General features: G+C 38.1%; 2 protein-coding genes across 2 annotated transcripts; both read left to right on the forward strand.

Annotated features, from left to right (window-relative positions):
- The first annotated feature begins 36945 nt into the window (after positions 1-36945).
- On the forward strand, positions 36946-37701 carry LOC149169742 (uncharacterized). Its single transcript, XM_089425316.1, has one exon. It carries the CDS (start codon positions 36946-36948, stop codon positions 37699-37701), a length of 756 nt encoding a protein of 251 aa, XP_089281442.1.
- A 2222-nt stretch (positions 37702-39923) lies between these two features.
- Positions 39924-40517, forward strand: LOC149169743 (uncharacterized). Its single transcript, XM_089425318.1, has one exon. The coding sequence runs from the start codon at positions 39924-39926 to the stop codon at positions 40515-40517; it is 594 nt and encodes a 197-aa protein (XP_089281444.1).
- The last annotated feature ends 31572 nt before the right edge of the window (positions 40518-72089 follow it).

Consider the following 72089-nt stretch of genomic DNA (forward strand, 5'->3'; position numbering starts at 1 on the left):
ACTGACACTTAATCAAAATTCAACCAATCAACTGGAACAATCAGATCACTGTAACCAGTACACAGAACTGAACCCAGAATATTGCATCAACACACATAATCAACTATAGTCTTGATCATTCAAATGCCAAAATGCATACGTTAATTCACATAAGGCAACTTGCATGGATACGCGCTTTTCTATAAAGAAACACGCGTACAGATCTTGAAATACTAAAAACTTGACTACTGCAAATCTGAAAAGAATATTGAGTCATACTCAGATCTACTGCAACCCTCTGAACCAATCACAAAACTGAACTTGATCTTCAATCACAATCAGTGAGTAATCTTAACACTATTCATAACCATATTCAACTTCATCATTCAATCATTTCTACTTCAAACATTATAACTTAACCCATATCAATCATGAGGACATCATTGAAAGACAGCAGAGAAGCAACAACACTGATTAGGTTGATCAGTCATTTATAAATAGAAACCCTTACCTTGTATACGCGACCTTGAAGAGGTGTACCCGCGTGTATACGTGCTTTTCCCGAGGCCAACTAGCGTATAGTTTGCAAAATTTGACCTAAAATTTTGTATCTCTTTAGAACTTTAGAAAGACCAAAATCACAATAATCAGAGATAAAAAGATCCGTCAATACCTAGATCTAGTCAATCCATGAGAAGATCATACAATGAAAAGTCATTTCAGGTCTCATGATCCTGATCCATCATTGTATTCATTCGTGCATAATTATTTCAGATCTATTGGATCTCATCCATCATCAAACTCTCAGGTGCATACTTAGTTTAGATCAAGCAAAGCATCAAAAACCCATAACATGCATATTTTCTTTTGATCTAACTTTTCATAAGATTTCCATCACTTGCACACTCACACACTTTGATCTTCACCTCCTTATATAGTTTTAGCCTTTTTCAATACCTTGGGTCAAAACCATAGTTATGCCGATGGTATTCTTTGATGGGATCAATATTCTTTGTCGCTCATTACTATGGGCCAATACCATGGTAAGGAACCCTGGTATTTATAATACCATGGTACAAAAACCATACACTACTTTTCTTCACTGAACTCGTGTGCATACGCGACTTGGCTTAACAAAACCCACATATAGTTCTTGAACTTCCAACTTTATCATTCCTCTGAACTGCCATGCATTATGTCATATATGTAAACACATCATGTTTATACCTTTAACAAGTAGATCAAGAGATAACTTATCAAGTAGGATTCCATTTAAGGACAACTCATCAGGTAGGTTGCCAGCAAGGACAACACCCGATTCATAAATCCAACAATATCCTCGTATCGAACTTCTGATTCTGAGTTTTAAACCTTTGACCCATCATCCTGTTCCATCATTTTGTCTCCTCTGAGTTGACCCGTGGATTCATCTAGTTACCATATACCTGTTTTGATACAAGTGAGTTGTCATCAAGGACAACACATGCATCATAATGCCAACACCCCGCATTGACTACGATCTAAAAGAAACTTGAAATAGATATGCACAGCAGATTCTCTTGGTGTCCATGTCCAATTCATGCTAGGGAACCGTTGTTGTGCATAGATTGCATCCAGTAAATACGAAGACATATAGAACCTTTCTTGCTCACCATCAGGAGGACTCCGAGCATGTGTTACATGGGACCTCAACTGTCGAGCCAACAGATCTAACCAGTTGAATGGCTTCCACTCAACCTGGTTCAATAAGAATTACCACCCTTCACGAAAGGTCTTCATGCTCTGTTGACCATGGATCCTACAAGCTAAGATAACCAAGAGCTGGTAGGCTTCCCGAGGGACTTTATCTTGTATAAATGGGTGGGTATCTGTCGAAACTTTGATGGCTCTTTCACCCAACCTTTAACAATGTCTCTTGTGTTCACATAGTTGTTGGTGGCATAGAAGAATGAGTCCATGAGCTTCACTGGCTTAGGAAAGTGATACATGTGTTGATAATATTTTTCCCGAAATGTGTCAAGATTTTATCCGTTGGCACTACTCAATGTCATGGTCTTCTCATCAATGTGTGAGACTATCTAGCTGATGACATCTGCACATGGGAAGGTTGGACATTTGCATGCAACCTTGTGTAGTCCTAACTGTCGGATACTAAGATACACTTGCCAATCCTCTAGATCTGTCTCAAGGCTCTTTGCTAAAAGAGCTTCATTAACTTGTTTCTCAATTATTTCCCCAGTACTTCTTTCAGTGGTCTATTTTGAAGCAGCTCTACTTGGTGTCATGGTAAAAATGACTGTTGGAGAGAAGTCCTTCACAAGTGTGGTACTTGTAGGACAAAAAGGACACTCATGGAAAGCAAACATTACCTTCACGAAATCTACCTTCAAAGCATGATTAAGCAGTAAACCAGGCAACTGGAGAGAAGGATTGCACAATTTTTATCAATAAGGGAGATTGGTTGATTATGGGAATTGCGCACTACGTAATCCCAACAGCCAAGGATGAAGTTTGAGGCTTGGGACTGCGCAATGCACAGTCCCATCCTAGGCAGAGACTGGGAGAGACTGCGCATTGTGCAGTCTCAGTGGCCAAGGTAGCAGGTTGACTCCTAGAACTGCACAGTGCACAGTTGGAGCAACCTGTACTACGCAATGCGCAGTTCCAAAGGCCAAGCTTGTGGATTAAGCCTTATGATTACGCAGTGCCCAACTGGGCAAGGCAGATTTGGCCAAAGCAAGTCTAGATTTGCCTGATGGAAGTGTGAAAAACAAGTAGAAGTAAGTGATGATGAGAGGATGAGTGAAAAACTAATTAAGTATGAGTAAATCAATGGAGATTAAGTGCAGTAACTAATCATACAAAAGTAAAATCATGTGTGTGAGGAGAGTCGCCACAACGGCCACCATCGATGCAAAAACAGGAAAACCAATGTGACACTTGTGAAAGGCAAGCAAAAACTTAAAACAACACTTTTACAAGTTAAAAAAGTTGAAACTCCAACAGCTATGAAGCAAAATAAATAAGACAACACTCACACAAGTGAAACAACAAAAAGCAACATAAAAAATGGCAAAAGACGATAAAAGCGAAACTCACCTAGAAAAGCGACGGCGATCGCACCGAAGGTTCCTTGATCTCCTTCGGAATGCTAGAGCTCCAAGATGGAATGTGAAAATGAGCTCTAGAGGTGTCGATTAAATAGATTTTAGTGAATTAGGGTTTATGACATGCATGCCTAAAATCAAGGAAAAAGAGACACTTGGTGGAAGTTTATAAAAATAATGAAAGCGCCTCCTTTGGGATACTAAAAATAGATCCCTGTTGTTTAGGGATGCTTTTGCTTTTTTAACTTTTTTTCTTTTTTTATTTTTCCAGGAAAACTTTCCATGCATACTGCTTGGAAAGACTATGCAATTCTGGGTAACTGGGAACATCTCTGACTCAATGTACTACACAATTTTTGAGCTCAATGAGGGATTGTGCAGTTTTTGGGCTAAGTGTTGGGCTTCCTTCCTTAACTGCACAATTTCTGAGCTCAAGGCTGACTTTCAATCAAAACTACACAATTCCCATCATAAAGGTTTCTTTCCCTCAAGGATTGCGTAGTTTCTAGAGGCAAGCCCAAAACTATTGTGAGACCAAGTTGGGAGATCAGCTTGTGAGTTAGATCAGATAATGTGAAACCAAGCAAGCATGAGCTCAAATGAAAATATGAGTCTTAGTCAGAGCATGAATACCTAAAAATAGCGCAAGATATGCTCTTTTGAATAGGAAGGAAGGCTCTAAAATCGAACCATGGGAAAAAATTTAGAGGGTGGTTGTAGCGCTACAACATGTGGCAAGTCATCAAAATCATGACTTAAGACAAGGGCTATTATCATATATGCCATCATGAAGAATCTACCTCTTTTGAACAAATTCACTAATTGAAAAGATAATTCATTTGAAATAAGATCAACCCAATCGAATAAACATTTTTTTATATGAATACTAGAGAACATAGAGAAAGTACCATGGGACACTGGTTGTATTTTCTTGGCCCATTAAATTTTAAAACAACGAACAAAACTCTCTAACTGGTTCTCTAAACAAAGTAATATCTAGAGAGGAAAGATCATAAAGAACCTCATAATTTGGCGAAATAAAGAACCTGCCTATAATTCTAAAAACCTATTCTCTTTTGATAAATCTAAGTGCATATTCGAAATTGATAGCTTCAATATGAGCCTGAATGTCTCTGAAGTCAAATAAATATAAGTATCTTTGGTTGGTAACCTAATTTTTTTTTTTGTTAAATCAAATTTCTATCTGCATAAATAAACTATTTCTCTAAAACCAAATACTTTTGGAAGGCATCCAGCATTCGCTAATCTGGTAGACCAAATATTATCGTTATTCTTCTCCTATGCAAATAGATTCACATATCGTTGATACGTAGTCGACCCCAAAAAGCTTTGATTGACGAGTGCAACTGAATTAATAGTATCAATGCAAACAGTTTATTTCCTTCCCTCGTAGCCATTTTTTCTCTATACTTTTAAAATATTATGTCAACCAACAATGTTTTCAATGAACTTTAGGTATAAATCATCAATATGCTAAACAACCACCACCTTTTACTATTCTATGTATGAAATATCTTCTACATGACACTTTTTCAATATATAGTAATTCAGTATAGCAAAGTTTGCATTTACGAGAAATAGTAGATATAATTTACATAACCTAAACATGTCTCAATTTTATCCTGAAAACAATATAAATTCTAACACGATTTTTAGAAAATCAGGCATAGATTTTTGGAAAAATCGGATTATATTTGTCAAGCTTTAAGATTTTCGGTATCGAAGTAATTGTTGATAGTACTAAATTTTCTGTTTTTTTTTCGTTTCCACTATCTGTTAATATTATGAGTGTGAAATTTGTTTGACGTAACATTTTGAATAAATAGCAAAACAAAAACAACAAAGCATACATTTCCAAGAAATAGTAGAAATAGTTTAAAAACAAATCTTGGAAATTTGGAAATCAATTTCTCCATGTACGAAACAAATTAAATGTGAATATTTTCTAATAATGACAGCTAGCTTAAAGGTTGTCAACAATCACATCCACTACTATATCGATGTCAGTTTAGAGGTAATAGAATTTACATTCCTTATTACATGTCGATTCATCCATTAGCTAAAAGGATATCGAACCGTTAATGTCATTATTCCATGTACAAAAATGAGGAAACCGCACTTCGCACAATGAAAGTGTTTTTGTTTCTTCTTCTTCTTCTTTCTTCTAGTTCTACATAACGTGATTTTGTAATTACGTGTCTTTTCCATTTGCAGCATGCGTCTCTCGCATTGATTACAATGACCAGTAAAAATTCAGTCACAAACTTGGAATAGAGATAAGATTTTTCTGTATAATAAAACTTTACATACAAATATAGTTCTTAGCTTACTAGGTCAAATCTTTTTAGCATAATAACATTATTAATTATTTTTTGAGTTATATAAATACTTAGTTTCGTAGATGCATTTGCTCTCTGTATAACCTCCACACACACAACCACTTTCGAACAAATTTATCCACACAACTACTTTCGTAATCAATAATGCTCTAAAAATACTCATTTACAAGTAATTACTACAACTTTTATGATTTACAATATAAGCTTCAATATGAGCTTCAGAAAAGAAAATATCTACGCAATAAAACAACTTTATATATCCAGTAGGAATTATTCAAATACTTATTTGTTTTAAGAAAACAAATTGTATATGTCTATAACCAAATTACTTACAAATATTGGTTTACAATTGACTAATTGCAAAACGGAATATGGAGTTTTGTCCACAATGCTTCAAAAAAGAAGAACCCTTAGTCTAATGCATTATTAGTATTGTTATTATTATTATTATTGTTATTATCATCATCATCATCATCATCATATGTTGTCGTACGAAGCTTTTACTCCCGACAAGAAGCTTCTTCTGCATAATGAAAGCTCTCATTCTAAGCCTCGCACAATGAAAACTTCGTACAATGAAACAATGATGTGTGCAATTCTTGCTTTTGTACATGCATTCATAAATAAAGAGAACTCGAATAGAATAGTTAGGATTTATAGGTGAGCATCCTTCAACAGTAATCAACATAGTTACAACAACTGTAATTGTATTCAAATTCAAATGCTAGTCATAACAAATGCAAAAGATATATAACAACGAAAACTTTTGTGAAGAATTCATTTCCACTGTAAACAGAACTAGAACAAACTAAAGAGTCTTTGTGCCTCACAAGCCTTGAACAATCATGAACACAGTGACAACAACAACAATTGTATTAAGATTCAAATCATAATCACTATAGCTATCATTCAAATAAACATCACAAATGCAATAGATATCTCTGAACCAAAACTCCTACTAAATGTTTATTTTCATTGCAAGTAATATTTATACCGTTAAATAGAAAATAAAAGGTCAAAATCATAGTCTTGTGAACTTATGTTCAATCAATGATATTGAGAAACACTAAAGAATCAAGAGTAATACAAGTTCACAGGTAAAGCATTATCTAAGAATTATTGATATAACTGGTGAAAAGTTCTAGTATTACAACAGGGTAAACAAAAATCCATTTTAATTATCATTTATTTACAACATTCGAGAACTCAGGTCCATACAACATCCCATGTGAAACGTTATCTCATAATTGTTTACATAATTATTAAACATGCTGAGAGATAGAAAAGACAGTAATCAAAATTCAAATAAGCTATGATTACAGAGCCATGGTCCATAAAATAGTCTTTGTTCATATGAAAATGCTAATACTTCAGTCTCAAAACTAAATGCATTCATCCCAATGGGGACTGTGATTGGGATCCTGTCAACCATAATCTCTAAAAGTCATCTGCAACAAATAACAAGGAACTACATTCATGAATTATATTATTCCATCATAACGCCCACAAAAAATTTCAATAGTACAATGCTTTAACAACAAAAACAAATGTTCCAAAGTATTAAAACACTTACAATATGCAAAAGCACAACCTGAATTGTTTAACCCTTAGTTATCTTTCAGAATCAGGTTTTTTGCAAAAAATTCATTCACTTCAGCTTCAATTAATTATTTCATTGGAGCGATGGTAATGTCTTGGTTAACATGTTCATTAAATATCTCCTCCTCAGTTTCTCTAGCTTCTTCTTGGAATTGCAAAACCGAGCAGAGTAAGCTCCATTAACACTAACAAAAGTAATTAGCCAATTTCTAATTTCCTCTATAGTAAAATCAGTTATATCATTGAACTTTATTTCCTATGGTTGTTTTGGCTTCTCCATATCATCCATCAGTTTGTCTTTCGCAATTAATCCACACACATATGTAATACATGAACCGTTTAAATCTTGAACAATCACTACCGCCTTGAGATACGCATCTGCTCTTCGATTTTCTATGCCTCCACACTGAGAAATAATGTCCTCCAATGTTCTTATTTTCTTATACCATGCAGCCTTGATTTGCCTCATCCGATCAACATCTGGTAGCCCTTATTTATATTTTTCTAGTTCACACAGTAAATCAAGCTTCTGACTAAAAGTTAATAGGTCATTGTCTACGAATTCCCTGTCTCCCTCCAACTCACTTTTAACCAACTCAATAGAAGACTTAGTTCTTTTCTTTAAATGTTGTTGAAATATGTAACTAGGTCCAGTCTTGATAATGACATGTGTAATCATGATTTTATGTAATTAATGTAAAGAAGAAAAATAAATTTATTTTATGCTTGAGACATGAGTTTCATGCTTAAGGAAATTTATTTTATATAGATGAAGCTCCCATTGTGAGCTATTAGGTTTGGTAATTAGATCATAAAGTCCATGTAGTCAATTTCATGTATTGAAGACCCATTTGGGCATGTTACATATTCTAAAAGAGAATTTATTTGAGTCATAAACCCTCCAAGACCTCGTCACAAGCACTCATTCAAGTCGGCCTTCCAAAGGAGATAAAGAATATTCTAGAACGAGATTTCGGCCTAGACATAAGCACAGTCGGCTTATTTTGCATGGATAGACTACTATATAAAGGAGGAATTAGCCTCACTTGAAGACATATTCGATAAGCATTTGAAATAAAAGAAGAAATGTGAGATACAAGAGCATAGGAGCCTCTCATCAAGCGAAGAAGGGAGAAGAAGAAACTGAAGTTTTTTTTTATTTTATTATTGGGAAAATATCTCTCACACATGTGAGAAGGGTTAGTACTTTTTGCTGCAAAAGAAGTCGAGTTATTACAGTCAAACTATGAGGTCGAATCAAGGAAGAAATCAAGTCTCCAGTCAAGCTTAATTGCAGAAGAAAAGAACTCCATCCAAGCAAGAAGGGATCAAGGGATAAAAATCATTGTTTTTCCCTCACACGTGTTGCAACTAGGGTTTGTGAAGAGGTCAAGTATTGCAGACCTGTCATAATAGGCCGAAATATGAAGAGAAATTGAAATCCATGGTGGAACAATCAGTTTGACTATCGTTGACTCAAGGAAGAAGAATTATTTCAAGGAATCCTTGTGACTTGGTCTTGGAAAGGTTAATAGGTCAAAGGTATTGGTCTTGGAATTCATCACTTGAAGATTCTATAAGAAGAAGAATTCGTTTGGGTTTTCCTCTCAAATTGGAGAGGTTTTGGCCCTGGCTAATTGCCTATATCTTGTGTCCCTTGTCTCACTATTTTTTGTATTTTGATAGTTGTTAGATGAAGAGAACATTATAATAATCAAGTCTAAAGAAGAAACCAATCAAAAGAATTAAAAACTATCCACAAGAAGTTATCATTACTATAGAAACCACCTCTTTTCTCTGCCCTATATTTCTCAACATGGTATCATAGCTAAGGTGACAAGTTAAGGAAGGGCAACTCAATAAGAGACACTCAAGCTCTCAAATATTAAGGTTATAGAATAATATCAAGGGAATCAAAGAATCAAGAAGATATTCTCATCTCCAAGGCATTTGAAGACAAAGGCTACATCACCATCTTGAAGGAAGTGTCAAAACCCTAGATCGATCAAAGAAGAAGTCCACAATTAAAGCACCCTTGGGATCCTCACTCAAGTCATTATCACAAGGAAGGATGCCTCAAGAGACCCTAATTCTTCTTGAATTGAAGAAATCATCAAAGCAAATCATCTTGAAGTATACTCATCCAATGGAAGAAAGAAGAAAGGAGTTGGTGGCATCATCAAAAGTCTCAAGGTGATCTCCCTGTCTTTCAAGTCAAGGATCACTTTTTAATAAAACCATATTCATCAAGAAGAAGTTTTCTATTATCTATATCATCATCAAATTCAAGAAAGTAGCAGGTCGAAGGAGCATCTTCACAAGTAAGTACATTTATGTCTACATCCAAATCTGTCAAAATTTCTTTTTGAAAGGAAAGCAACAAATTGGTTGGGGCTTCAAACTTTCTTACATGGAAGAAAAGGATAGATCTAAACCTCATAGAAAATGAGGTCATGGAACATGTTAAGGGCTCAATCTCCAAACCTCCAAAGGAATATGCTCAAGCACTTGCAAGGTATATGAAAGGGGAAGTAAGGTCTCAAAGGATTCTCATAGAATCCATCAAGGATCACATCATTCCCTATGTATCAAAATTAGAAACATCAAAATAAAGATATGACAAACTTGTAGAATTGTTCTCCATAAGCACTATAAGAGAAGTAATCTCATTAAGGAAAGAACTCTACAATATGAAGATATCAAAAGAAGAAGGAATAGCCACATACTTTATGAGGATATCTGAATAAGAGATCAACTACAATAATTGGGAGAGATAATGTCTGACACAGAGATGACTACCATAGTGCTCAATGCACTACCGGAAGAATGGGGAAACTTCACATCAAGTATCTATGGGAAAAAATAAACTACTCCATTTAATGATCTATGGTCACTATGCAACATTGAAGAAACCAGGTTGAAGGCAAAATCTGATGTAGGATCAAATGAATAAACTCAAGCATATGTTGCTATGGAAAAAATAAAAGGGAAGTTTGGGAAATTTGGTCCTCATAAAAGAAAGAAGAATATGGCAAAGGTTCAATGTTATGGATGTCAACAATATGGGAACTACAAGAGAGATTTTCCTACGATCAAGAAGGACAACAACAAAAGAGGAAGGGAAGAACCCCATATCACTGAAGAAGTAGAGGAAGCTCAAAAGAAGAAATCCAAGAAGTAAAATATCTCTACTCTAATTAAGATAGTCTTCCTTACCCAGTTCTTTTCAAGTTTTTGTCTCAAGTTCTTCTGTTGTAAAATATAGCTATCATAGGAATCATATAGGCATGATAGGATGCATCATAGAATCATCTTAAAGAAGCATGAAGGGTAGTTGAAATAGAAGTCTATGGTAGCCACCCATAGAACGATGCAGCTCTTGATAGCCTCATTAGAATCATAAGTAGTACTTATGGGAAAAAGAAAGGCATCTAGTATAGATATCATCATACATCATTCAAAAAGAGCATATGCAAGATGAGGATGATCAAGATCCTCTATTGGAATCTTCATTGGAAGATTCACCTACTAGAAGAAGAAAGTATCTCGCTGAGAATTACAACTTGTATGGGATTCATGGGATGATGGTATGATGGTATGATATCAAAATAATTGAAGTAGGTCAAGTGACTGAAATTCTTTCAATCAAGGAAGTTTTCTAAGGAAGTCTACATGATCAAAGAGAAAGAGATGAGGTATGTATGCTTGTGCTTAGATTCATATCATATGGTTGCACATATCATGAATGAGTTCTCTACCTCAATATCATGATCAAAAGAAAGGATCTCCTCCTTTGAAAGGATGCATGAAATCAACACAATATGTCCTCATATAAAATATGTGGTGGTTGGAAAAATTGAAGGAACTATGATTGGAATTTCCTGGGAGGAAATGTGTGAATAAAGAAAGGAAGAGATCATGAAAAATGCAAATGTGGAGAAGGAAATCAACATCCAAGGACTAAAATATTTTACTATGATATCTCCATGGGAAAGATATGAATATCCTGATAAATTATGCAAAAGAAAAAGACCCTTGATGTTGTATATATTTTTAAAGATGTGTCAATATATATGCAGGATGTTGATGCCAACAAGGAGATGTCATGATGAAGGACCATCACAAAGGTATTTTCTTTTAATATTCATATTCTATTTTTGAATAATATCTGGATGGTTTGATGCAGGGCTACCAAAGAAATAGTTGTATATGTCATCTACAACTACCACTCATGTGGTAGGATGAATGATCATAAAGGAAACATGATGCAAAGAAGGTAGCAAGGTATGAAGGAAAGGTCAGATACGGACAAATAGATAACTTTCCAATAAAATAAAGGATGACATGACTAACATGATTCATGGATGAAAGTGATGGATGGTCAATTCCCTATGAAGAAGTCCCGAAAGGATGAAGACTCCTAAATAAAGAAAAATAAGTTCATGACATCAAAAGGAGGAGCTCTTCAAGTAGCAGGTTGTCCCATGATATCCACCTAAAGATTTGTTGGAAGCAAGTCCCTAGTCAAGAAGGAGCTTGGTCAAGTCCCTAATTAAGAGGAAGTTTGGGTAAATTCCTTTTATAGGAATGGGTAAATTCCTTTTATAGGAATGGGTAAATTCCTTTTATAGGAATGGGTACATTCCTTCACTCGAATGGGCATATCCTCCCTAATTGAGAGGGAGAGATAGACACGTCATTCTTTTCTTCACCTGGGAAGATAGAATGGACCATTGGGTAAGCATCTAGAATTCGATACTTTTTGAGGATGTGGTAGGGCATCCAAGATAAGAGTAGTCGTAGAGGACCGATATTATTTTAGTACTGGGAATCCAAGAAAAGAATAGTCCTGGTGGAACATACTCTGAGAAAACCCAGGTGAGGTATGTTCTGAGAGAGATGATGATGAAGGTGTCTATAAATCATTGGTCTTTCCAGCATTGTGCTCTGATCTTATGGAGAAATATATCTTTTAGTCAAGGCCTTGCTATGTGACAATGTTGGATGATATGATGATATACATATGGGTTATCAATTTAACTCTTCTTATGAGAATTCTTCTGATTAAGAATGTCCAAGTACCTTGTATGGATTATGAATACCTCCCTAGTTAAGAGGGAGTGTTGAAATATGTAACTAGGTTCGGTCTTCATAATGACATGTGTAATCATGATTTTATGTAATTAATGTAAAGAAGAAAAATAAAATTATTTTATGCTTGAGACATGGGTTTCATGCTCAAGGAATTTTATTTTATATAGATGAATCTCCCATTGTGAGTTATTAGGTTTGGTCATTAAGTCATAAAGTCCATTTAGTCAATGTCATGTATTGAAGACCCATTTTGGCATGTTACATATTGTAAAAGATAATTTATTTGAGTCATAAACCCTCCAAGACCTCATCACAAGCACTCATTCAAGTCGGCCTTCCAAAGGAGCTAAAGATTATTCTAGAAGGAGATGTCGGCCTAGACACAAGCACAAGTCAGCTTATTTTGCATGAAAAGACTACAATATAAAGGAGGAATCAGCCTCACTTGAATACATATTCAACAAGCATATGAAATAAAAGAAGAAGTGTGAGATACAAGATCATAAGAACCTCTCATCAAGCGAGGAAGTAAGAATAAGAAACTAAATTGTTTTGGGTTTATTTTTGGGAAAATATATCTCATAGGTGCGAGAAGGGATATTAATTTCTACTGCAGAAGAAGTAGAGTTACTATAGTCAACCTAATAGGTCAAATCAAGGAAGAAATCAAGTTGAATTGAAGAAGAACTTCATCCAAGAAAGAAGGGATCAAGGGATAATAATCTTTCTTTATCCCTCACACATGCTGCAACTAGGGTTTATGAAGAACCTAAGTATTGTAGACCTGTGAGAATAGGCTGGAATCTAAAGAGAAATTGATATCCATGGTGGAACAATCAGTTTGACTAGCGTTGACTCAAGGAAGAAGATTTATTTCAAGGAAGCCTTATGACTTGGTCTTGGAGAAGTTAGTAGGTCAAGGGTCTTGGTATTGGAATTCATCACTTGAATATTCTTTAAGAAGAAGAATTCATTTGGGTTTTCCTCTCAAATTGGAGAGGTTTTGGCCCTAGTTGATCACCTATATCTTGTGTCCCTTGTCTCACTGTTGTTTGTATTTTGATAATTGCTTGATTAAGAGAACAATATAATAATCAAGCCTAAAGAATAACCTAATCAAAAGAAGTAAAAACTATTCACAAGCAGTTATCATTACTAGATAAATCACCTCTTGTCTTTGCCCTATATTTCTCAATAAATGTCATAGATCAAAAGAAACTTTCCATGCAATTTCAATAATCTGCAATATTTTAGATATATTACTAATGATATGTGATTTCATTTCACTTAGAATATTGACAGGTTTCACAAATATATGAGATCTGCCACAACTAGAAATTACCAATGGCAGTCTGCGTATCTCTAGTGAGTCTTCAACAAAGGAAGTGGGCTCAGAGTATCTTATAACTCTTTTATTTTTGCTTTCAACTTCACATTTTTTGCTTGTTGTTGACTAATAGAATCCGCAAGCACTTCACCACTATCTTGATGCAATTTTGTCAGCCCTGACATTGCAACCAAAGACAGATCAACAATCATTTATGCCTGATCAATAACATTTCTGTTGGAAAGTTGTACCCTTTCAATATTCCATCTCTTATTGCACCTGTCATAATTTGTATCCTACAATGTGATAGAATGGTCACCTAAATTAATGTCTTCTTTGGAAATTTCCGCCATTATTTTCTACTTTTATTGCAAACAAGTACTAACGCAATCAGGTAGTACAATTCTATCAACTTCCATGTCCACGAATTCTTCAATGCTCCCTATTTCACGCTGATTCTTGGATCTAGATAATTCATTCGTGTGCACTCATTTTGGAGTTACTCTATGAGGATGCTCTTCATCATCCCTGTCACCTGATAGCCTATCGGCAACCTTTTTTTGCTTCTAGTGGTTATTTTACCTTTTCTTTTGGCAAATGAAGTCGTTTGCAATATTGAGATTGTCTCATAGGATTTGTGCCTCTTTGCTTATATCTTTCTCACGTCTCAATGATCTATTTTTCAGTGATCTGTTCAGCATCTACTAGTGTTTTTTGCTATTTTCTTGATACACCATGATTTTCCTCACTTTTCACTCTATTTCTCGGAAATAAGTTCTCGTACCTCATAGACTCAAGGTGTTCCATGAAAATTATTCCTCTACAAAAACCATTAATAACTTCAAATTCACTTAAGTTAAAAGCATCAAAAGACTTTGCAAAAATGTTAGCATAAACCATATTCTTCATAGTGACTTTTCCAACAGTAAACAGAAAAGAAATAAATTATTTTTTCTTTTTCTATTCACATATGGCTAGCCAATGATGATATTTCATGTAGATCACTTCAGCAAGAAAATGCATATCTAGAACAAACATTGGCTATAGAAATGGCCTATTTTCAAAATCATAAGTTCATATAACCGCATTGCTTTCTATTTCCTCATATTCCCCTTTGCCAGATAGGAAAACCTCAGCCTCTGCAAATATTCGAGAAAGATCTTGTCCAATTACCATGCAATACACTTGCATTACAAACACATCTTGAATTAAACAAAAATTTAAAGAAGCTTTGTGCTTCCACAATATAGGATACCATAACTACATTGGTTCCTCACGAAAATTGAATTTAGGATTACAGGGTAAACTGTCAAACACATGTCTTGACATGAGAGTTGTTATCATATATGCCATCATAAAGAAGCTATTGTTCTTGGGTAATCTATGTAACTGAACAACTAATTCATTTGAAATGACATTAGCCCAATCGAAAATACAATTATTTTTGTATGTCTCATAAAGCACATAGAAAATTCATTTCAGAACATTTGTTGTACTTTCTAGCCCTACTACACGAGCAAAGAGACAACATAAATTCCTAAACAGTTGCCTAAAGAAATCAATATCTACAAGATAAAGATCGGAAGGAACATCAGAAGTTGGAGAAATGAATTCTCGCACATTGTCAATTTCGCAATTTCGCGTCCTTCTGGCTTCAGGAAACTATTCGCAACAAACGATTCTAAATGCTTGTTCAGTTCCGGTAACTTGAATAACCATCTGAATACATTGGGATTCAAATGAACCTTTTTCGCTCCTATCTTAATTGTCCTCTTTCTTAAATCAAAATTATTTGCATAGAGATAAACAATTTCTGTTAAATCAAAACCTCTGGAACACACCCAACATTCGCTAGTTTAGTACTCCAAATATTGTTTCTTTTTGTCTCTTTCATTGACAGATTCACATATCGCTCATACGTTCTCGACCAATCAAAGATATCATCGATCTCATCAAGTGAGTTAATTGTATCACTACAAATTTCCTTTCCCTGCTACTCATTTTCACTTTGAAGTAAAAAAATACTCTATCAATGAATAACGTATTCAAATCCTATTTCATTTTACAATTCTCTATTTTCTTCACAAATACTGGTTGTTACTATTACTTGTGTGAAAATTGTTACACACAACACTCTAAATAAATAACAATTAAAGATACCAAATCCAACTTTTACAGAGAGTAATAGGAAAAAATTCCAAAATTCCAAAAGCATCATGTGCATTTACTTTGCACTTTTCTCTTGCTTCAAGATTATTAATATATGTGTCATAAGAAACAAAAACTTATGATATACAATAATAGATGTTCTCTACCAAGGCGATAGATTCGCCCACACGGCCAAAAATCACCGCAATTCAATTTTTTTTTCAATAAGAAACAGACAACTCAAGTGTCTGAATCATGTTTTGTGATAATGGAAATGGATTCAACGTCATCAAAAACTCCATCAGAAAATTTTCCCATAATGCTAAAAATACTCGCAATCTGACATTTTTTCAATAGAAATCTGACATCATGAGTGTTTGAATCATGTTTTTTGATAGTGGAAATGGATTCAGTATCATCAAAAACCCAGTCGACACTGAAGATCATGAAAGTTGACAGTTGTAACCTCGAGTTACAAAAAAATTATGCCATATTTTATCAAGAATGTGCCAGAATTTCCATTGTTTTTCCGGTCAAATTTGAAGACTCGTAAAAATATCAATAATAGCTACAAATAGTAAAGTGCACAAGGACATTCACAAATAAATATTATGCCAACATGTATTCAACTACCTTCTATAACGAATCAACTTGACAGTTGCTCCCCACTACTTTGTAAAACCGAACCAAATTTGATTTACGAATGAAATAACACACATATTTTTTGCAAAATTTGACATGCAGTTTCGATGTGGGAACCTTATTCTGCACAAATGGATTTAATTTTAAACTCTTTTATTTTTGCGGACGAGAAAATAATTTAATTACTGAAAGTAGAAACTTTAATTCTTAATGTAATAGGCACAACTATAAAAAGCAATTTGTAAACTAGAAATAATGAATGTTTTGTCGATTAAATACTTATTACTATTATGCAATATTAGACTAAGTGTCTTTTTAATGGATTCCAACAAGTACCGCTTTGCGGTAGAACATATGTGCAGAAAAAGGATGGGAAACGTTGATACCTTGTGTATATCGATATATTGAATATAGATGTGCACACATACCTACTCGATAAATTGAATGCCAAAAGAACTAATATTTACCCGCACACGTGTTTTCTGCTAATAAGAGAACAAACATCAGAACAATTAAAAATATGGATGACAGAAAATGCCATTTAACATTAGGATTCATTCGAAATAAAAAATCAATGACTTCAACTAAACTACACAAGTCAAGGAACAGAAACTAACACTATGTCATATTCCTTGCTTCTCACACCCGTTCTCTCGCAACTATTACTATTACCTGCTCAAAACTCATATACACGACATGCTGAATAATTAGCAATCCAATAAACCAAATCTAATCATAATCCACTGATTTAATATCAGTGTTATATGTGTCCTAAGAAACAGAAATTTACCATACAAAACAAGTTCGAACTAACTATAATCATGATAATTAGCTAAGAAATGCCAACTGCGAATAGGAAATTGGCAAAGGTAAATCAGTTTAAAAGCTTGCAGTATTGTAGAAATTTTGTATTTTTACACTACTGCTATCGTCCATGATTTAAAATAAACACCATTGAGACACCATTGAAGATGAAATCTTAGCTTCGAAGATAACAGTTTATGTAAGGTAGCAGAAGCTTAAACAATACTCCAAGCTCTTTTGAACGCAATTTGCAAAGAGAAAACACTACACGATCTGCTACTCGAAATATGTAAATGATTGGAAAAGGATCCTATTGATATCAACAAATAGATTATTTCCTCCCTCTGTCAATGATTTCAAAATGCATGTTAACTCGTTTCCCTATAAATCATCACATGTGTGTCACGAAATCTCGGTATCAGAGATAACGCTGACATCTAGATCTCTCTATCGTTCCAATGTTTATCATGTCATTAGCATTCATTATTATTATTAATTCACAAATCTAACAATTTGAACGAAGAGAGTTATTTTTTTTATCACTACAAATAGCATTTTTCCCTCACTATACTAGCCATTTCAAATGTTTGCAGACTCATTTCCTTAGAAATCACTAGTTGTCATTATTTTGCATCTAAAACACGTTACAAAGATAAGGCTTCCATCAAGACTTTTTTGTTGATTTGGGGTAGCATCGAATGTTCTCTAACCATGAAAATTGGTGGAGAGGCTAAAGCACATGAGATCTCCATGACCCTAAAATGGTTTGGGCAGAATCTAACCAATTTGGGAGATATTAAAATAATTAATATTTTTAATGGAGTCCCTAAGTCTAAACTTAGGGAAAATAAAATATTATTGTGCATTAATATAAAACTGAGTTAGAATGGTCCAAAAGTCATGGATCAAGCCAGCTCTAATCTTAGTCGTTGATTAGGGAATTAATATCGGTCGTTAAATTATCAACGAGAAAAGTATAAGATGAGGCTTGAGGGTCACTTGGAAAATACACCGAATTGATCAAGAATTCGATTTTCTAGGGCAGGACTTGCTAAGGAAATCGAAGGAGTGATCAGAGTTGTAGCTGAGGGGCAGTGAATGCAGTCCCGAAGACACAGAGATAGTACCAAGAGAATTAGCGCAGAAGCTGAGAGAGGGTTGACGTAGAGTTAGCTAGAGGCCACGTAGAAGCAGCCATAGGCCATGCAGAGGTAGCCAAGAGCTGTGCAAACCCTAAGGAGGGCCAGCGTGGGAGACGCAGAGGCTCCGGAGGTTGACACAAAGCCCAGAGAGGCTGACGTAGACCCTAGATGTTGATGCTGGGAGATTTCGTGGGGCAAATTGGGGCTGATATATGTCTCCGACCGAGAGGTAATACTACCGAGGGCATTCTCTGTTGGGTGAGCCATTTATGGCACCCAAATTGTATTCTAAAACTACTTAATAATAAAACCCTCAGATAGTTGCACCGGTTTTCCCGCATTGGGTTTTTTCGGGGACATTAGTCCAAAAATAACGGTGTCACTTATGTGCTTGTTTTTCCTTCAGTTGATGATCTGTATGTGTTGAGACTGTATTTGTATTAATTTTTTGTATTTTACATGGTAAATAACTTGTTAATTAACAGAACAAGTAGGAAGAAATAAATCAGAAAGTACATGAAGGATTTCTAACAGTTAGACTTAGAAATTCCAACATGGTATCAGAGCATGGTTGCAAATCACACGATAACTGAGGGCATCAACCGAGTAGAGCAGCAGCAACAGAAACAATTATCCTGAGTGATAGAGGTTGTTCCCAGTGGAAAGGCAGCAAGGAAGGGGTGACACGGTGCCTGCGTCATCAATTCGAGCCGGGAAGAAGATCAACATAGTGGCAGAGAGGAGAAGACTTGACCTACAAAATGCCCAGTCATCTTTCTCAGTCAAGAAGGATTGACGCCCGTGGCCAGGAGGTGAGGATTTTGCTGGTGTCGGGATTGTGCAGAGCCTAGAGGCTCTAACCTTCAGTTTGTTGGGGCACAAGAGTTTGTGGGTAAGTTGCAGAGTGAAGCTAGCAGGTTACTATGGTCAGAAAAGTACCTAATAGGGCAAAATCAAGGAGGAGGGAGTTGCTGCCAAGGATTTCTAGCGAAGAAATCTAGATCAGTGGTGCAGCTGCACTAACGATTGGAGCGGGGGCATCTCGAAATTGGCAAAGGGGTTTCCAGGAGGGAAATCAAGGCTTAGAGGGAGTCACGCCGAGAATTTCCAATAGGGAAGCAGAGGGACTCGGAAGAGTCAAAAGAGGAGTAGAGAAATGGTAATGAATGGGGTAAGAGATCAGGACAGACTGGACGGAGCCTCAAACTTTGTATTCTGGAAGGCCAGGCTCTTGTCCGTTCTAGACAGGAATCATCTCAAGCACTTCACCTCGAACAGGATAGAGATCCCAATTGACTTGACTGAGAACGAAAATTACGAGGAGGAAATGGCAAGGGCTAAGAGCATCATCCTTGATGGGGTTAAGGACCATGTAGTACCACATATTGCCGAAAAGGACACAACAAATGCGATTTGGGAGGCCCTGATGAAATTGTATCAGCATACTTCTATGCAGAGGAAGATGCTACTAGAAAATCAGTTTCAGTCATACCAGATACAGAAGGGAGAACAAATAGACACCTTCCTTGGTCGATTAAAGGAGATCTAGGATCAGCTGACTTCCATAGGGGCCACGCCGGATGAGGAGATGTTGGTGAGGACCACATTGAACGCAATCTCAGAGGATTGGAAGGTATTTTTCTGGAGCATAGTGGGCAGGTTGACCCTTCCAGATTGGGAGGAACTATGGGTGACTCTTCATCAAGAAGAGATCAGAAGGCTAACCAAGGCGGGAAGCAGTGGCAAGGGGGTCAGAATCAAGAAAGAAGAGGAGGATGTTGCCCTAGAATCTGAGGGAAAATAGGAGAAATGGAAGAAGAAGGATATCTCCAAGGTCAAATGCTTCCATTGTGGGGAACTGGGTCACTATGCAAGCTAGTGTTCGAGGAAGAAGAGTAAGGGAGAGGCTTCTGAGACCAAGGTTGTGCCAACAAGGGCAGAGAAAGAAGTGGAGACAGATGATGACTATGCCATGAGTGATCATGCGCCACTTGAGAGGAAGTGGGGAGACAACAAGTTGTAGTCAGACGGACTACAGGCGACGAGGGACAAGATCCTCAAGGTACCCAACCTCTTAGATTATACCTTGCTACGGGAGCCCCAAAGAGGAGTAGCAGGATTAGCGGATGTCAGTAGAGAAGGATGCGGATGGAGTGACAGAAGGAGATACAATGTAGGAGTCCTAGGACAGCGTGAGGCAGCAGTGCAAGATACACAGAGTTGTTGCAGCAGCACAGAGGTCAGAGAGGGAGCACTTGTCAATGACAGAGGGAGCTTCAGCATCGAGAGTGTTTCTAGCCCAACAGAGATGTCAGAGTTGAAAGATCAGTTACTTACTTCTCAGTAATTGAGTTAAAGTGCAGCAGTTAGCAATCACAGTGCTATGGGCAGCATGATGAGAGGGGTTGCAATGCAAATGTAACAGTTGGCAGTGGCAGGGCCATGGGCAGTAGCACGGATGCAGAGGGAGTTGTCATACAGATGCAGCAGTCGCAGTGGCAAGGCCATGGGTAGCAGTACATGATGCAGCAGTCCAAAGGATGTTGGGCAGCAGGCCTGGCATCAGCACAGGGACCGATGCCAGATGATCAGGGTGATGCTTAGTGAGGAGTATTACTAGAGCATAGTCCTCACTAAGAGGGACTATTGATTTGGGGTAACATCGAGTGTTTTCTAGCCATGAAAATTGGTGGAGAGGATAAAGCACATGAGATCTCCAAGACCCAGAAATGGTTTGGGCATAATCTAACCAGTTTGGGAGATATCAAAATAATTGATATTTTTAATGGAGTCCCTAAGTCTAAACATAGGGAAAATAAAATATTAATGTGAATTAATATAAAAATGAGTTAGAATGGTCCAAAATTCATGGATCAAGCCATCTCTAATCTGGGTTGTTGATTAGGGACTTAATCTCGACCGTTGAATTGTCAACGAGAAAAGTATAAGAGGAGCCTTGAGTGTCACTTGGGGAATACACCAAGTTTATCAAGAATTCGATTTTCTAGGGCAGGGCTTGCTGAGGAAATTGAAGGAGTGATCAGAGTTGGAGCTAAGGGGCAGTGAATGTAGTAGCAGAGAGGCATAGATAGTACGGGGAGCATCAGTGCAGAAGCCGGGAGAAGATTGACGCAGAGCCAACTAGAGGCCATGTAGAGGTAGCCAGGAGCTATGCAGAGCCTGAGGAGGGCCAGCATGGGAGACGCAGAGGCACCAGAGGCTGACGCAGAGCCTAGAGAGGCTAACACTAGGTCATAGAGGCTGATGCAGACCCTAGAGGTTGACGTTGGGAGATTTCATGGGGCAGATTGGGGCTGTGATCCAGGTGGATATTGGCGGCCACCCACCAAGTCCACTTGGACCCCCACCATTGTTTCTTTTAGTTTTTCATTTTCCTTAATTATAGCACAATTTACTATTTTTAGCGGTTTTTTGGGTCTTGAACTTCCAAAGCCATTTTGAGGCCCTAAAAGACGTTTTTGGGAAAACTGGGAGCAACATGGGTCCATGGACCGATGTTCCTCTTCCCAAAGTTGAATGTCTCGGATAGATCTTTCTAACGAGATATTGTGCGCGTCAAACGAAGATCATATGCCAAAGTTACGACCCCGGGAAGTTGATGTGCCAATTAACCCAAACGGGGCCCACAGTTTGGTGTTTCATCTTCTAGGGTTAGGTTTTTGGATGCTTAGGGTTTTCCATTGTTTCTCAACAATAAATAGGCCTTCGAGCCTCATTGTAACATAGTTCAAAGGCATGTAGCCGCCACATCTCTTCTCAAACATAAGCTACCATCGCCCTAGTTGGTTTATTTCCATCTCTGTTTGTAAGCATATTTCAGTATTTTACATTAATGAAATGAAGTGTTATTTCCGTTGTATCTCTGTGTTTATGGTTATCTCTGTAATTTGTTGCGTTCCTATTTAAATCCGGATCAATGGTATCAAAGCAGTCTGCTTTTTCTCTAATTTCTTTGCATGTCCCCAACAAGGTCGAGATATAAGGAGTTAGGGCTTCAACTGATCGAACCTTTGCAAGACCAGCCTCGCAAATCCTGACGGCCTCCCATGGAAGATGAAAAGAAAGACGAGGGGGCAGGAGATCCTATCAAAATCTTGCTCGAAGAAGCCCTAGAGCAACAAAGGAATGCGATGATGGACAACTTTGCCCAGATCCATAAGCTGCTACCCAGGGGCGATGCATCGGCTTCCAACAGCTACTCTAGAAACACCAGACCATTTAAGGTACAAGTTAATTTTGAAATCCCCATATTCGAGGGTCAGATAGATGCAGATGTCGTCGATAAATGGTTAAATCTGCTAGAGGGTTATTTTTCTGTTCATGATTTTTCCAGTCGGGAAAAGATTATTTTTTCTCTTCTCAAAGCAGCCCCCCACGTCAAGGACTAGTGGGAAACCTATTGCGAGCAGAAGGATGAAAGTACAGGCTCATTATTTTCAATCGCACCCACTTGGAATTCATTACAGGATGCCATCAAGGAGCAGTACTACCCTGTAGGAAGCTATGAGGATCAATACATAAAGTGGACCACGCTGCGGCAGGGAAGGGACCAAGACGTGCTGGAGTTTACCAATATTTTTTCAATACCCTTCGCACAAAGTTGGGTATCAAGGATTCGGAGTAGCATTTGGTACTCAAATACCACAGCTGCCTGCACAAGTACATCCAAGAAGAAATAAAATTCCTGAACATCTCCTCACTCGGCACAGCATACCGATATGCCATCAAGGTCGAGCAAAAGTTTAAACAGAAGAAGCAAGACTTTGGGTCCGTGAATCCGAAGCAAGGGAAAGGTGACCCAAAACCACAGAACAAAGGACAAAGCCAAGGCGGGGCGACCTAAGACAACCCACCAAAGCTGCAAGAAAAGAACAGCGCCACAAAGCCAAAAAAGGACACGGGAAAGTGGTGTGAGTTCCATAAGAGCTCCACTCACAACACAAGTGAGTGTCGGGCCAAGCAGTCACTGGTGGCTGAGCTAAAGGTTTTCGAATCAGATGCATGTTCTGACTCTGAGTCAGAACCTGACAAGGGGAATGACAAAGGGAAGCAGATTATTGATGCGAAGCCCAATGCCACCATTGCTACCACAAAGATCCAAAAGGAGGAACCCGAAGATCCATAGGAGGAGGAGCGTCTCTTCCACTGCCACATGTGGGTAAAGGGCTCCCCACTATAGTTCATTGTCAATAGTGGGATCCAAAAGAACCTCATTTCGGAAAAGGTCGTGAAGTGGTTGGGCTTATCGACCACAGCACATCCACAATCGTACACCATCAGGTCACTTCACTAAGGATGGGATCTTCGCGTGAACCATCAGTGTCGCTTTCCATACAACATCAATCCCTTCACGGATGAGGTATTGTGTAACATTGCTCCCTTTGAATTTTGTGATATATTATTAGGACAACCATACTTGTGGAAGCGACATGATGTGTATGAATCAAGGCCCCGCACTGTTATTGTTACTTTGGGAAATAAGTTGTACATGATACCAAAGGTAGCACCACTTACCGCCATCTCTTTGGTTATTGCAAAACAATGTAGTAAGCTCATTTCCAAAACTAGGAAATTTGTTTTCCTAATGATACGCCCTCAAGGAAAGAAGAAGACGGTGGCCACGACCTCCATACAGGGCCCCTCCGCACGACAACTACAGATGGACAAAGTCGTGGAGGAGTACGAGGACATCTTCACCTCCCCCGTAGGGGTTCCTCTGCACTGTCAGGTCAAGACTCCATCGATCTGACCCTGGGTGCACCACTGCCCAATGGACCAATCTATCGGTGCTCTGTTCTGGAGAACAATGAAATAAAGAGGTAGATTCAGGAACTGCTGCAGAAAGTTCACATCCACCTGATTTCATCGCCCTGTGGGAGCCCAATCATGTTGGTACAGAAGAAGGATGGGACCTGGAGACTCTGTATTGACTATTGGGCACCGAACAAGATCACTATCTGTAATAGGTACCCGATCCCACGGATTGATGACCTCCTGGACCAACTGAAGGGGGAAAAATATTTCAGCAAGATCAATTTGAAGTCAGGATATCACCAGGTACCAATCGAACCCTTCGATGTCTGGAAGACTCCCTTCAAAGCCAAGGAGGACCTTTCGAATGGTTGGTTATGCCTTTCGGATTGACAAATGCTCCTGCAACCTTCATGAGGCTAATGGGTGACATCTTGTGGCCATTCACCAACTCATTTGTAGTGGTATACTTGGATGACATCCTGATCTTCAACCAGAGTTGGGAAGAGCACCTACACCACTTCCGAAAGGTTCTCCAAACACTGCAACAACACAAGTTATGTGCCAATTTGGAGAAATGCACTTTTGGCATGACCTAGGTTCAGTATCTGGGTTACATTATTGATGAACAGGGGGGTGGATCCAACCAAGATCCAAGTCATTCGAGATGGGCCATCTCCAACCACTCTGACAGAGCTCCGCAACTTTCTAGGTCTTGCCAACTTCTACCGCAGGTTCGTGTTGGGATTTTCTCATATCACTTGGCCCTTGAGTCAAGTCACCAAGGGAGGAGCGAAAGCAAAATTCTTTTGGTCTGAATCTCAACAAAAGGCATTCACAGAGTTGAAAGATCGCCTCTGCTCGAACCAGTGCTCGCATTACCAGACTTGCAGCAACCATTTGAGGTCAATTCTGATGCCTCTGACTATGCCATTGGGGCAGTCCTTACTCAACACAGGCATCCAGTGGCATATCACAGTGAGACAATTTCAGACAAAGTCCATAAGTATCCCAATTATGACAAAGAGATGTATTCCATTGTGCAGGCCTACCGACAATGGAAGCATTACATTTTGGGGAAGGAAATGATCATCCACACAAACCACCGACCCCTGTAGCTCATACAGACCCAGGGGAAATTGCAAAATGATCGCCATCAGAAGTGGTCCACATACCTGCAAAAGTTTCATTTCAATATCAAGTATAAGAAGGGCAGCACCAATAATGTTGCAGATTGCCTCAGTCAACCATCGATCATGGCGTTAACCACCATGCACAACTCTTGTGGACACGAGATTTATGATTGGCCACATCTCTACAAAAGTGACCCAGAATTTGGCCACACATACCAAACACCCTTGGAGGGTCAGCATGTTCCAGATTTTCACCTCCAGGATGCCCTGTTATGCCACCTGGGTCACCTTTGTGTTCCTTCAAGTGAGCGTGCCAAGATGATTTAGGAAGCACACTACAGTCGAGCTGCTGGGCATTTCGGGGTCGATAAAATGGTGGTAGTACTACAAAAGTTTTTCTATTGGTTGAATCTTTGATATGATGTCGGGAAGTACATCAGATCATGCACTACCTATGCCATTGCCAAACCGACCATCAAGAAGCAAGGCCTCTATACCCTGTTTCCTACCCTTAGTCGACCTTGGGAATCCATCTCCATGGATTACATGTCATGCCTTCCTTCCACTAAGCATGGAAACAACTATGTTTTTGTGGTCATCGACAGGTTCTCGAAGATGGCCATTATGGCGGCCTGCAAGAAGAATATCATAGTAGAAGCCACTACTAAACTCTTCTTTGAATGAGTGTGGGTACACTATGGGATTCCACAGTCTATCATCTCAGATCAGGACAGCAGGTTCCTCTATACATTTTGGTCCAGTCTCTGGTCGATGCTGGACACCAAACTCACTAAGTCCACAGCCTTCCATCCTCAAACTAATGGCCAGACAGAGGTTTTCAACAGGATGACCATACACATTCTGCGCATGTACAACTCAAAGAATCCATGCACATGGGACGAGAGCCTCCCCTATGTTCAGCATAGCTACAAACAGGCTCTCCACAACTCGACTGGCCACAGCCCTTTTTAGGTGGGCTTGGGATTCCAGAAACTATGTCCCATTGATGTGGCCATGCCATTTGCAGCTATTTATGTAGATTTAGGTCATGTCTAGTCCGAAACAGATAAGGCAAACAGCTTCATTAAGCACATCCAACATATTCGCCAGCCGATCCATGACATTCTGGAGAAATCAAATGCCAACTACAAGCAGCGACATGATCAACATTGGGTGCCACACAAGTTTCAGGTGAGCGACAAAGTCTGGTTGCATTTGCAAAAGGAACACCTTACCGGAGCCTATCGGAAACTCAGACCACTCTGATATGGTCCTTACACCATTACCAAGGCCGTGGGAGACAATGCATTTGAGCTCAGCATTCCCCCATTCCTTGGCCTGCACCCAATGTTCAATGTGGACTACCTTCGTCCATACTTTCCACCATTACTAGACACATCCAACATTGCAGAACAACTCACACCCACAGAGTTAAATCCAGATTGCATGGAACAAGCTACAACTGGTCGTATCATGGACACACAGATCAAGCACACTTGCCAGCAAAATATCCAACTGTATCGATTTGTCAAAGCAAGCCAACTCCTTCACCAAGGAAAGTGGCTCACCAGGGACCAAGTTCAGCTGAAGTTTCCTCATCTCATGGAGGAACTCAACGCAATGGGGACCATTACTTCCTAATGGGGGAGGAATGATCCAAGTGGATATTGGTGGCCACCCGCCAAGTCCACTTGGACCCCCACCATTGTTTCTTTCAGCTTTTCAGTTTCCTTGATTATAGCACAATTTACTATTTAGCAGTTTTTTGGGTCCTGAACTTCTGGAGTCGTTTTGAGGCCCTAAACGAGGTTTTTGGGAAAACTGGGAGCAACATGGGTCCATGGACCCATGTTGCTCTATCCAAAGTTGTAGTTCTTGGATAGATCTGTCTAACAAGATATTATGCACGTCAAACGGAGATCTTATGCCAAAGTTACAACCCCGAGAAGTTGATGTTCCAATTTACCCAAACGGGGCCCGCAGTTTGGCGTTTCATCTTCTAGGGTTAGGTTTTGGATGTTTAGGGTTTTCCATTGTTTCTCAACAATAAATAGGCCTTCGAGCCTCATTGTAACATAGTTCAGAGGCATGTAGCTTCCACATCTCTTCTAAGAGATAAGTTTATTTCCATTTTTGTTTGTAAGCATATTTCAGTATTTTACATTAATGAAATGAAGTGTTATTTCCACTGCATCTCTGTGTTTATGGATATCTCTGTAATTTGTTGCATTCTTGTTTAAATCTAGATCAGGCTAATATATGTCTCTAACTGAGAGGTACTACTGTCGTGGGAATTCTCTGTTGGGTGAGCCATTTCTGGCACCCAGATTGTACTCTGAAATTGCTTAATAATAAAACCCTCAGATAGCTGCAGCGGTTTTCCCGCATTGGGTTTTTCCGGGGACATTAGTCCAAAAATAACGATGTCACTTGTGTGCTTGTTTTTCCTTCAGTTGATGATCTGTATGTGTTGAGACTGTACTTGTATTTATTTTCAATATCTACATGGTTAATAATTTGTTAATTAACATAACAAGTAGGAAGAAATAAATTAGAAAGTACAGGAAGGATTTATAACAGTTAGACTTAGAAATTCCAACATATTTATCATCCTGATGTTTGTCCTCTGAATAATAGAACACAACCCTGTGGGTAAATACTAGTCCTCTCAGCATTCAATTATCAACTACACACCTGCCCACTTATTTATAAAACCACTGAAGTATTAGAACATCAAATCTAGAAAAATGATTTATGTATACTTTCAACATAACACAAATGAAAAATGTGTGAGACTGCAAAGAAAATCCATTGTGTGGAAAAATATCTCAAGCTTTCATTGTCTGAACCTTTGTACTTCACACAATATATTAATAATAAAATAACCATTGGTCTCATAACAGAGTGCAAGTGAAACTCTCAAGATATCAAATATACAAACATGATTTTTAAAAGCATTAAAATGTTAATACTAACGTATACTTTCAAAATAACACAAATGCATATGTACTCTAAATATTTCATTGTGCAAACCTCCGCACTCTGCAAAATCTATTAATAATAAAATAAGCATTGCTCTTGCACACAATCTACTAATATCAAATTGCACGTGCACTAACTCCAAAAGAGTAGAAAACACATTACAATTAAAAGATCCCTCTGCACTTCCCTCATTCCACTCAAATTCTACACATCCCTCATTTTTCATATGCATTTGTTCTCCGCATAACTACCACACACTCACAACTACTTCCGAACTCAACAACGCCCTTCGACCAATCATTAACATTTAAAGGTTATATTAATTGATGTGGGTCCCAGATATCATGGGCAGGAAGCATTCATTGCGAAAAACGTTCCTATATAGGAATTAAAGAAGGGAATTATGTATTTATTACTTTAATAAACTTTGCACAAAGATTTTGGCACATTGAAAGCTCTATGCACATGCATGTGTTCTTCGCACACACTTTCTTCGAACAGCACAGTCTATTGTTCACAAAAATCTCTCAAAATTTCATTGTATGAACCTCCGCACTCCCCAAAAATTATTAATAATAAAATAATAATTGCTCTTGCGTACAATCTACTAATATCAAATTGCACATGCACTAACTCCAAAAGAGTTGAAAATGCATTATAATCAAAAGCATCCCTCCACACTTCCCTCATTCCGCACAAATTCCTCACATGCATTTGTTCTCTGCATAACCTTTGCACACACACAACCACCTTCACACAATTACTTCCGCACTCAATAATGCCCTTAGATCAATCATTGACATTCAAAATAGATATTAACTAATGAGCATATTTTGTGAAATACATTTCTAAATGAGAATTTAAAAAGTTATTTTATATTTCTTATTTTAATAAACTTTGCACAAAGCTTTCAGAATAGTGAAAGCTTTGTGCACATGCATTTGTTCTCTGCACATGCTTCATCTGAACATCCAACTCCGCACAACTACGTCCTTATTTGCGAAATTTGCTCCTAAATAATAATTAAAAAAGAGATTTGAATATTTATTATTTTAATAAACCTTGCACAAATCTTTCCGCGCATTCGGGGAACCAAGAACTCAACTTACACTTATGACTTTTCATACCTGGGGGTGGTATTTACTGGTGATATTGCAATACATCTACCAGCCCCTTTCAATGGAAATATTGAATTGACTCACTTCATTTTATTGCACAACACTTCTTCTTCACACGGATTGAAAACATAGTTTATTTCTCGTGCACATACTCCATCCTCTACACAAGGAAATATAATAATATTAATTGGAGATTTGTTCAGCGTCCCCCCTCCCCACTACACAACACTTCTTCTTCACACGGATTGAAAACATAGTTTATTTCTCGTGCACATACTCCATCCTCTACACAAGGAAATATAAAAATATTAATTGGAGATTTGTTCAGCGCCCCCCACCCCGCGCCCCCACCCCCCCCTTCCCCCCCTGGCCTATGCAAAAAACCTGCAAACACATCAATTATTGCATCATTGAGCAAAGCATTACCATAACAGCGTCTTGCAATCACATGTCACACAGATTGAAAACACAATTTATTTAATATTGCATAATAAGAGTAGCTTTTATATTCCAACAATTACAATAAGTTACAAAAACAATACTAGCTCCCTCTGCACCCTCGTCAGTGTCAGAGCACCCCCGTCTATGCAAAGGACCCCCAGTTCTCCCGCACATACTTTGTCCTCCATAGAGTAAAATTTTTGCACAATGAAGCCGTACCAATTACTGCATCGTTGATTAGTGTCACAACACTCACTATGCAAAGGGCCCTAGTTCTCTTGCATGTACTACGTCCTCCACACAAGGAAAAATTATAATATTAATTCGACCATTTTTCAACAACCCCCCACCCCACCCCTAGGTCCTATGAAAACAACCTACAACCGCATCAATTCTCGCATCATTGAGCAGAGCACTGACATAACAGTGTCATGAGACCGCATCAATTCTTGCATCATTAGGCAGAGCGCTAACATAACAGTGTGAGTGTGAGAGCATTCACCAATGCAATGGCCACTCATAAGATTACTTTATTTTAATTTTAAAATTAATTGTCAAGCACTAGAAAAAAATCGAAAATAAAATTTCCTCCACCAGGGGAATTATGTCCCATCAGAGATTCCTCAACTAATGGAAAATTAGAAATGACATTAACTGAAAATTTAAAAATTATTTTTGAATTTATGCAAAAATAGAAATATTTAGAATTTTCTGGAAACTTTGGTTAAAATTGCAAAAACATAGCCAAATAATGCATAGTCAACGCAACTTGACCACAAGGAAAATGTTATAGTCCCCGACAAGGTAGAGACTAATAATGAGAACCTTAGAGTTTAAAAGAAATGGCATTACTTTCTTTTATTTACGTTTCAATAAAAAAGTAATTAAAAACTCTCTTTTAATGATTACTCATTTTCATATCGCCTTAAGAAAATTTGATCTATAAGCTATGCCATAAATATGTTTATAAATTAGAGCGATGGGTGGGATTGGAATTTACTTGAGAATGCTTTTTTCATTCAAAAAAGTATTTGATAAATGCATATGAAATTAACATGTCAATTGTTATGTGTATAAGAACTTTCAAGTTATTGATTTGCTATTTAATTGTTTAGGTTCCCTGTCATGGAATTTAATAGTAGTAATTGATACCTATTACCAAGTCTACATAATAACCTTTAGTGTATTAGTAATTACACATAGTTTGGTGGAGGCGACATCATTTGTTGGTATTCATTGATGGAGTAAGTGAAATTGAATGGTGTACTCTGGTAAACAACTTATTCCAATTCAACTTTACTTTGCTCCCTTGGGTCACTACAAGTTATACATCTCTAACACAAAATTATGACTACTTTTGGTTTTCATTTTCACATGTACTAGCTCAAGCACTAGAGTAGGAGGAGGAGTTCGCAAATTCCCATGAATTTACTTAACTAATATTATGTCATCCTAGTTTATCTACATTTTTAAATCTTAGTGGCCTTAATATAAAGTTATGTGCATTGATGATTTTAATGCTACCCAAATGAAGTTTGTGTTAATGTTGTCATGTGCGGGAAACTGTGGAATGGCATAGCAACATATATTGGCATTTGGGTTTGTTGGGCACTAGTTAGAGTTTGCATGCCAAGTGTTGGGAAAAGTTATCATTACCAACCAAAAATTGTAATGGGTGCTAGGAAAGCCTTGAGGAGAATCAATTTAGAGGAGAGCCCAAGGAATGGATGAGAAAATAGGGGCGAAAAGTTAGCATTTTCAATGGTTTTCGCCCCTTAAAATGACCAGATAGAAGATTGCACACCAAGGTTTTGACACAATTAATACTCCACAATCATGATGGATTCCATGAATGCCTTAGAAAAATCAATGCAAGGGTGAATCCCATGTTACATGTAATTATTCTCCTCCCTCCCACAACAATCCACTATTAGCATATTTAATTAGATACCTTCATGTTTCAAATGGATCAAATAGACCGATTTGACTTTACTGGCGAGCCTAGAATGGTATTGAATAGCAATATTATTCTATGTATTGTCTTTTCCACATACTAAATAGGGGAAACTTTCTAAATGGGTTTATACTAGGACTCTTACCCAAAAAAAACTATCAAAATCCCTTGTATTAAACTAGGTAAAAAACCATTCGATGAAGTAACAATCAAACCTAAATAGCTGCGTTGAGTTTAAAAATTCTAAGTTTTACATCACAAATAGTTTTTATAGTTTAGCTAAAAAATTTGCAAAAATTAACCAATTTCAATTCCTCCAACAATCATTCTTGTTATCTTCATTTATCCATTCAATTCTTTTGTTATGATTGTGGGTTATGATTGATGTTAAATTCCAACTTTGGGGTTTTTTTTTATAAAAAATTATATGATCAAAACTAGAGAAAAAAAAATAGGATGATAAAATTCATATATACCAATGCAAAATATTTAATATTAAAAAAATTTCAAAATACGTAAACTGATAAATATGCAAAACAAATAATCATCCTCCAATTTTCATTTTACAAATAAAAAAGATATGAAATTCCAAACTGAGTAACAATTACTTAACCTCTTATATTAATAAATATTGACAAAGACTTCACTTATGATGGGTTTACTTAAAATTAAGATCTAATAAAAAACAAAACAATGATGTGATACTCAAGACAATCAAATGATAAGTTTTTATGAAGTGATAATTCACTTGTATTAATAAAAAAATTAAACAAGAACGAGAATGGAATTTATATTGCTTCAAATATGTGATTGTAATGCAACTCTTACATCATAAACATCATTCAAAATTTAGGGCCTAGTCCAAATAAATTCCCCCTTGCATTGTCTTCTTAAAGGTCCCATTATCTTAAAAATTTGAGTTTTTTGCCAACTTTTATACTATATCTATATACATGTGTCAAAAAACATGCAAAATTAAACAATATTTACAAAATATTATACTTATAAGCTAAGGAACCAACTTCTCTCTTGGTTTCTTCTTGTTGAGGATGCTCAATGAATTGAGATCTGGTGGTATTTGAGCTATTGTAGGTTTCTCACCATAGGAGAAGGATGGTTCAATTGATCCTCAATCCATTGTTGACCGAAGGTCTTCAATTTTTGGCACAAGCTATTTACCTCATACCCATTTATGTCACTGACACTCTGTTGTTCTATTAAATTGTCCAATAATATTGTGACTATTGACACAGCTTGGTTATGTTTTAGTTGCAGTGTGATAATTTCATCTTGCAATGGATTGATTTTATCCGATATGTGTCTGATTTATTCACTTACGGATTTAGCCATTCTCAACTGAAAACCCATATAATTGCTTATTATTCCTCCTAGTGTTCAAATCTATCTCTGTAACTAATTATAAAGGATTGAAGAGGATTTCATTTAGAGATAAGGAAACAGGGATTTCCCTTTCCAGGGGCCAATGCAACACCAGCATAGGGCAGAGTCCCCAATTGTCCCAACAATAAACACAATTGATACCATCCCCCTTCAAATTTGTGATTCTCCTATCCCACCTATATCCTATCCACCATGGCCAATAGCAACAAGCAAACTTCATGGAGTACAAGGGTGGTGCAAGGGAAGTCAATTTGGATTTAATTTGTTGCACCTTGGTTTCTGAGATTGGTTGGTCCTCTTTGCACCCAATATTATTAGAGCTACCCCAAACCTTTTGTCTACCTTTTAGGGAAATAAAATGGAAAAAACCATTGTTTAAAATGTTCCCTATATATATTTTTTAGTCACTAACAAATAACCGGCTCTGCAACAGGGCGTGCGATTCTGCTGAGGACTTTAGGTCTGCGCTGTAGGTCGCGGCCGCCTGCCGCTGATCGCCCTAGCTGGGCCTTACCCAAGATTGCCCGCCTCCATGGAGGTGCTGGGTACTCCTCAGGGGCCACCCATCTCCCCTCCTCCGCCTTCTGCCTCTAAAGCATTCAGCTCTCTGCTTGCTTCCTTGCCTAAGAAGAAGAAAGTCAAAGCTGCAAAGTTTGTGAAGAAACTGGATGACATCCCCGAGATTTCCCTCCCCCGAAAGGGCCGATCCAAGTCGCTCTGTCTCTAGCAGATCGAGCCCTCGTCGGCCAGTTCACAAGGCTATGGCCTTCCCCTAAATCCACAGAGAACTGGGTTGCCAAGAACTGGGCACCCTTGATAAAAAACAGAGTAACCTCATACTTTCTCGGGAGAGGCTACTTTCTATTTGAGTTCACTGCAAAAGAGGACAAGGATCTGATCTTCCGAAATGGACCTTACTTCATGGGCCCTCAGGGATTGTATTTGAATAAATGGACGCTAGACTTCGATCAGGTAGTGGATGTTCCCACAGCGGTTCCAGTGTGGGTGAGACTCCCCAACCTTTCAGTGCACTGTTGGAATTGGGATTCACTGAAGCACATAAGCAACGCTCTAGGCAAATTTATAGATCGGGCTAACAACAAAGACCAGTACGACTACGCCAGAATCTGCATGGAGGTAGATCTAGAGGTGGGGCTTCCAGAAGCCATCAAAATCATCGTAGGTCCCTGGATTCATCTACAAAAACTCGACTATGAGCAGCTACCCTTCCATTGCCAGAAATGCCACGTCTACGACAATTTTCCCAGAGGCTGTCCGTCCAATGGGGCGGAAGAAAAAGGGAAAGAAGAAGGCCAGAACCAGGTCAAGCGCACCAAGACCTCTCTCAAGAATACTGCAAATGCAAATGTTAAATCCCCTCAGACGACTCCTACTCAGCAACCAACCATGGAAGGACAAGGGAACAAATTCGAACTCCTAAGATCTGAAAACGTGACCTCCCAAGAGGTTGAGATCCCAAAGGAAATTTCTCCTGCCAAAGCTTCCCCCTCCGTCTCGATCAAAGATGGAAGTGCCGCAGAGAGATCCAAAGGGAAGCTCTCAGAAGAGGAGGAGGAAGTCCAAGAATCTAAGGAATTAGAAGAAGAAGGAGAAATAGGAGACTCTCAATCCTCTCCCAAAAGATCCACAAGAGGACGTAAGTCTGCCAGGGAAAAAAGAGAGCAAGAAACCTACAAAGACAAGCTTCAAGGCAGCTAGCCAACTCTAGAGAAGCTACTAGCAAAAACCCCGAAGACGACGAGGAATCAACCTCAGGGGTCCAAGGGAGCTCACCATAACAAAAATAAATGATGAAGATAGTCTCCTAGAATTGAAGGGGTATGGGCACTAGAGCCAAGGAAGAAGCAATGAAAAGCTTAACAAAATTGGAAGCCCCAAATATCCTCCTCATAAAAGAGACCAAAATGGAGGATATAGCTTTCCTCCAAGTAAGTAAAAAATTATAAGAAGAAATTTCGGCGTAAATCACATTCAGAAAATCATTGTCGCCGCGTTTCGAACCAACCAGTGTGGTTCATCGTCGGGACAAGCTAAAGAAACAGATCCAGCTTTGCATGTTAAATAGTCTGAGCAGAGCCTCCAATGGCTAATTTTGACTTAGGGACCAGAGTCATAAAATCATTTTTATAATTTAAAGGAAGTTAGTTATATTCGGTGACCGTACCTTTCAAATATATATAAAATAATATATAAATATATAAAATAATTTTAATTGGTGTTTATGTTAATAGTTAGTTAAAAAGGTATCATTTAATAATTAGAAATATAAGTTATTTGTAATTTAAATGGGATTTAGTTATATGGAAGACCTTTCTTTTAATATAAATATATATAAAGTAATTTTAAGATAATAGTTAGTTAGAATAAATATATATTAGAACGAGAAAATAATAATAAGTTAAAATTAAATAAATAAATAATTAAAAATTAAAAATCAAATTAAATTAAATAAATAAAATAAAATAAATAAATTTAATTAAGAACGTAGTTGGTAAAGGTTAAAGTTAATTGAAAAAAATAATAATAAAAATAATAATAAATAAAAATAAAATAAAATAAATAAATAGATAAAAATAATAAATAAATAAATATATCTGAATAAAATAATATTCAGTTAAAAAAAATAATAATAATAAATAAATAAATAATGATAATAATACAAATATATATATGTAAGTATACTTGAAGGAATAAACTTAAATATTAAAAAAAAAAGGTGGGGGGTTATATAATAAAGAAAATTAGTTAAGATTAAAGAATATTAGTTAAGATTTTATTTATTAATATCTATTAGGAAAAAAATAAATAGAAAGAGCGACACAAAATAAAAAGAAGGAGAAGGACAGGAAAAAGACCATTAGAAAACCACAGAGCAAGAAGGATAAACCCTAGGAGGAAGGAAAAGACAAGGCTCCAGGGGGAACAACGAAAGCGGAGGAAAAGAAAGACTAGGAAGAAAGGGCGGGGATCCAACAGCTACTGATCTTCCAGCCGTCATCTCTATTGAGATTGTTAGGCCTTCTTTCAATCTCAATAGCTTCCCTGAATTTACGATGATGGAACTGAGCAACTTTGGCAATAACCTTAGCCTCCTCTATACAAACCTGATGCTCGGTCTTTTCTGCATGCTCTGCTAACGCTGAAGACTTGGTTCTCCCATGTCTTAGGTCAGCTGGATGTTCACTGATCCTCTGATGGATGGAGCGCCCTGTTTCCCCGATATAGGGGGGGCCACAAGAACAAGGGATCAAGTAGACACGCTTCATATCCTCAGGGTCAACGGGATCTTTCATCGATCGGAGGGATTTACAAATGGTGATGAGGGGCCTAAAGGTTGAGGGAATATCATACCTCTTAAGGATCCGAGCAATCTTGTCTGTGATTCCTTGGACATAGGGAAGATGGACACCTAGGTCGGAATTTTGGAATAAAAGCGGTGCGCAAGCTATCTCTGCTCATGGAGCCTCAGGAATGCTTGGATCACTCTGGAATGCCAACAAGTTCTCAATAATCTTTGAGACTTTGAACACCCACTGGATTTTCTTAAAGATGCAGCATCTAGTTACCAAGGAGATCATTTGTCTATTCAATGTGTATGTTCCTAATAATGCAGGGGAGAAAAAGATTTGCTGGGACTCCATAAAAATGGTGGTAGACCTAAAGAATCTGGAAAATATCATCATTGCTAGAGACCTCAATTTCACCCTTCTCTCGTCAGAAAAAAGAGGAGGCAGCATTTTAAGGGATCCGACAAGGGAATGAGCAGAGGATCTCATGCAGGACTGAGACCTGCTAGACATCAAGCCTTCTACTGGTAAGTACACTTGGTCAAATAAGAGAGTTGGTCTGGGTCATATAGCTGCAAGACTAGATAGATTTCTTGTTCAAATCTCCTTTCTTCTTCTCGGTCTAGAGGCTAGAATGCACATCCTCCACAGCAGTGTTTTGGATCACAAGCCCATCAGACTTGAGCTGCTGGCTCCCAAGGACCTGGGCCCTATCCCTTTCAGATTCAGTCCCCTATGGATCAAAGAGGCAGATTTCATGCAAAAGATTAGGGATTGTTGGAAGGACCCAGTCAAGGGTTCCCCCTTTTTTGTTTGGGAAGAAAAACTCAGAAGAGTAAAAGCAATGCTGAAAAGTTGGGCCAAGACCTTGCCCAATCCTGCAACTGAAAGGAAAAAAATCCAAAGCTCCTTAGAACTGCACCATCTTCACCTAGAAGAAACTGAAATCACAAAAGAAGATCTAGACAAGGAGACGCAGCTTCAGCAGAAATTACACAAGGCTTGCTTGGCCGAGGAAGAATTCTGGAGGCTTAAATCCAAGAGCTTATGGCTCAAAGCTGGGGATATAAATTCCTCCTTCTTTCATAAGAAAGCTCAAGCCAGGAAATGCTCTAACACCATCTCTGAAATTAAAGAAGAGAACTACATCCTAAAGGATTTTAACAGCATAAAAAAGGCAGCTTCCGATCATTTTAAGAATCTGTATAGTGAGGGAATGGAGGTTAGTCATAGTTCTAAACTCCTAGATGCAGTTCCTCACCTTATCACTGCTAGAATGAATCAACTGTTAGAAGCTAAAATCAACAAAAATAAAGTCAGGAATGCCCTCTTTGATATGGACCCCGATAAAGTCCCGGGACTGGACAGTTTCACAGCCAAATTTCTCTAGACCTGTTGGCAGATTGTGGAGAAGGAGTTCCTTAAAATGATCCTAAAATCCCAAGATTGCCAGAAAATTGGAGGTTGCACAAATTCAGCATTCCTCACTCTTGTTCCCAAGGAAAAAGGAGCAAACTCCTTCAACAGATTCCGCCCGATCTCCTTATGCAACATTGGATACAAAGTGATAACCAAAGTTATAGTGAACAGATTGAGGAACATTCTCCCCAAAATCATCCCGGAGAACCAAGGAGGATTCATCCATGGCAGACAGATAGTGGACAACTTCATTTTGGTCCAAGAGGCTATCCACTCCAGCGTGCATCGAAAAGAAAAAGGTATGGTCATCAAGCTCAACCTAGCAAATGCATTTGATCGAGTTAGACATAGTTTTTTTATAGATGTTCTACACAAGATGGGTTTTGTTCTAATATTTATAAATTGGAGTCGGGCATGTATTTTGGAGCCCTGGATTGCTCCCCTGGTTAATGGTAGGGTTGCAGATTTCTTCAAAGCCTCTAGAGGGCTGAGGTAGGGGTGCCCCCTCTCACCCCTCCTCTTTGTGTTGCAGACCTCTGTTCTCAGCTTTTATCTAGACAAGAAACAGCAAGACCAAGAGATAGCTGGGCTTAGCATAGCAAGAGGGGTAAAAAACATCAACAACGCCCTCTTCGCTGATGACACCTTGTTGCTAGGGGCTGCAACTTCGCTTTCAGCTACCAAATTTAAAGAAGTGTTGGATGACTTCTGTGAAGTCGCGGGCATCAAATTAAATAATGGGAAATGTCATATTTACTGCTGGAATATTTCTCCATCTTCCTCAAACTCCATTGCTAGATGTCTAGGCTTTGCAGCCTCTTCAAATTGGACCTCTTTAAAATATCTTGGCCTTCCTATTTTCCTCAAGAGGGCCTTGACAAAAGATTGGAACCCACAGCTAGAGAAATTCAAAACAAAAATGCAAGCCTGGGGATCCTCCTGGCTCAATATTGCAGACAAAGCAGTCCTCATCAAAACAGTTCTCAGCAGTCTTCCATTATTCCAATTTTTTGTTCTCTTAGCACCTATGGGAATTCTCAAGAAGATGGAGGATTTTATTAAAAAATTCTTCTGGAAGGGAGGCAAACAAAATGAAAATAAAATCCCACTTGTCAATTGGGAAATCGTTTCCAAGCCACTTCAGGAGGGAGGACTGAATTTTAAAAACCTATGTGCTCAAAATTTAGCCATGGGAGCGAAACTGATTAGGAGAATTATAGCTCTCAATCCAGGCTGGGCACATTTAGCATCATGGAAAAAATACTTTAGAGGAAGGCATCTTAGATTCTTGGATAACCCCAAATCCCACCTCAATTCTCTCTTCTACATTCTTAGCAACAAAGCAGCTCCTTTAGTGAATGCGCAGGCCTTCTAGATCCCTGAGAACGGCCAAAACATTAACCTTTAGGAAGATCGCATCATGAACAGACCCCCGTTGGCTGAATCAAACCCCTTGCACGCGCTGCAGATGTGGATGATGGATGCCCATATTACCTCACTGTGGGATATATCGTGTTGGAGCGGTAATAGCTAGACAGGCTGGAAGCAACTCCCGGTCCCTCCTGCTCTCCAAAGTGATTGCACAGAGCTCTATTACCTCTTGCACGAACTGGCTCCAATTCACGGTCGGAGGAAAGATGACTGGGGTTGGGATCTGCAACGTGAAGGCTACTCGGTGGCACAGGGGTACATTAAAAGCTTGGAAAGGCCATACGTTCAGCCAGACCCTGCTCCTTGGATTGGGATATGGAAATTCCCCTCCATCCCAAAAATTGATCATTTCTGTTGGTTACTCTGCCATAAAAAAATTCTAACGGATGACAAGTTGCAGAAGAGGGTTTTTTAGGCCCTTCAAGATGCATGTTATGTAAAGACAAGCCTGAATCCGCCCTTCATCTCATGCTGGAGTGTAGATTTGCAGTCCATATCTAGCAAGAGCTCCTTGGAGTTTGGAAATCTAGCTTCACTCTCCCTTGCACTATTCTGGGTCTATTTGCCGGATGGCTGGCCAGATACCTAGGTCCAATCCCAAAAAACAAGCTAATCATAGCAGCTTGGACTGCTCTCCCCAAATTCATTAGTTGGCAGATTTGGTTAGAGAGGAATAGAAGGATATTCAGAAACAAAGAGCAGGATTTCAGACTTGTTGCAACCACAGTAAAATGTCAGCTAAATGAATGCCTGAGAGACAAAATGGATGATTCAAACCTATGCCAACAAGACATTGAGTTGGGTGCTGCACTCAGTCTCCAATTCCAAAAATCGACCACCATCCCCGCTTCTCCCAAAGAATGGCAAATCAGAAAAAATGAAGAAGACTTTCAGACCTGGATTTCCAAGCAAACAATTCCCTCTCTCTTCTTTGACGGGGCAGCCAAGGGAAATCTAGGAATCGCTGGCACGGGAGGGCTCATAATAAATACAGAAGAAACTCCTACTCACAGATATGCTTGGGGACTGGGTCACTCCTCTAGCATGCAAGCTGAAGCACTGGCCCTTCTCCAAGGGATCAAGCTGCTTAAAGAGTTGGGACTTAAGGAGGTTAATGTTTTTGGCAACTCGCAGGTCATCATCAAAACAATGGCGAAAAACACTACTCCAAAAGTTTTGCGTCTTGCAAGGACAATCACAAGAGTCAAAGATATGGCAAAGTCCCTGAAATTGGAATTTTTCCATGTGCTGAGAATAAATAACAAAGAGGCAGACATTGAAGCAAATAAGGCAGTCCAGCTACCTGTTGGGACTGTTCTTAGAGACAAAGAAATATCGTGGGACACAATTCCTTAATCTTCCATGTTCTATTGCATTTTATTGAAGCAATTTGTATGCATTCACAAGTTCGGGAAAATAACAGAAATAGAGCTCATTGTAAAATGTAAGAAGAGACGATTCATAAGTGTATGCACCTTGATCCTCTTGTTGGAGAGGTGCTCAGAAATTAGCTCAATTATATGTAGCCTGAGTTGTGGCTTTATGCCAAGTATCTAATGAAATCCCATAACTGTTTCTGTAAAAAAAAATGTTCCTTATATACAACCACTAGCTCTTGTAAGACCCTTCTTCTGTCATGCCAATTCAATGGTATAAAAAAATAGGATCCATCACAAACAATATGAGTTTCCAATTTAGGTAATGATTACCTTCTGCTGCAAATAATGTTGAGCATGTCTAACCATGAGCAACCCCCTGACCCCATTCACCTTAGCCACCATTTCCTCCGCTATCTGTTGAATTAATGTCATGGGAGCATACATCCTTTGTTGATCTGAAATGACCATATACTAAAAACTTATGTAGAATTGATTAGCCATTATTGAGTTGAATGTTAACTGAAAGGACGGAAAATCGAGGAAAGCTACTTGAACAGAACACTTTACGACAACTGATAAACCATGATTAAGATGCAAAATAGAAGTATAAACAGCGAAAACACAGATATACCAGACAGCAAGATTGATTAAGGAGTTCGTCCCTGATGGACTACGTCTCTGGGTCTGCTTTCAAGATGGGTGACCATTTTTATTAGGAATGAGAAGAAGAAGTCAATTACACAGTGATTTGGATAGACTTAACTTGCACACGGGCAATTATGACCTCTATCAACAGAAATCTCTCTGAACTAGCTTTCCAACACCGCTTACAGTTTCCAGATCGACTATGGATGGTCCCGAAACACTAAAAACAAAATCGCCTCTATCCCTCTAAAACCTGCACATGAAAACTCAAAACCACTCCAATGTTTTTCAAAGGACAAATCTACCTTTTATAAGCCTGCAGGTACATTAAAACCTCCCTGATTGCATTTGAGGTGTATGGGCTGACTTATGGGGTTGAATTGGTTTTATTTTGCCACCTTAGGTCTTAGTCATTAGGTTCTTTAATTAATTTCAAACAAATTAACACTAAAAACCCACTTTCGGACTTAGAATAGCCCAGAACCGCAAACGGTTTTGCGAACCGCACGCTGGATAGCCGATGGTCATGTGAACAGTTCTGCGGTCAAACCATGGACTGCCACGGTAACGTTTTCCCCCGGCGGTTATGGCGACGGTTTCTCTAACTTTCCACATGTGACCACTGTCCACGGTTACATCGAACGACTTCCAACGCGATTATAGTTCTGGCGGTTAACTCAAACCCTATGGCTAACTTTCCGGCGCTAACCCTTCTTTTCACATGTCACAGTTTTCCGGTGTTTGTTTGATGCCGCGGTGAACTCTCCACTTGTTGACTAACGCTGCCTCCATTCACATGTACCTGACCCCTAATGGTTCCGACGTGGTCAGGGTTAGCGGTTTAGGGACTATGTGTTTAATTTATGTTGTAATGTTTTTGAATTGCATTAATACAACATAACTTGAGAGAAAATGAAAGGGTTTTAGACTTAGGTTTTAGGTTTACAGTCTAGTTTTTTAATACATATTACAATGTATTATGGTTAGAACTGAGGACTAGGGTCTTAGGTAAGGATGTGTACATGGTTTTGATACATGGCTTTAGAACTTAGGGAATGGTGTTTTAGCATAAGATTAGGGTTTGTAGAACTTAGGCTTAGGGTAGCATAGGATTAATACATAGATTAGGATTTATTTTAAAAACCCATATGTACAATTTTGTCACAACGCGACGTTCGCGAAATTGTCACATGATGACAACCCACACACATTGTTGACTCCAGCTGTCTTTACAACGACAGCTCGGACGACGAATCTATGCCACTGATGACACTGATGTCGACACACCAAACCTGCATAGTCGAATGACAAAACACATGTCATCGACCAATCCTGGCAGAACTATCGATGAACATAAGTCGATAGCCAGGTACAACACCACATCAACTGAACGCCATGAAACCATAACATTACTTGAACAACCTAATCATAACCAACACTGTCGATCTGTCGAAGCTTAACTAAAGTGATGATGACACTGAACGACACCCATGAACATTGATGACGACACTTTGAACACTTGTGCAATTGGATCGATGGATCCTCCTGGATTTGAAACAATTAAATCCAAGTTTGATTTGACTTTATGTGCCCTAACAATAAATTCAACCCCTTCTTTCTTTAGGTGATATTTATTTTCTCTTTTGAAAAACACTACATCTCTATCATAAAGATAAGGACTTACTAAAACAACTCCACATATGTCCACTGGGACCACATCTAACTCCACTTCATCAATGTACTTAGATGTAATTGCAAATTTTAACAAACACTGCTTTGTGGCATGTATCTGATTTGATTTATTAATCCAACCTAATGGGTATGGTCTTGGATGACTCTGTGTCTCCAATCCCAATTGATTAACTCTATGTTCAGATATTAAATTTGCTTGCGATCGACTGTTAAACATTGTGTCAAGCTTTGTATGCTTAGAAGTTATCCTTATGTAGAAGAGTTCAACTCTTTTGTCCTCATGTGGAAGAGTTCAACTTTTTTGTCCTCATGTGGAGGACTTCTGTTTGAATAAGATACATTAGTTTTCGAACTTGAACCAGTATCAGAAGTTTTACCTTTCGTAACCATGGCGGTTATCCTCCTTTCATCACCTGAATCTGAACCTAGATCCTGCTGGACTGCTGCAATGGACTTATTTCCATCCTTCTCCTTAAGGAAATTTTTGGGCTTAAGTTCTGGATGAAGTTTCCAACACTTTGATCCATCATGACTGATTCTTTGGAAATGAGAACAAGTAGGTCTTTCCTTCTGAACAATCGCTGATTTCTTTCTCTTCGAAATGTTCTTCCCCTTACTGTCACTAGAATCTCTCGTTTCCAGCTCTTTGGATGACTGAGATGAAAATTTAAATGGTCTGCCACCTGATTCAATATGTATGGCCTGAACACATGCCTCATCAAAATCATCAGGATTAAGCATCAATAAAGTATGCTGCAAATATGAATGTAAACTGCCGATGTATTTTAACAAAGTTTCCCGTGTATCCAATGAAATACCAAGCGCCAATGCTTTCTTTCTGAACTCTTGAGTAAACTCCTGAACACTCTGCCCTTTACCTTGCCTCAGATGCTGCCAATCAATAATAGCTTGCTACATGTATCCTAAAGGATAGAATTGTTTCCTAAGAGCTTTAGAAAATGTAGACCATGAAGAGATAAATTTTCCTGTTTGCTTCACATCTAACTGAGTTTTGCTTTCCCACCAGATTAAAGTTGTTCCCCCCATTCTAAGTGTAGCTAACTAAATTTTAGTTGTATCTTTAGAAATGTTCTGAATGCGACAATACACTTCTAACTGCTTTATCTAGTTATCTAACTTTTCAGGATTCATTTCGCCATCATAAATAGGTAACTCAAATTTGACATCAAGTTTCAAAAGAGATATTTTCTTAGGTTTCTTTTCCGTTTCAGATTATGTACTGGAAGAAGAAGAAGAAGAGGATGATGGAGATGATGGAGGTGAAGGAGGTTTATCATTCTTTCCTTTACCTTTGTCCTTCTTCGATGCCTTTGAAGAAGAAGTTGCTTCTCTTGCCTTCTTGTCTTCGTACAATTCTCCCAACATCTACGGCATAGTTAAGAATGCCTGCTGAAATTGTTCTTCACTCATCTTAGTCTCAGTGTTTTCACCTGCATCAGGTCCTGACATGGTCGATTTCTGAACGATTCGTCGCTTTCCAATCTCTGGATCGATCTGCTCAAGGATTCCTTCTACTCGTTGCGACTTTGACCTGGTTAACATTCAATGGCAAACTCTACAAATGCAACTTGCTCTGCTACCAAATTATATGATCTGAAATGACCATATACTCAAAACTGATGTAGAACTGATTAGCCATTATTGAGTTGAATGTTAACTGAAAGCACGGAAATCGAGGAAAACTGCTTGAGTATAACACTTTATGATAGCTGATAAACCATGATAAAGATGCAAAATAGAAGTATAAACAGTGAAAACACAGATATACCAGACAACAAGATTGATTACGGAGTTCGTCCCTGATGGACTGCGTCTCCGCATCTGCTTTCAATATGGGCGACCATTTTATTAGGAATGAGAAGAAGAAGTCGATTACATAGTGATTTGGACAGACTTAACTTGCACACAGGAAATTCTGACCTCTATCATCAAAAATCTCTCTGAACTAGCTTTCCAACACCACTTACGGTTTTCAAATCCGACTCTGGGTGCTCCCAAAACACTAAAAACAAAATCGCCTCTATCCCTCCAGAACCTGCGCATGAAAACTCAAAACCACTCCAATGTTTTTCAAAGGACAAATCTGCCTTTTATAAGCCTGCAAGTACATTAAAACCTCCCTGACTACATTTTAGGTGTATGGGCTGACTTCCGGGGTTGAATTGGTTTTATTTTGCCACCTTAGATCTTAGTCATTAGGTTCTTTAATTAATTTCAAACAAATTAACACTAAAAACCCACTTTTGGACTTAGAATAGCCCAAAACCGCAAATGGTTTTGCTAACCGCGCATTGGACAGCCGGTGGTCATGTGAACAGTTTTGCGGTCAAACAATGGACTGCCACGATAAAGTTTGCCCCCGGCAGTTAAGACAACAGTTGCTCTAACTGTCCGCGTTTGACCACTGTCCACCGTTACATCGAACGGCTTCCGACGTGGTTATAGTTCTAGCGGTTAACTCAAACCTGATGGATAACTTTCTGGCGCTAACCCTTCTGTTCACATGTCACAGTTTTCTGGTGTCTGTTTGATGCCACGGTGAACTCTCCGCTCGTTGACTAACGCTACCTCCATTCACATGTACCTGACCCCTAACGGTTCCGACACGGTCAGGGTTAGCGGTTTAGGGACTGTGTGTTTAATTTATGTTGTAATGCTTTTGAATTGCATTAATACAACATAACCAGAGAGCTAATGAAAGGGTTTTAGACTTAGATTTATAGTTTATAGTTTAGTCTTTTAATACATATTACGATGTATTATGGTTAGAACTTAGGACTAGGGTCTTAGGTAAGGATGTGTACATGGTTTTGATACATGGCTTTAGAACTTAGGGAATGGTGTTTTAGCATAAGATTACGGTTTGTAGAACTTAGGCTTAGGGTAGCATAGGATTAATACATATATTAGGATCTATTTTAAAAACCCATATGTACAATTTTGTCACAATGCGACGTTCGTGAAATCGTCACATGATGACAACCCACACACATCGTTGACTCCAGCTGTCTTTACAACAATAGCTTGGACAATGAATCTATGCCACTGACGACACTGGTGTCGACACACCAAACCTGCAAAGTCAAACGACAAAACACATGTCTTCAACCAATCCTGGAGAAACTGTCGATGAACATAAGTCGACAGCCAGGTACAACACCACATCAACTTAACGCCATGAAACCATAACATTACCTGCACAACCTGATCATAACCAACACTGTTGATCTATCGAAGCTGAACTGATGCGACGATGACACTGAACGACACCCATAAAAACTGATGACGACACTTTGAACACTTGTGCAATTGGATCGATGGATCCTCCTGGATCATTCGCACATCAACCAAATCACTTATTCTCATTATGTCTATGTACCTAACTAGAAGCAAGAAGCTTCTTGCCCAATTTTCCTCAGTCTTAAAAGGTTTTTCCCTTGCATGCAATAGAGGGAGAGAGGCTATCATTTGGAACTCTCCAATTTTCCAACCATTCCCCTTTAGAATAGTTTCATTATTCATGAGGTAATACATATTATAGTAGTGTTTTTCCCTCTTAATTCTCTAAGGGATAAACGAACTCCCTCATTGGCTAAAAAATTAGCTAAGTGACTATTTTTCCCGAGAATGTGATATATTCAATGTTTTTCAAATCTTGATAGAAGCCCCAATATTTTTTTTTATAATAGCCTTCAAGTGTTCTTCAGTAAACTCTAAATGATTATTTGAGAGTCTCCCAAGATAGTTAGGCTTTGGATCCCTTGCTCTTTTGCTAACATCAATCCTTAATGTCAAGCATTAGCTTCTTCCTAATTTTTTTATCTCTTCTCAAGCCCATAAGAGAAGGTTAATTCTATATTTTCATCGAGGTGAAGGATAATACCTCTTGCTCCTGCCACCCCTTGATTTTGTTTTGAACTTTCATTGAAGAGGAGAATGTGCTCAGCCTTAGAAGATAACCGTTTCTTGTATTTTGTTGGAAAACACCTTATTTTCCAGTTAGGACTATGAGAAGTAGTAATAGTATGGGCTAAGTACAAACCTAGGGAAGATTGAAGTATGAAGGGAAACCACATATTTTAAGTTTCGTCCACTCCTTTTAAACAAGTAGTGGGATAAACTTTTAATTTCCTGTGTTCGCCTAAAAGTGATAGGGTTTTGACTGTTACTTCTTGTGGTATAATTTCATGATTGTTAAAAATGGCTCTATTTCTTGCCAACCATATTTTCCAGCAAATATATTTGGGAAGAGCGTTCTAGATTGGAATGATCACTTCCCTTGGAAATTTCCCAAGTATTTTTTGTTCCAATATTCAAAAAAATGTTTAATTGAGTTTGGCCACTAAACTTGAATTGATAAGGATTGAAGATCACAGTTCCAAAGTTCTTTTGTGAAGTTGCAATCTAGAAACCAATGAGGGATGTTTTCTTTAGAATAACAACGCAAGCAACATATATAGGAGCCTAGCATATTCCTATTTGATATATTCCTACGATGAGAATTTTCCAATCGGCTAAGGCCCAATAAAAGTAATTTACCTTCAAAATTCCATTTTGGTGCCATATATTTGCCCAAAGACTCATTTTCAAAGGGATTGCCTTGAGGAAATAGTAAATTTAGATACCCTTATTTCACATAATAACATGATTTTTTCCATCCCCACATATCAACTTCTTGCAAATGGTTAGGCGAAACAACTCCAACTATCCTTCTTTAAAATGCGTAGGGATATCATTCAATTATGATCCTATCCAACAACCTTCCAAAGCCTACAAGGAAATATCAACAAGAGAAAATTTTCCCCTTTGTTCTAACCAAGTGCGAAGAGGATAAAATGAATTGATAATTCCAAGAGGGGGGGTACCTATAATTCCCTGATTCCAAATATTAATTTACTTTCCATTTTTAGGAGACCAAGTCAAGTGTTCTTTGATCAAAGAGATTGAAGTTGAAATTAATTTCCAAATTGAAGATCCCCCTTTAACCAAGGTCAAGGTGTTTAAACTTTGCATTTTTTTTTGGAAAAAATATTTATGAAAGATTACCGATTTCCACCACTCTTCTAGTGGCAGAAGAAATCTCCAAACCAATTTACCACCCAATGATTTATTCATCAAGGATGGATCACGAATGACCAATACACCATGACTAAATGGCATTCTTATCGCACCTAATCAACCAAATGAAAACTTTTTTGAAGAAGACTTACCCCCTTGCCACAAGAACTTTTTGATACTTTGAGCTATTTTATAAATAAATCCTCAGGGAGCTAGCAACACTAAGAAATGGAATAATGGGATATAAGAGAGATTTTATTTGATTAAAACCACCCTACCCATCGAATTGAGCCACATTGCTCCCCATTGATCCATTTTGCAGGAAATTTTAGAAGAATTGAGGACCATGCTTGGAAAGAAAGGGAATTTAAAGTACAACATGCCAATATATTCGAATTCATCCCATTTATCTTTCACACAGAAGACATGTAATTGGTAAAATTTGCCTTTGTTTCCTTTTTACAACATTCCAAGTATAAATTTGGCATTTTTATTTATTGGTAACCTCCTAAAACTAAGAGTAAATTTTCCAATACCAATTTAAATCTCCTATCTATAGTTATAGATGCTCCCTCTATTAATAAAGTATCATCAAAAATTTGAGAAAGGTTTATATTGTTTGTGTTTTCAACGTACTTGGTCTCTGGGGCCTCCTCGATTCTACATTCATATTCCGGTCTAGCATTAGAATATATAATAGAGGAGATGAGGGACATATTTTCCATAGACCTCTTGTAGGTTTAAAAAAATTCGTAGGTCTTCCATTTATCATAGGAACAATCCATGGACTAGTAATGCAAGTAGTGATCCCTTTGATGATGAGTAAATTAAATCTCTTCTTATGAAATACTTCAAAAATAAACTTATGATCTGACTGGTCAAATATGTTGGCCATATCTAGTTTGATTACCATTCCTTTTTCTTTCCTCACCTTACTAGAATGTATTGCTTCTAAGATTAGGACAATATTATTTATTAATTGTCTTTATTGAGCAAAAGCTCCTTGATTTTTGATGCAGGATCATGAGGCTTAAAGACAAAAGGCTTCGTATTATTCCAAAAATACAAAAAAAGTTTACAAGCAAAGGAGTGGGGTCCTTTAGCTGTCAATTTACAAAGCTTTCTAGATATGATTTAAAATAGAATCTAGGATTTAGATTATCATGTACTAAATTCAACTAGTTATACGTAGTGGAGATTCTCGAGGAGAATATCATGTAGATTAGATAGGATTAGTTAGTTCAATCCTTTGATTTAGGATCTAGTTGTTAAATGAACCAGTACTTATGTAAGTTTTGAATCATAATAAGGGGATTTTGATTGATTCGGCTTGTTTTGCCATATAAGATTTAGTTGCATAAAATATATCTCTATGTCTTTCTGTGTAGATTTGGTCAATCTTGGAGGTGTTGCATCCCTCCGTAATATCACTGTGTATTATTGAATTTCCAATTTAGTCCTGAAAACTTAGAGTACTGTGTGATCGCATTTAATCACCTTTCGTCGTGTATTAGGAACTGTGGGGTTTGAAAGTGTACGAGTTCCTTGATCGGGCTTGAAGGGCCACACTCATCCTTAGCCGTTGATTTTATTTTCAATGCCTTACGTCTCAGTCAACAACGGGGGTTGGCCTGGTGTTAACTCGTGGGTTAATAGAAGTCCCGCGAGCTGGAGGATCTAATGGCCATTGTTATCCAATGGATATCGGGCGTAAAAAATGAGCGGACGTTAATCTAATTACCGGACCCGAACTTTTATAAATTAATGATTTATAAACTCCATCGACTCCATCCAAAAGAAATAAGCACGTGGAAAAACCAGACCTGAACATTTATAGATCGATCACTTATAAATCTCATTGGGTCCGTGAAGGCGTTAAATGTCATGCAGATCACCGAGCAATGTCACAGTGACCATTGGATCACTAAGATTGTTGACCGTTAGATCAATCTTGTATCGCATTGGTCAGAAGTAAGTAAACCTTGCCCTGAGGAACTTGCGATTGTGATTTGCGATGTTTTAAGGACTTGTAAGGCACTTGTTGTTGGGGGAAATTAAGCAGTTCTGCTAATTTAGTGGAATAGATAACTTTAGAGGTAGATGACTGATACTCCGCAGGAAATTCAAGAAGAGATTCAGCCTGAATTAGAGAAAATTGTTTCCGGTTTTGAACGTTTGTCATTAACACCTGCACCCCGCCACCATTTGTGGTATCAGAGCAGCTTAAAGGCACTGAATAGGATCTCAAGGGTCAGAGAAAGAAATCCACCATGGCTTTCAGAGTTGGAAGAGGATGTGGTAGAAGAGGAAGACCTGTTGCAAATGCTAAAGTGATGGAATCTATGCAATAGATGCAAGCTATTAGTTCCAGTATTCGTAGCTTGTCACTAGGGATCAAAATGGGCTCTTACTATGTCTGGTTTTCAGAGATTTTTTGCACATGAGTTTCAGTGAAAATCATATCCTAAGTATGTCCATCAGAAGTAGCTTAGAAAAATATTCCAACGATATATTGCACACTCAAAACCGGTTCCTGGATCGGAAGATATGATCAAAATGAATGATTGATTCTTGGTTATGCATGTTTTGAGGTCATTTGTTGCACACAGGAACAAGTTTACTACAAAATCAGTTTCTGAAGTAATGGACATGAATTTTATAAAATTGAAAGATTTTTTGTCAATCACATACCAAATAACAAAAACCTCCTTCGGTTTATGCACAAGTGTTACTATGTGGGATATATGCAGTGATATCTGAAGCCTACATTAAAACAAAATAAATTTAGAATTTGTTTTAGTCATTGTAGTGTGCGCCATTTTACAATAGATGGAAAGTAATTTTGAGAAACCCAAGGATTTTTTTGTCAACCACGAGCCATATAACAAAAACCTCTTTCATTTTATTCACAGGTGTCGTGAATTGGAATATTTGACTAGATCTTTACAGCCTATTTTTACAGATTTAAATATTTAGTGATTTCCTGTTTAGAGATTATTTTGTGGCACATATTCCGAGAAACTGGAAACGAATTTCCAAAATTTGAGAGAGGTTTTTCTCAAACATGACCTTATCTACAAAAACCTCTTTCCGTTTTGTAACAAGTGTTATGGTTCAAGAGATACAAGTTCATCTTTGAGCCCTATTTTCAGAAATTCGGTCCAAATTTAATGTAACTGATTCTATCTTGAGAGAGATGGTTGAGCTCAACTCCCTTAGTACAGGGATGAGATAATTGTATATATTTTATGAATTTCATAGTGTAATGGTTCGATTTTTGCAGCAGAGGGAGGCTGCTTGGAACTGTGTAAAGTTTTTCTTGAATATTATGTTAATGAAACAGTTTCTGCCCTTTAGATCTAGGATCCATCATGGTGTTTAATGTTCAGTATGTTTTTCTGTAGACTCACTTACATACTTTGTTTTTTCTACTATTTCTTATTACATCATTATCTAAGAGACGTGTTAGGAACCCATCTACACACGATGCTCCTTTTACAATGATTTTGTTGTTAAATGTAGTGGTTGTCTATGCAGAATCCATCCTCTGTTAGATGCTCTATTGAGTAACCCTGTGTTTCTTTTTCTTCTAACGCTGCCACTGTAGATCCATCCCTTGATTGATGCTTGTAGGGCAGTGGGATTTCTCCTCTTTCCTTCTCTCATTTACATCTTTTATCTGGCTGAACATTGCACTTACTTTGCCCCAAGTTTGCGGCAGAAACTAGCCTCGATTCCATAGCCCAATGATCCCTTCTCTTGCTGTTTTCGACCCACAACTTTCAATCAAATCCCTATACTTCATAGCTAGCCTAAGATTCACTTATCGCAGCCACGTTTTGTTGGCAAAGAGAGAGCCCTCTCTGGTCTGGCAGGGCTAGATGCCAGATCGAAAGCTTGGTCTGTGGTTACCTCAGAATTGCCTCTTCTCAGCCTTGAGGTTCATTCTGAGTGCTAACATATTGGCGTCATTGCCGGGGAACGAGGTGACAGATATTCTCCGGGAAAGATCGTTCAAGTTGCAAATCTAGTTGCTAATGGTGGACAGTAGTCAGACACATATGAAGGCTGAAATCATCTACCTGATGACTCCGTTGTTCGAAATCCTGAGTTTCAAAGTATTGATGGTGGCTCCCCTGGCCAAATGAAGGACTTAGATGTTGTTTCTATTTGTTCAAGGTAGTCATGTGTCGATTTTTCTAATCTTCCTAGTTTTCCTAATCAATTACCGAAAGATGCATATTTTTTTATCAATGGCCCTAAATTCAATGGGGAAGATCTGACTTTGACTCTTGAACATGTAGCAAATTTCAAAACATTTATAGAATCTCTTAGAGTCAAAAAAGAGGATTTTTTATCAAATTGTTCTATGCTTTGTTTCAAGGGAAATGTAAACAATGGATCAAAAGTTTTCCTAACAAATCTATTAAGTCATTCGTATATTTTTGGCATATCTTTCTTGAAACATGGATGGAGAAAGAGGAAGAATTCGAAATAGAGGTGGCCTCTATTCAAGGCTTTAGAGAATGGGAAGATATGTGCACGGATGATGAGGTAGATGAGAACTTCGATTCATCTCGTTCTTCTTATTTGAAGTCTTGTCGATGTAGCCATGAAGTTAAGCTCAACTTTTTACAAGAGTTTACCATCAAAATTGAAGAAGATCTAACTAAATTGGAGACCCAAATACAGTCCCAGGATCTGGACTGTCAAGTCCCATTCTTTGGGGACCTTTTCCAGCAGAAGGAAGGAAAGGTAAGGATGCCCTTGGATGTTTTCATTGATCATTTACAGCTGGAACCATGTATTGAGGAGTTGGGGCAGAAAACAGAGTTTGGTTTCTTTGATCCTATGGCGGCATATATGGAAAAAAAATTCAGTTTGAATAACAAGCCAGATTTCCTTTTACACAGCCACACTCATTTTGTGCATGTATGGCCGTCAGCATTTAGATTTATGTTCTGTTTCAAGCACTGCCAAGCATCATCATCGCTACAGTTGCTAGATTGGTTAATTTGGCATTACAGCATCACTTGATCTAGTGATTTTCAGCAAAGTAGGGTAGGGTTGTACATAAATAAGCTGCCCAAAGCAGCATTTCAATTTTCGGCATTTGTTTTAGTTTCCTAATGTACAGGTTGCAGTATGTGTGTTTTTTTGGTTGGTATAAGTTGTTCATGTTTGCAATTGTTTGTGATCGTATTGCCCAATGGATGAGGCACTTGGTCTACGATGTTCTTGACACCTCCAAGGAGTTGCCATCCCCAATAAGGCCAATGTTAGTTCCAGTCTTTGCAGCCTGTCACCAGGGATCAAAATGGGCTCTTACTATGTCTGGTTTTCAGAGATGTTTTGCACATGAGTTTCAGTGCAAATCATATCCTAAGTATTTCCATTAGAAGCATCTTGGAAAAATATTTCTAATGGTATATTTCACGCCCGAAACCGGTTCCTGGATCAGAAGATATGATCAAAATGAATGATTGATTCTTGGTTATGCATGTTTTGAGGTCATTTGCTGCACACAGGGACAAGTTTACTACAAAATCAGTTTCTGAAGTAATGGACATGAATTTTATAAAAGTGAAAGAGGTTTTTTTCAATCACATACCAAATAACAAAAACCTCCTTCAGTTTATGCACAGATGTTACTATGTGGGAGATATGCAGTGATATTTGAAGCCTACATTAAAACAAAACAAATTTTGCATTTGTTTTATTGTTTTAGTCATTGTATTACGGCGCCATTTTACAACAAATGGAAAGTAATTTTGAGAAACCCAAGGACGTTTTTGTCAACCATGAGCCATATAACAAAAAAATCTTTCATTTTATTCACATGTGTCGTGAATTGGAATATTTGACTAGATCTTTACAGCCTATTTTTACAGATTTAAATATTTAGTGATTTCCTGTTTAGATTTTATTTTGTGGCATAGATTCTGAGCAACTGGAAACTAATTTCCAAAATTTGAGAGAGGTTTTTCTTAAACATGACCTTATATACAAAAACCTCTTTCAGTTTTGTAACAGGTGTTATGGGTCAAAAGATACGAGCTCGTCTTTGAGCCCTATTTTTAGAAATTCGGTCCAAATTTAATGTAATTGATTCTATCTTGAGAGAGATGATTGAGCTTAACTCCCTTAGTATAGGGATGAGCTAATTGTATATATTTTATGAATTTCAAAGTGTAATGGTTTGATTTTTGTAGCAGAGGGAGGTTGTTTGGAACTGTAAAGTTTTTCTCGAATATTATGTTAATGAAACAGTTTCTGCCCTTTAGATATGGGATCCATCATGGTGTTTAATGTTCAGTATGTTTTTCCTGTAGACTCACTTACATACTTTGTTTTTTCTACTATTTCTTATTACATCATTATCTAAGAGACGTGTTAGGAATCCATCTACACACAATGCTCCTTTCACAATGATTTTGTTGTTAAATGTAGTGGTTGTCTTTACAGAATCCATCCTCTGTTAAATGCTCTGTTGAGTAACCCTGTGTTTCTTTTTCTTCTAACGCTGCCACTGTAGATCCATCCCTTGATTGATGTCTGTAGGGCAGCAAGTTTTCTCCTCTTTCCTTATCTCATTTGCATCTTTTATCTGGTTGAACATTGCACTTACTTTGCCCCAAGTTTGCCGGCAGAAACTAGCATCGATTCCATAGCCCAATGATCCCTTCGCTTGCTGTTATCAACCCACAACTTCAATCAAATCCCCGTACTTCATAGCTAGTCTAAGATTCACTTATTGTAGCCACGTTTTTTTGGCAAAGAGAAAGCCCTCTATGGTCTGGCAGGGCTAGATGCCAAATCGAAAGCTTGCTCTGTGGTTACCTCAAAATCGCCTCTTCTCAGCCTTGAGGTTCATTCTGAGTGCTAACACAAGCTAGATTAGAAGCAATGGAAACAGGGAGAGATGTAGATGCTGGAGATGTCAGTGATCTTGAAGTTGAAGCTACAGAAGAGGAGGAACCTATAGAAGTTATTCATGGGATGAGATTCTTTAAGTCAGTGTTGATATCCACATCTAGACCCAAAACTGAGGTTTCAATTTATGCAGGAGGGTTAAATCCTGAGGAGATGATAGACTGGATTAACGACATGGAGAAATTCTTCGATTATGAAGAAACGGAGGATGAAAAGAAGGTGAAGTTTGTTGTCACAAAGGTTAAAGGATATGCAGCACTTTGGTGGGATAGAGTGCAGGCAGAAAGAAGAAGACTTAGCAAACAACCAATTAAGAATTGGAACAGAATGGTGGAAAAACTAAAAAGTAAGTTTCTTCCAAGTGACTATCAGTAAACATTATTTAGACAGATGCAAAATCTTAGATAGAGGTCTATGACAGTAAAGGAATACACAAAGGAATTCTACAAAGTGAGTATAAGAGCAGGACAAATCCAAGATACAGATGAGAAGGTTGCCAGATATGTGAATGGTCTTAGAATGGACATTCAAGATGAGATAAGTGTATTGTCTCCTAAAACAGTAGAAGAGGCTTATCAGATGGTACTAAAGGCCGAAGAAAAACTCATGAGGAAGCAGTCTGCCAGAAATAGAGGTACTTTCCAAGGAAGGGGAAGACAAGGTGGTAGAGGAAGATCTACAGCACTTGGAGATGGAGCTAGCAGCAGCTCAAGTCAGCATACACCCACAAGAGGTGATGCAAGTGGCAGAGGGAGTTTTTCCAGAGGAAGAGGAGGTAGAGGCAGAGGAAGAGAAGTTAGATGTTACAGATGTAACAAGCTGGGACACCGAGCTTATGAGTGCCCAGAAAATGCAGGAACACCTCATAGAAATGCAATTGTTGCACAGACTGAAGAGGAAGCAGCAACAATGACAGAAGAAGAAAATGTACCAGAGAGAGGAGAATCTTTGGTAGTTAACAAAGTATTGCTAAAGCCAGCAAAGGAAGTTGTTGAACCAACACAAAGGAAGACTTTGTTCAGGATTGTGTGCAAGGTTCAAGGAAAATGTTGTCAGATGATAATTGATAGTGGCAGCACTGATAATTTGGTCTCTACAGAAGTGGTGGAGAAGTTGAAATTGAAGACAAAGAAACATCCAACACCTTACAAGGTGTCATGGCTACAAAAGGGACATCAGTTGTTAGTAAATGAACAATGTGAAGTGGATTTGCAGTTGGGCAAGTATAAAGATAAAATTTTGTGTGATGTGATGCCTATGGATGTGTGTCATATATTGTTGGGTAGACCATGGTAGTATGACAGAGGAGCTATGCATGATGGAAAGAAGAACACCTACAAATTCAGCAAAGATGGTGTCAATCATACATTGTTGCCAATAGAAGAAGAAGATACATCGAAGAAACCTGAAGCAAAGACCCTTTTGCTGAGTGGAAAGGAGTACTTACAGCAGATGGAGGAAGATGTGGTAAGTTTTGCGTTGGTTTGCAAACCCAAGGTAATAATTACTTCCACAAAAGTTTCTGATTTACCAATTGAAATTCAAGAGATGCTGGACAGTTATTGTGATATCATTGTAGATGACTTGCCTAATGAGTTACCACCCACTAGAAAAATCAGTCATCATATAGATTTGATTCCAGGAGCAAATCTACCAAATAAAGCAGCTTACAGGATGACTCCCACAGAGAATGAAGAAATTAAAAAATAGGTTCAGGAACTGTTAGATAAAGGACTAATTAGAGAGAGTTTGAGTCCTTGTGCAGTGCCAACAGTGTTGAGCCCAAAGAAAGATGGAGGCTAGAGAATGTGCACTGATTCAAGAGCAATCAATAAAATAACCATCAGGTACAGATTTCCTTTACCTAGAATTGAAGATTTGATGGATTGTTTGAGTGGAGCAAGATATTTTACAAAGCTAGATTTAAAGAGTGGGTATCATCAAATAAGGATTAGAGAAGGGGATGAATGGAAAACTACTTTTAAAACAAATGAAGGATTGTATGAATGGATGGTAATGCCTTTTGGGTTGTCAAATGCACCTAGTACATTCATGAGGCTTATGAATGAAGTTTTGAAGGAATTTATTGGTAAATTTGTAATAGTATATCTAGACAATATATTAGTTTACAGCAGGTCTAAGGAGGAACACATGAGACATCTGAATTATGTCTTACAAAGGTTGCAGCAAGAGAAGTTACTGCTAAACTTAAATAAGTGTTCATTCATGAAGGAAGAATTGGTGTATTTGGGTTTTGTTGTTTCTACTGATGGATTAAAGATGGATCCAGAGAAGATCAAGGCAATCATAGAGTGGCCTTCGCCAAAAAGTGTTTTTGAGGTAAGAAGTTTTCATGGTCTTGCTAGTTTTTATAGAAAATTCATAAGGAACTTTAGTAAGATCAATGCTTCTATTATCGACACTATAAAGAAAGATAGACAACCATTTAAATGGATTGTTGAAGTAGAAAGGAACTTTCAGCTGTTGAAAAGAAAGATCACTGAAAAACCTATTTTGATTTTTCCTGATTTTAATAAACCTTTCCAAGTGAAATGTGATGCCAGTGGAGAAGCCATTGGAGGTGTTTTAAGTCAGGAGGACAGACCTGTAGCTTATTTCAGTGAGAAATTGAATGAATCAAAGAAGAAATATTCTTCTTATGATAAGGAATTTTATGCAGTTGTGCAGTCATTGAAGAAGTGGAGACATTACCTGATGTCTAAAGAGTTTATACTTTATTCAGACAACCATGCATTGCAGTACATTATGCAACAGCCAAAGCTTAATCAGAAACATGCCAAATGGATAGAGTATCTTCAAGGTTTTAATTTTGTCTTGAAGCATATAAATAGCCAATCAAATAAAGTAGCAGATGCCTTTAGTCGAAGAAACATATTGATTCAAGAAAGTCAAATTCAAGTGTTGGGTTTTGATTTTCTTAAGGAATTGTATGAAAAAGACTTAGATTTTAAAGAGGCATTTGAAGCTTGTAAAAAACCTGTTTTGTTAGACAGAAGTAAGTGGCTTGATTATTCCTTGCAAGATGGGTTGTTGTTTAAAAGAAATCAGTTGTGCATACCAAATTGTTCTATGAGGGAAAATTTAATCAAGGAGAAACATAGTGGTGGACTTGCATGATATTTTGGTGCAGACAACACTTATGAGCAGTTGAACAGGTTTTATTTATGGCTGAAGATGAGGACTAAAGTGGAAAAGTATGTGAAAAAATGTAAAGTTTGTCAGTATGCAAAAGGAAAACGCCAAAACACAGATTTGTGTTTTCCATTACCTATCCCGGATAGACCTTGGGATATGGTAAGCATGGATTTTGTTTTGGGCTTACCAAAGACTCAAAGAGGAAATGATTCAATTTATGTTATAGTTGACAGATTTTCAAGAATGGCACATTTTATTCCATGTTATAAAACCAATGATGCTCACATTGCTACTCTGTTTTTTAAAGAGATTGTAAGATTGCATGGGTTACCTAAGAGTATTGTTTCAGACAGAGACTCGAAATTTGTTGGACATTTTTGGAGGACATTATGTAAGAAGCTTGGAACTAAACTGAGTTTCAGTTCTACTTATCATCCTCGGACGGATGGACAGACTGAAGTTGTAAACAGAATCTTGGGTAATCTTCTGAGAAGTGTTACAGGTGAACATCCAAAACAATGGGATCAAGTATTGGCATAGGATGAATATGCATATAATGACTCTCCTAACATGAATACAGGGCAGAGTCCATTCCATACTGTTTATTGAATGCACCCAAGAGGAGTGTCTGAATTAAGAAATTTAGGAAAAGTTGAGATGAGAAGCGCTAAAGGGGAAGATTTTTTTTTTTTGACAGAAACAGTTATGGAGTATTTGTATTCATCTTGGCCTGAATGCCGAAAATCTGATTACATTGAGGATGTCTAAATTATGTTGCATCTCAATGCTAAGAATGAGAATGCAGCTAAAGCTTGAGGACTTCTTCCTTGATAAGGAATCTATAGATTCGATTTCAGAAATTTTCCCCCACTTGAAGATGCAAACAAATTTATTTAAAAGCAAGCAGTAAAACATGGCAATAATCAGCTTATGGGATGGGTTCCCATAGTTCTTCTCCGTCTTTCATCTTGACCCCGGCAGTGAGGAGGGCAACTTTGTTGGCTTCAATATCCGCGTCTTTATTATGAGTTCTCAGCACATGGTAGTAATTCAACTTCTGAAAAGCGTTTTCCAAGCCCTTAATTTTGGAAATCAGCCTTGCTAGTTTAAGATCCAAAGCTGGGGAATTGGAGACCATTGCATTTATAATGATCTGGGAGTCACCTATAACATTAGCTTCATTTATATTCGATTCTTGAAGGCTCTTGAGGCCTTGAAAGAGGGCCAGAGCCTCAGCTTGAATGCTGGAAGAGTGTCCAAGCCCCCAAACAAAGGAATGAATTTTTTCCCCAATTGGATTTACAATAACACCTCCTGCACCTGCTTTGCCCGGATTACCCTTAGCTGCCCCGTCAAAAAGAGGGAGTGCCTTGAATGCGATTTGAGCCAGTCTTGAAAGTCAGTTTCAGATTTCCTTATTTGTCAGTCTTTAAGAGGAGGGACGTTTCTAACTGCTGGTTGAAATTGCAAGTCAAGGAATGATCCCCAAGCAATGTCCTGTTGGCTGAGATTAGAATCATCTTTTATATCAGTCAAACACTCCTTTAAATGACATTTAATCTTGATTTCTAAGACCTTGTGATTCTGATTAGAATTCCTGAAAATTCTTCTATTTCGTTCTAGCCATATCTGCCAACAAATAACCTTTGGAAGGACAACCCATGCAGTTTTGATTATCTAGTTTTTAGGAGGGGGGCCAGGATATCTGGTTGCCCAATTTGAAAAAATATCAGCAGTGGAACAAGGAAGCAAAAAGTTGGGATCCAAAATGTGAATAAAGTAGCACCAGATCTGCTTAGAGAAGTTGCATTCAAGGATTAAATGGACTGTTGTCTCTGCATTTTCGTTGCACAGTGAGCAGATGGAGGGACCGTAGAATCCTTTTCTCTACAGAATGTCATACGTTAGGATTCTGCCATGGCAGAGAAGCCAGGCAAAAAAATCGACTTTGGGCCATGAAGGGAAATGCCAGACTCCCTGCCAAGGAGCTGGGTTGGGGGGGACGTATGGCCTCTCATTCAGCTTGGCATATCCCAAGGAGACAGCATAGCCTCTGGCATTCGGCCCCCAGCCTTTCAGATCTCTTTTCCTCATGTGTGTGGGTGCCAAACCGTGAAGGAGGTCAAGCAACGTGGACCATTCGTTGGTCAGATGGGCCGGCACCTCAATTCGTTTCCATCCTGCCCAAACAGAGTCGCTCCAAAGAGAGATATCCCACAACGAACACAACCCCTCTCTATCCATCCAGCATCACAGCGCTCTAATGGAGGCTCTGTCTTCAATTGGGTCCATATTCATGATTTTATCAGTCCAAATGTTGATCTTTTTGCCATTTCCTGGGATCCAGTAGGAGTGCGCTTTAATTAAAGGAGCAGCTTTGGCATACAGCTTGAGGAAAGACGAGTTAGGCAAATGTATCACATTAGCTAAACAGCTGGAACGAGGACCTTTGAAGTATTTTTTCCAGAGAGCCAACTAGGCCCAGCCAGGCTTGGGCGCAATTTAGCTACCATAGCCACATTCTGTTGACAAAGATTTTTGAAATTCAAACCACCCTCCCACAGTGGCTTGGAGATGGTTTCCCAACTGATAAGAGGAATCTTGTTTTCATTCTGTTTTGCTCCCTTCCAAAAGAACCTCCGCATGAACTCTTCCATTTTTTTTAATATGATTGTCGGAGCAAGGAGCCCAGCAAATTGAAATAGAGGTAGACTTGTAAGCACAGATTTAATTAGGACAGATTTGCCAGCAGTGTTGATCCAGGAGTAGCCCCAGGGTTGGATCCTAGTCTTGAATTTTTCAAGCTGAGGGAGCCAGTCTTTGCTTGTAGGTCTCTTATGAACAACAGGAAGGCCCAAGTATTTGAAAGAAGTCCAAGAAGAGGAGGCTGCAAACCCCAAACATCTAGAAATAGCGAAGAGCAATCTGGGCGAGGTGTTCCAACTGAAGATGTGGCATTTGTTCTTATTTACAACGCTGCCTGAGGCCTCACTGGATTCATCCAAAACTGCTTTAAATTTAGAGGCAGAGGAAAGAGGCGTAGCACCCAAAAGCAGTGTGTCATCCGCAAATAAAGCGTGATTCAAGTTTTTGACCCCTCTTGCAATACACAGTCCATTAATATCTTGATCTTGCATCTTTTTGTTTAACAGGAAGCTGAGAACAGAGGCTTGGATGACCAATAGTAGAGGGGAAAGAGTACACCCCTGCCTAAGCCCTCTCGAAGCTTTGAAAAAATCAGTGGCTCTTCCATTTACAAGAGGAGCAATCCATGGCTCCGAGATGCATGCCCGGATCCAAATAATGAAGTTTGCTCCAAAACCAAACCTGTGCATGACTTTTAAAAGAAAGCTATGATTTACTCGATCAAAGGCATTTGCTAAATCAAGTTTAATCACCATACCTTGTTCTTTTCGAAGAAGACTTGAGTGAATTTCCTCTTGAACTAGGGTGAAGTTTTCCACGATCTACCTTCCTTGGATGAAGCCTCCTTGCTTCTCCGGAATTATTTTGGGAAGAATGTGCTTCAGTTTATTTGCAATTACTTTAGTGATTAACTTGTACCCAGTATTGCATAAGGAAATCGGACGGAATCTGCTGAAGTTGTTGGCACCTTTTTCCTTGGTTATGAGGGCTAAGAAAGCAGAGTTTGTGCTACCTCCTATCTTCTGAGTGTTTTGAAACTTTTGAACCATTTTTAGCAAATCCTTTTCAACAATTGGCTAGCAAACATAGAGAAACCTGGCAGAGAATCCATCCGGCCTAGGGGCCTTATCCGGATCCATATCAAAAAGGGCCTTTTTAACTTCTTCTTTAGTGACTTTGGCCTCCAGGATCTCGTTCATACGTGGAGAAGTTGCAGAAGGAATAATGTCTAACAAATATGAATAATGATGTGGATCCTTTCCTTCACTATACAAGTTTTGAAAATGAGAAAAGGTTGCTTTCTTAATGTCTTCAAAATCCTTGTGAGTGTCGTTATCCTCCTTGAACTCAGAAATGGTGTTGAAGCATTTCCTGGCATGGGCTTGTTTGTGAAAAAAAAGCAGTGTTCCTGTCCCTTGCTTTGAGCTAGAGATTTCGAGATTTTAATCTCCAGTATTCTTCTTTAGCTAAGTAGGCCTTATGAAAGCGTTGTTGCATATGGGCCTCTTGATCTAACAATTCCTCTGTGACTATAGTGTTCTCCATATGAGATTGATGAGTGGCAAGAGAGGCTTTAATGGCTTTTCTTTCTGTATCAGGTTTGGGCAGGGTTTTAACCCATCTTTTTAGAACTCCTTTTACCCTTCTAAGCTTTTCCTCCCAGATAAAGAAAGGAGATCCTTTGACAGGTTGACTCCAACATTCCTTGACTGTTTGCATGAATTCTGGCTCCTTGACCTAGAGGGGACTAAATCTAAAGGGAATAGGACCCAGATCAAGATGGGCTAGGAGTTCCAGCTTTATGGGCTTATGGTCTGAGATGCTACTAGCAAGAATGTGCATTCTGGGTTCTAAACCAAGCAACAGATAGGAGCTTTGAATGAAAAATCTTTCTAATCTAGTAGCAATATGACCAGGGCCTACTCTTTTGTTAGACCAAGAGTACTTACTGGAAGAAGGCTTGATATCCAGCAGGTCCCAATCCTACATAAGATCCTCCGCCCATTCCCTTGTCGGATCTCGAACTGCGCTACCTCCCCTTTTTTTAGACGAATGAAGGGTGAGATTGAGGTCTCCAACAATAATTATATTTTCCAGGTTCATCAAGTCTACTTGGTGCCTTATAGAATCCCAACAATCCTTTTTTTCCCCGACCTTTACTGGAGAGTATACATTGAAAAGGCAAAGGATTTCCTTGGTATCCAAATTCTGCATTTTCAGCAGCAACCAGTGATTATTACTAGCCTCAAAAATGACTGCAAATTTGCTGGCGTTCCATAGAGTACCAATCCCTCCCGAGGCGCCCCGGGCAGAGATTGCTCTTGCTTCACTTTTGAACCAAAGTTTCTTACTTGCTTGCAGGAAGACTATGTCTTCCAGCTTAGTCTCCTGGCCGAGAAGCATGTCTAGAGTTTCTGTTCTTATTAGGCTTCTCATGGCTTCTTCCTTAACTTTTCTCCCCATACCTCTACAATTCCAGGAGATGACCTTCATTATTTATGTTTCTGGTGGGCTCCCTTGGATCCTTGGGACTGATTTTTCAACATCCTAGGCTTTGAGGCTAACAGTTTTTCCAGAGTTGGCTGGCTGCCCTGTAGCTTATCTTTGTAAGTCTCCTGCTCTCTTTTTCCCCTGTCAGTTTTACGGCCTCTTGTAGATCTTCTTACCAAGGCTTGGGACTCTCCTATTTCTCCTTCCTCCTCTGACTCGTCTGTTCCCTACTCTTCTTCCTTATCTTCTAAAGTCATACCTTTGGAGTCTTCAGCACTTGTACCTTTAAGAGAGGCTGAGGGAGTACCTTTTCTTGGAGAGACTGATTTTTGGTTCTCGATCTCCTGAGTAGCTTCTGCCTCCTTTTGGACCACGACCTCCGGAGTGTCCTCTCGTTACGAGCTAAGAGGATCGAACTTGTTTTCTGGAGCAGGTCTGGGCGGCATTTGTTGAGCAGAGGACTGATGAGGTCCTTTGCCATTAGGGCCTCCCGGCTTTTATGTCTTGAGATAAGGTTTGGGGCGCTTGACTTGATTCCATCCGTCCTCCTTCCCCTGCACAACCTCATTGTTGGTCGGGCAGCCTCTGGCGAAATGGCCATAAACATGGCATTTCCAACATTTGAAGGGCAACTGCTCATAGTCCAGTCTCTACAAGTGCGTCCAGCTTCCGACATTTATTTTGATGGCCTCTGGTAGCCCCACCTCCAGATCTACTTCTACATAGATCCTGGCGCAGTCATATTGGTCCTTATTGTTCGCTCGGTCTATAAATTTCCCCAGGGAATTTCCAATGTGCATCAAGGAGTCCCAATTCCAACAATGCACTAGGAGGTTTGGGAGTCTAACCCACATCGGGACTGCTTTGGGCACATCTACTGCCAGATCGAAATCCAGAGTCCATTTGTTCAGGTACAAACCCTGAGGTCCCATGAAGTAGGGGCCAATTTGGAAGATCAGATCTTTGTCATCCTTTGAAGTGAATTCGAAGAGAAAGTATATTCTCCCTAGGAAGTAAGAGGTAACACTTTCTTTGATCAACGGCGCCCAGTTTCTGTTGACCCAGCTCTCAGTGGTTTTTGGAGATGGCCATAGCCCAGTGAACTGGCCGATGAGAGCCCGTTCGGCCAAAGACAAAGCAACTTGGATCGGGGTTTCTGGAGGAAGGGAGATCACATGAATATCATCCAACTTTTTTACAAATTTCGAAGCTTCAGGATTCTTCTTCTTTGGGAGCCCTGCCAAGAGCCGATTGAAGGCCTCAGAGGGCAAGAGTAGCGGAGGAAAAGGAAGAGACGCCTGGGGAGTGCGCAGCACCTCCATGGCCGCAAGCCCTAGGGAACGGGCCTATCAAAATCTAGCAGGCAACAGTGCGGTCTTCCATGGACCAGTCTGCCCGCAGAAAGAAGGAGAGCCCCAGGTGGACATGCCCGCAGGGATCAAGCCGGCCGAGAGCGGGCGCGCTCGCTGTCTGCAGGACGCGCAAGATGCGGGCAAGAGGGTTTGCAGGTCGGGAGCCGAGTTGCAGAGCGAAACCTAATCTCGTTTACATATTCTTATTTTGCTAAAGGGGAAGATTTTACTTTAGAGGTGCAAACAATATATCAATAGGTAAAACAACAATTACAGGACAACAACATAAAGTGCAAGATCAGAGCAGACTTGAGGAGGAGAGAAGTTAACTTTGAAGTTGGAGATTTGGTTTTAGCACACCTGAGGAAGGAAAGATTTCCAAAAAGAGAGTATAACAAGTTAAAGTTCAAGAAAATTGGACCATGCAGAGTATTGAGGAAATTTTATGCAAATGCATATGAAATTGAATTACCCCCTGATATTGGAATATCTCCAATTTTCAATGTTGCTGGTTTGTACAAGTATGAAGGTGAAAATACAAATGACACAGCAGAAGACCAAGAGAAACAAGAAATTGATTGGGTAAAACAGTTACCTACAGCAAAGGAATTGCAGCCAGAGAGGATTTTGGACAAGAAATTGTTGAAGAAGACAAGGGGACAGGAGTATTTTCAGTATTTGGTCAAGTGGAAATATCAACCAACTGCTAAAGCTACCTGGGTGATAGATGAAACGCTACAGAAATTGGGCAGTTATGTAGAAGAGCTCATGGACAGGAGCCCATGAATAATTTTGTCCTCAGGAGTCTGATGTAGGAGCATGAGGCTTAAAGACAAAAGGCTTCATATTATTCCAAAAACACGAAAAAAATTTACAAGCAAAGGAGTGGGGTCCTTTAGCTGTCAATTTACAAAGATTTCTAGATAGGATTTAAAATAGAATCTAGGATTTAGATTATCATGTAATAAATTCAAGTAGTTAGATGTAGTGGAGATTCTCGAGGAGAATATCATGCAGATTAGATAGGATTAGTTAGTTTGATCCTTTGATTTAGGATCTAGTTGTTAAATGAACCAGTACTTATGTAAGTTTCGAATCATAATAAGGGAATTTTGACTGATTCGGCTTGTTTTGCCATATAAGATTTAGTTGCAGAAAATATATCTCTGTGTCTTTCCGTGTATATTTGGTCAATCCCAGAGGTGTTGCATCCCTCCGTAATATCACTGTGTATTATTGAATTTCTAGTTTAGTCCTGAAAACTTAGAGTATTGTGTGATCACATTTAATCACTTTTCGTCGTGTATTAGCAACTGCGGGGTTTGAAAGTGTACGGGTTCCTTGATCGGGCTTGAAGGGCCGCACTCATCCTTAGCCGTTGATTTTATTTTCAACGCCTTACGTCTCAGTCAACAGCGGGGGTTGGCCTGGTGTTAACTCATGGGTTAATAGAAGTCCCGCGAGCCGGAGGATCTAATGGCCACTATTATCTGATGGATATCGGGCGTAAAAAATGAGCAGACATTAATCTAATTACCAGACCCGAACTTTTATAAATTGAGGATTTATAAACCCCATCGGCTCCGTCCAAAAGAAATAAGCACGTGGAAAAAGCCGGACCCGAACATTTATAGATCGATCACTTATAATTCTCATCGGGTCCGTGAAGGCATTATACGTCGTGCATATCACCGAGCGATGTCACAGTGACCGTTGGATCACTAAGATTGTTGACCGTTAGATCAATCTCACATCGCATCGATCAGAAGTAAGTAAACCTTTCCCTGAGGAACTTGCGATTGCGATTTGTGATGTTTTAAGGACTTTTAAGGCTCTTGTTGTTGGGAGAAATTAAGCAGATCTGTTAATTTAGCAAAATAGATAAGTTTAGAGGTAGATAATTGATACTTCGCAGGAAATTCAAGAAGAGATTCAGCATGAATTAGAGGAAATTGTTTCCAGTTTTGAATGTTTGTCATTAACACCTGCACCCCGGCCACCAATTTTTAGGGATAATCAAAGGAAGAAGAGGTTTGAGCCTTAAAGCAGTGATCTTGGAAATAAATATATAGGAAATATTACAAAGAGATATCTGAGGTAACTTTGCAAAGGATGATGGGTTAACCTCTTTGGGAACTAATTCCAAGGAAGAGGAATTAATTCCACCTCCAATGTACCCATGTTTCAACGAGTAGTCAATCGTCCTACATAAATCAAATTCGATTACTCTCCAACATTTTTGACATAAGAGTGTAGAAAATCCATCAGGTTTGGGAGCTTTGTGTGGTCCAAATGAGGCAATCACTCTCTATAATTCATCCTCCATAAGTAGCTTAAGGATTGCTTGATTGTATTCATCTAACATGGAATTTGGTCCAACATGTATTAGATAGCTTCCAAATCCTAATTTTGTTGAGGATAATAAAGATCTTGAAAATGTGTTGTGGCAGAGTCTTTGATTTTGTAATAGTTTGAGATAATTTTTCAACCTTCGGGGATCGTTTTTATATTATTTTTCCATTGCCTTATTTTAGCTTGATCGTGAAATAATTTAGTATTTATATCCCTTGTTTGCAACCATAGGCTTCTCGATTTAAGACACCATCATTCCTCTTCCTTCTTTGAGACCTGTGATATTGCTCAAATTCATTTTTTTCTTTATGCAAGTGCTCCATTGAAATTTCTACCCTTTCCATTTGCACTTGCATCATTTTTAATTTATTTTATGTCTTTTGACGTCGTGTCATTCCTCATCTTGTTGTTTTTTTCCCATAACTTAGGAGTAGATTTGAGGTCCTTGATTTTTCTTTCTTAGATAAATGCAGGGGAATCATTGACCAATTTATTTAATACTAAAACAATTTGCTCATATATTCTAGGATTTTGAAGCCATAGTAGATTAAATTAGAATGGTATGGGGGCATAATTTTCTTCATATAATAAAGATAGAGAGTTTGGTTTATGATTTAACCCCCACCCCATGATAGGATGTTTGGGGAAATAGATATTGTCTTATCTAAAAAGGAACTAGACAACAAGAATCTATTTAAATGAGCCGCTATATGACTTGGTCCAATTCATTTGTTATTCTAGTTGAATTCCCTTGTAGCAAGTTTAATATCGACTAACTCTAATGAAGATATGAGATCTTACATATTTTCACTCAATGAGTCTCAAACTGATAGACCTCCACGTTTTTCCCATGGCTGAAGAGTTAAGTTGAAATTGCCTCCAAAAATGGAATATTGATGGAACGTTTAATGTTTTAAACTAGAAAGAGAAGACAAATAAGTAATTTCATCTTGGTAAGATATGGGCATATACAAATTTATAATAGAACATACCTTTTGGGTTTTGACATGGAGAAATTGGATTGTTATCTAATGGATGGAACCTTCTACCACCACAATATTGAATAGATTATCTTTACATAAGGTACATAGACCTCCTGAAGTGCCTCTTGACTCCACTACTCCTGTGTTACTAGCTATCTAGATTGTTTTTCATTTCTAAATGATTTCATGATCCCCAAATTTAGTCTCTTAGATGAGGATTGCAATTTTTCTTGTTTAATCAAGTCTCTTATTATGATATTCTTCGTTCCAATGTCAATCCACTAAAATTATAGGAGATGATTTTCATCATTTACTCATGGATTTATAACCCCTATGCAAAGGGGGGAGTTCTCTGTGTTTCCTTGATGATTTAGCTCTTTTTATGAGAGGCACATCTATTCATTTTTATACTCGTGATTTTTTATCCTTATCCAATTGTTCTCACATAATCTCTTTATTAGACTTCCTCCCTACATTTTGGAGTTAACAATTTTTCCCTTAATCTTTCCCTTTTTCATATTTTGACTTTTCATCTGCATTACCTATTGAGAATCCCCCCTGATTTACACATTGTGTTCTTGGAGAAAGAAGTACTTCATCTTCCTTTGGTTCATGAATTTCTTCATTCTTCAATTAAGCTTGAATTTCCTCCAAAGGGGGGATTTCTATATTCTTTGTACTTGAAGTTTGAGTGATTACGAGTATTTCATTTCTCCTATGGATTGCCTTACTATATTTCTATGTTTTAGTGCTCCAAATTAATTTCCAAAGAGGGTTCTATTCTTATTCTTGTTTAAGATTGATGCTTTGTCCTCCTTCTACCAAAGGGCATTTTTCCCATAAAGGTGTCATTTTTTGGAGCTTGTTGTTTTTTCCAAAACCTTTATGGGTCATATTCTTACACCCTAGCCTCTTCTTATCTTTTGGTTCTTGCGATTATCCCCCCTCTTCGCCCTAGTGTGGTTATTCTTCCCATTTTTTGCAATTTCTTCCTAAGTGTCCATATTCATGATACAATTTACATTTAAAGGGAAACTGGTCATAATCAAACCTCCTAAATGAAGATATAGTTGTTTAAGGAGAGGAGGATTTCTAAAAGCAAACCTTTATCAAGATATACTTCAACACAAATCCTTACACATGCCTGCATTCCTTCTTGCTACTTAGCTCGATCAATGTACTTTCCTAACACATTGCCAATCGATTTGAAAGTCTCATCATTACAACAATGAAATGGGAGGAAGGATCATTTAACCCAATCTAGAGCTTCCAAAGGTACATCACTTTCTGGGTTGAAGTCTAGATTCCATCTATCCAGATATATACCTTGCACTACCAGAAAATATGGTTTTCTTAGGAAGATCAAATCCCGATTTGTTTTCTTTTTAAAAATAAAGGTAAAAAAACCCCTTTTGCAAATCGAAACAAACATCTAACCTTAAATGAGGGGTTTCCAATTCTTATCGATCCATATATGAAGAGATCTATGGAAGGAATAGATTCTTGTAAATTGTCCCACTAATCCTTTTTCAACAAATTTCAAAGTCATTGATCTCGATTATGTAGCATGAATTCCTATCTTCGACATTCCTCCAATTTTTTTAATGAAACTATTAGGCTTGGCCCTAGGAGCTTGAGGTTGACATGCGATTAATGCGTTGAAGGTGTTGATGTCATGAATGGGGGGGTGGAGCCTCCAAAACCTATTTCCATTGATAAATTAGTACATAGCAAGGGTTTTGGAAGTGACAAGCAAAGTAAAGCTTCAAGGAGGTTCAATTTATCTTTTTCATTTGTATTAATAATAACATCCAATGGTGTTTGAGATCTGAATGGAATTACAACTATATTATATATATACCCCAAACTCAAATATGGTGTAGATGGTATTTGATGCTCTTTGAGATAGGAATGATGATGGAGGTTTCATGTATTTACATGTACACTAATTTTACTACATCTAGATGAGTGGATTATTTATTTAAGTGAGTGGAGTAGAAAGAAACAAAAAGAAAAATAATATATTTTCCAAAATAAAAATAATAATAACGATTATTTTATAATTACATATTTCTTTTAATAATTGGAAGGAGAATTTTTGGAGAATCGATAACTTTGAAATATCGATTGTCACTATTACACTAGATACAACTATTTCATTAATGCTACAAACGAGCCAATTATAACATGTTTTCAAAGACTTGAACCCACGCAGAAGGGGAAACAAATTGTTCACCAAACCACTCAAACTAAGATCCTTTGACTTATGTTATACACTTTTTAATAAAGAATAAAGAGTAGATAATATTATTTCTAGAGAAAGAGAGAGATTATAAAACTTTAAAAAAAAAATGTTACATTAAATAAAAACTTTGTTAAGGTAAAAAAATAAGGAATATGATTTATTATCCATCGGGTCGTGGATAGACGGTCATCGGGTGCGTTGTTAAGGCAATCCTAGATGTTAAGTCACCAGTGCAATTCCCCGCCATATTTAGGTGTTATTATTGGACATGCCCATGATATAGCCTCACCGTTGCCAAACTTACCAAAAAAAAAACAATATGGGGTTTACATGAAATAAAGGGTAATTATTTGGACATTTGCTTTGAACATGACAAAATGCTACATTGCCTCATAATTTATACAAAATACATCTTAATATGATCACTTACTAGTATATGAATCATGAAATGAGAAAGTGGTCACAATATATTTGAATTATGATGTGTTCCATAATGGGAAATGAACAAAAAAGCGTAGATTTTAAGGTTTTGGAGCTCATTGTTGATGGTGGATAGTGGGAAAAAAAACATAGGGCGAAGTCATGGTGATTATGCAACCAGTAAGTGATTGCAGAGGTAGAGTTTCATCATACAATGTTAATTATATTTTGATTTTAATTTATATGAACCTATTGGTCCAAAATGACTGCGAAAGTAGAGTTGCATCATACACACTATTAATTAACTTTTTATCTTAACTCATGTGAACTTATTGGTCCACCATATACCATGAAGCATAACATGAATCATAAAGAAATTTCATTTTAATTCATGTGTACCTATTGGTTCACTATATACCATGAATTATAATGAAATTATTACGTTTAAAGGCGCTCTACATCCCATTATAGGGAGATGCGTATAATGTAAGTTTGTAAACATTTTTGAATGTCACAACTAAGAGCAAATATATAAGTAAAAAATATGCATCATACAATTTGATATTAGTATATAATAATAAATGCTAATAATCATATAAATTTCACTTTTATTTATATCAAAATATTCTCATTTTTAATCTTATTAAAACTTTGATTTAATCTCTATGGAATATCAAAGGAATATTTTTAGTAGTAGTGAGGATAGGTAGCTTAGATATATGTCAAAAGTAATTATAACATTTTTGCATTTAAATTTAATTAAAAAAAAAAAAGTTACATTTTTTTTTTGTAATGTTGGCAAGATCTTTTCATTCATTTTCGTCAAAAAGCAGGTTACAGCCATAATTCAAGAGGTTAGGTGGCCTCAACTTACCCAGAGGGAAACCAAGTCTGTTGGCCACCAAACAACATTATATGTCATCCAAAAACATAAAAGTTTAAGTCTATCTAACAGTGCCTTATATGATTGAATGTCTTGAAGCCTTCTAAGATCTAGGTACCTAAAACAAAATATCATAGCATGTAGATTTTCCATGTAGCTTTAACAAAAACAAAAACAAAAAAAATTGAGCCAAGCATACTACTATTCATCTGAGGAGTCCACGTGAGCTGGATATTTCACACTCGAACCAGGTAATTCAGACTGGGGGAGACAAGGAATGTGTTTCTCGATGCGGCTGAGACAAACATTCTGTTGTTGGATTTGAAACTAAATAAGTTGAAATTCCTTATGTATTTCTTGAAGACTAAGATCAGACTTGGATGAGCCAGCTAGAGGGTTCATTATGGCTTTGGCCACAATATTCTTCATTAACTAGTAGAGGTATAAAGTCTGCTTATATTGAGAAGTACGACCTCTGGAGTGGCCAGGGTCTAGAACCAGGTCTCTCCATTCTTCCAATTGAATCTCAACATTTGCCTACTAGTTTAGTTCTGCCTCCCAATTAGAAATAAGTTGATAGACCTGCGATGGGGTGCATGTCTGATATGACTGGACAGAGTCACGGATAAGCCTTGAGGAAGATTTGTGTCCCATTCCCCTCGCATTGCGAGGA

The sequence above is a fragment of the Pinus tabuliformis genome, chromosome 4_2, assembly GCF_031772625.1.
Source record: "Pinus tabuliformis cultivar Carrire ecotype Pingquan chromosome 4_2, CPIR1, whole genome shotgun sequence".
Taxonomy (NCBI): Eukaryota; Viridiplantae; Streptophyta; class Pinopsida; order Pinales; family Pinaceae; genus Pinus; species Pinus tabuliformis.

Bases quoted from the DNA above. Each gene is read 5' to 3' on its own strand.
- LOC149169742 (XM_089425316.1), top strand. From the start codon at position 36,946: ATGCACATCCTCCACAGCAGTGTTTTGGATCACAAGCCCATCAGACTT.
- LOC149169743 (XM_089425318.1), top strand. From the start codon at position 39,924: ATGGATGATTCAAACCTATGCCAACAAGACATTGAGTTGGGTGCTGCA.